This window comes from Equus przewalskii, chromosome 13 (assembly GCF_037783145.1).
Source record: "Equus przewalskii isolate Varuska chromosome 13, EquPr2, whole genome shotgun sequence".
In the NCBI taxonomy this organism is placed as follows: domain Eukaryota; kingdom Metazoa; phylum Chordata; class Mammalia; order Perissodactyla; family Equidae; genus Equus; species Equus przewalskii.
In genome coordinates, this window is record NC_091843.1 from 49,047,180 (window position 1) to 49,119,268 (window position 72,089).

A 72,089-nucleotide genomic window follows, 5' to 3' on the forward strand; every position below is an offset into this window, starting at 1 on the left:
TGTCAGCACCCGGGATCCGAACCGGCAAACTCCAGGCTGCAGAATCAGAATTTGTGACCTTAACTGCTGTGCAACCATGCCGGCCCCCTAAAGGCAGTAGATTTTTAAAAGAAACTGATATTGATTAGCTGATTCTAAAAGTTACGAGGAAACATAAAAGAGTTAGAATAAGAAAATCTTAAAGAGTAGAACAAAGTTGTAGTATTTAAATCAACTGATTTCAAGATTTACTGTAAAATTATAAATAATCAAAACAGTGGGAGCATTGACATAAACATAGAGATGTAGATGAATGGAACAGAACTGAGTCAAGCAATAGACCTACACATGTACAATCAACTGATTTTCAACCAAGGCACCAAGTCAATACAATGAAAATAAGAGATTCTTTTAAACAAATGGTGCTGTAACAGCTGGATATATTTATGGAAGACAAAATGAATCTCTATACCTTCTTCACTTCATATAAAAATGTAACTCAAGGGGCCGGCCCCGTGACGGAGTGGTTAAGTTCGTCCGCTCTGCTGCGGTGGCCCAGGGTTTCACTGGTTCGGATCCTGGGCACAGACATGGCACCGCTTGTCGGGCCACATTGAGGCGGCGTCCCACATGCCACAACTAGAAGGACCTGCAACTAAGATATACAACTATGTACCGGGGGGATTTGAGGAGATAAAGCAGGAAAAAAACAAAAAAAAGATCGGCCACAGTTGTAAGCTCAGATGCCAATCTTAAAAAAAAGAAAATGTAACTCAAGATGGACTATAGCCCTATAAAAGCAAGAATCACGAAGTTTCTACAAGAAAACCTAGATTAATACTTACAAGACAATGAGATAGGCAAAGATTTCAAGGAACTCAGAATATACACACCCACACACACACATATACGGAAAGAGGGAGAGGGGCTTAAAATGTTGGTCTTCTGATCCAGTAATTTCACTTCTAGTAATTTATATTAAGGAAGTTATCAAAGATGCAGATAAAAATGAAGATGTAGTCTCTGCATATATAAGATGTAGATATATAATTAAAGCAGAATCTATCCAAAACTATAATTCTCTTAAATTGGAGGATTATTAAAATACAAGGCATCCATAACGAAATACTATGTGTACTTACAAAGTCATATTTTATGGACTGAATTGTGCATCCCACAAAATCATGTATGGAAGCCCTAACCTCCAAACTGACTATATTTGGAGACAGAGGCTTTGAAGCAGTAATGAAGGTTAAATGAGATTATAAGGGTGGGGCCCTAATCAAATAGAACTGGTGTCCTTGTGAGAAAAACAAACACCAGGAAGATGCATACAGAGAAAAGGCCACGTGAGCGCTCAGCAAGAAGGGGCTGTCTGCAAGCCAAGGAGAGAGGCCTCAGGAGAAACCAGACCTGCCAACACCTTGATCTTGGACTTCTAGTTTCTAGAACTGCGAAAAATAAATTTCCATTGTTTAAGCAAGTCAGCCTGTGGTATTTTGTTACGGCAGCCCTAGCAAACTAACATATATCATGCGCTCAAAAAGTACGTAATGTCATAAGAAAATATATATTGCTGTGATATAGACAATATGGAAAACCAAATCTCTATCTCTGTCTCCCACACACACAAACACGCTGGGAAGATTTATATGCAAATTTTACTTTGATAGCCGTGGCTTTTATTATCCTCTTTTTGGTTATGTTTAAATTTTTCTGCAATGAATATATTTTTTAATAGCTATAAACAAATTAAACGTTTAAAGAGTTGAGCTCAAATTCTCAATTCCTGCAAATTTTAAAATACTGAAAATGAAAGTTGATCCTGTTGACATGACAAATGAAGAGCACTTTTCACTGCAAAGCTACATTGCCGTTAATTGCTTTTTGCTTCCTTACACACAATCATTCCAATAAAACAAGCTTCCTATCTCTGCAAAATTTTTAAAATAATAAAAGGTAAAATAATTATTGGAAAGAATTAGTAAAGACGAAAAACCGTGAAAGCAACGCTAGGATGCCAAAATAGCTATTCTAAACATTTGTGCTTGCTATGGCTTGCAGTTAAAATTTAAAAATAGCACTTAAATATGCGTGTTAATAACATCCAGAAGGCATTTCTTTCAAGGCTGTTTGGGCTGTTGAAGGGTTTAATTTAACCACAGCATTCATTTATGTCTAGCAGTTAAATTTTTTCTTTTAAGCTCAAAGGAACTGTGAGTTGTAACTATGATCTAATTGGTAAGGAATGAAGAATGTTTTTCATGTTTTATAGACAACATGAATCCTGATCATTTTACAGCAGTAAATTATGAAGCACTCCCCTTGCTGTGCTCCCCGTGGAAGCCGGGCCCTAGCTCATTAAACTATAAAAATAACTTGCTGGGTTCGGCAGCTCCTAGAAAGGCTCTCTGACAAGGTGGGTTATTTTTATTTCACTAATGCACATTCACTAGGCAGTCCAGAGCAAGAGAGATTCTTTACGGTCCCCAACTAAATCAATTTATAACTACATCTACATGTCAGAGGGGATGTGCAAAGAACCTAAGCTGCTGTATAGGAAGATAATTTATTATTGATTTTTTTCAACTCTTTTTTAAAAGCAGCTACAATTCATTGGTCCTTGGTTCCTTTCTGCAGCACAAATGATCTACACAACACTTCTAATGCATCAAACCAGGTTTCTGTGGCAAAGGAACACGACAGAGGAGTCAGGAGTGCCTGGCTTCCTGAAGACAAAGAGAAATAATGACCGTACAGTCATTTAAAAACAAGGAACAAAAATCATCTGGCAGCTCTGCCCTGTTGTGCAAGATCTTAAATTAGGTGCCAATGATCTGTTGTTTCAACACGCATATTGCATTACCTCTTACCTAATACATCAGGTACTTCATTTTACTGGAAGGAAAATTAACATATATTTCATATTTTCCTTCTGGCCTTAAAGAGTCAAGTAACCAGTCGCAAGTAATTTGATGACTGTGCCCACAGCTCAGAACTGAAGGGAGTTAGAGAAAGGCTGTGACAAAATCTGTAGCCCACAGGGTTTGCCATCCAGCCCTGTAACTGCTGATTCTGATCACTTTCCTCCGATTCTGCCGTAAACATGCTCTGCTGTGAAGAATTCACAATTTCAGCAGGAATTTCAACAGAACGTGTTTCCTTTTCTATGACTAGAATCAGGGCCGTGTACTAAGGCTGTGGTTCTAAATTCCACCTACCACAAGGTTACTTCGCATCTATTCTTATAAAGTCAAATAAAAACAATCCCTGACATCATAATACTGTTAGGATTTACTGGTACAATATTAAATAGCATTAATACCACTACTGAAGACTACTGTAATAACAATTATCCTATAATAATTGTAATACAATAAAAATAACAAAAGCCTCATATAGACATTGCAACCCATTTGGCCAGAAAATCTCCAAAATTTGCCATAGTTTCCACTCCCTCTGCTGTTCTCACATTCCATGAGCCCCCCCCACTGTCAATGTTGTTTTTATTTCACACATTTTTGGTAAACTTGTTAAAAGCTAAAACTTACTCTTACAAATAAATGGTATTTTTCCTTCCTTAAGTTAGAAAACTTGGTCATATATTACAATGCTTTCACAAGACAATGGAAATTATGGGATTTAGGGCCCAGGCATAGTATATTCTGATATGCTTGAAATCAGAATATTTGGGTTTGAATCCTGGATTCACCACTTGCTAGGTTGTTTTGTTTTTTTATCTTGTACATGCCACTTCATTTTAGTTTCCTAATGTATAAAATAGCAATAATAAAAACTAACTATTTTTTCTACCATCCAGATATTTTTGGAAGTTAAAATAAGGTGAAATACATAAAAATGTTGTGAGGACCACACAGGACTATACAAATATTAGCAGTTATTAATATGTTGGCCATTAGAATATTCTACTTATTAGATGGTCAAATTTTGGCTGACCAAAACATCTAAAAAATTGTAAAAATTTGTAAATAAAGACAAAGGGGGCCTGTGTGTATCAAGGAAAATAACCATCGAAGATGTGCATTTTGCTCATAGAGAAAATGTGGTTACACCCAGAGTCCACTGACAAAGAAGATGGCACATATAATAAGCTAATATTATCTAAGGATAATATTGGTAGTGTTGGTCAAGAGAGAAAACAGAGAATCAGGATTTTCATGATCAGCAAAAGTGCTCATTATCCCAGAGAATGGAGACAAAAGAACTATAAAAGGCAAACAAAAGAACTCTTTGACCTGCCAACACGTGTACTCACACACTCCCACAAATGTGGATAAAGTGTCCCTACTCCTTGCTCAGACCTATCCAAACCTTGTGGACATCCCATCCTCTCTCATCAACTCAACAGGATGGGTACAGCGATCTTTAGATTTTTCTTCTCTACTGAATTATTACCAATAGCCATCAAATACGTTGTTATTTTTTCTATTAAAATATATCTTTATTAACCTCACTCCCCACCCACTACTAGCTATCACTCCCTTTCGCTCCTTACCTTTACAATAAAACTTGAAATATTTCTTTGTACTGGATATCTCCATTTGATTTTCTTTCCTTTTTTTAATGAGGTGTAATTGACATTAGTTGCAGGTGCACAACATAATGATTAGATTTGCGTATACATTGTGAAATGACCACCATAAGAAGTCTGGTGAACATCCATCACCATACACAGTTACAGAAAAATTTCTTTTTCTTGCTAATAAGGAATTTTAAGAACTACTCTCTTAGCAAATTTCAAATATGCAATATAGTATTATTAACTATAATCGCCATGCTATGTGTCACATCCCCAGGACTTATTTTATACGTGGAAGTTCGTATGCTTTGACGCCCTTTATCCATTTCAACCACCACCCAGAACACGGTTCTGGCAACCACCAATCTAATCTTTATAAGTATGGGTTCTTTGTTTTTTAGATTCCATATAAAGTGAGATCATACAGTATTTGTCTTTCTCTGTCTGACTTATTTCACTTAGCATAATGCCCTCAAGGTCTATCCATATGGTCACAAATGGCAAGATTTCCTTTTTTTTTATGGCTGAATAGTGTGTGTTCATATTGCATATGTATATACCGCATTTTCTTTATCCATTCATCCGTTGATGGACCCTTAGGTTGTATCTGTATCTTGCCTATTGTTAATAAGGCTGAAATTAACAAGGGCTGCATATATTTTTTCAAATTAGTGTTTTTCCTTTTTTTTCAGATAAATACCCAGACATGGAATTGCTGAATCATATGGTAGTTTATTTTTAATCTTTTGAGGAACCTCCATATTATTTTCCATAGTGACTGTGCCAATTCACATTCCCACCAACAGTGCACAAGGATTCTCTTTTCTCCACATCCTCGCCAACATTTATTATGTCTTGTCTTTTTCATAATAGCCATTCTAACACTTGTGAGATTGATATCACATTCTGGTTTTAATTTACATTTCCCTGACAATTAGTGATGTTTAGCACGTTTTCATGTACCTGTTGGCTGTCTATATGTCTTCATTGGAAAAATGTCTGTTCAGATCCTCTGTCCTTTTTTTAAATCAGATTTTTTTGCTAGTGAGTTGTATAAGTTCTTTATATACATTTTGGACATTAACTCTTTATCAGATATATGATTTGCAAATATTTTCTCTCAATCAGTATGTTGACTTTTAATTTTGTTGATGGTTTCTTTTGCTGTGTAGAAGTTTTCTTCCGGTTTGATGTAGTCCCACTTGTTTATTTTTGCTTTTAGTGTCAGATCCAAAAAGTCATTACCAAGACTAGTGTCAAGGAGCTTACCACCTTTGTTTTTTTCTAGGAGTTTTATGGTTTCAGGTCTTACATTCAATTCTTTAATCCATTTGGAGTTGATATTTGTGTATGGTGTAAGATAGTGATCCAATTTCATTCTTTTGTATGTGGCCATCTAGTTTTCCCAGCACCATTTATTGGAGATACTGTTCTTTCCCCATTGTATAGTCCTGGGACTTTTATCAAAAGTTAATTGACCATATATACATGGGTTTATTTCTTGGCTCTCTATTCTGTTCCATTGATCTTCTTTCATTTCTTTCATCAATGTCTTATAGATTTCAATGTACAGGTCTTTCACCTTGGTTAAATTTACTCCTAGGTATTTTTTAATGCAATTATAAATAGGATTGTTTCCTTAGTTTCTTTCTCATAGTTTGTTGTTAGCGCATAGAAATGCAACAGAATTTTGCATATTCATTTTGTATCCTGCAACTTTACTGAATTTGTTTATTAGTTTCTAATAGTTTTTTGGTGGAGGTTTTAGGGTTTTCTATATAAAATATCATGTCATCTTCAAGTAATGACAGTCTTACTTTTTCCTTTCCAATTTGGATGCCTGTTACTTAGTTTTCTTGCCTAATTGCTCTGGCTAGGTCTTCCAATATTATGTTGAATACAAGTGGTGAGAATGAGCATCTTTGTCTTGTTCCTGATCTGAGGACAAGCTTTCAGCTTTTCACCACTAAGTATGAGATTAGCTGTGGGGTTGTCATGTATTGCCTTTATCATGTTGAGGTACTTTCCCTCTATACTCATTTTGTTGAGTTTATCATAAATGGATGTTGAATTTTGTCAAATGCTTTTTCTGCAAATGATTTTTACCCTTCATTTTGTTAAGGTGGTGTATCTTGTTGATTTGCCAATGTGGAACTATCCATGCATTTATGCAATAAATCCCACTTGTTCATGGTATATATTCCTTTTAATGTATTGTTCAATTAGGTTTGATAATATTTGTTGAGGATTTTTGCATCTGGGTTCATCAGGGATATTGGCCTGTAATTTTCTTTTCTTGTGGTGTCCTTGTCCGGTTTTGATATCAAAGTAAGGCTGCCCTCATAGAATGAGTTTGGAGGTATTCTCTCCTCTTCTGTTTCTTGGAAGAGTTTGAGAAGGATGGATATTAATTCCTCTTTGACTATTTGGTAGAATTCACCAGTGAAGCCATCTGGTCCTGGACTTTTGTTTGTTGGGAGGTTTTTGATTACTGATTCAATGTCCTTACTATTAATTAGTCTATTTCTTCATGATTCAATCTTGAAAGGTAATAGGTTTCTAGGAAGTTGTCCATTTCTTCTAGGTTGTCAAATTTGTTGGTGTATAATTGTTTATAATAGTCTTTTATGATCCTCTGTATTTCAGTGGTATCAACTATAACATTTCCTCTTTCATTTCTGGTTTTGAGTCTTTTCTCTTTGTTTTTGTTTTGGTGTGTCTAGCTAAAGGTTTGTCAGTTTTATTTATCTTGGTTTCATTGATCTTTTCTGTTGTCTTTTTAGTCTCTATTTCATTTATTTCTGCTCTGATCTTTGTTATTTCCTTTCTTCTGCTAACTTTGGCTTTGTTTCTTCATTTTCTACTTTCTTGAGGTGTAAAGTTAGGTTTTCTGAGATTTTCCTCATTTCATAAAGTAGGCCTTTATTGCTTTGAACTTCCCTCTTAGATCTACTTTTGCTGCATTCTGTAAGTTTTGGTATATTGTATTTTCATTTGTTGAAAGGTATTTGTTGATTTCTCTTTTGATTTCTTTGTTGACCTATTGGTTGTTCAGTAACATGTGTAATCTCTGCATATTTGAGCATTTTCCATTTTTCTTTTGGTAACTGATTTCTAGTTTCATACTATTGTGGTTAAAAAAGATGCCTGGTGTGATTTCAATCTTATTAAATTTATTAAGGCTTGTTTTGTGGCCTAATATATGCTTTATTCTGGAGAATCTTCCATGTGTGCTTGAGAAGAATGTGTGTACTGCTGCTTTGGATGGACTGTTCTGTATACGGGTGTTAAGTCCATCTGGTCTAACATGTCATTTAAAGCCTATGTTTCTTTATTGATTTTCAGTCTGGATGATCTATCTATTGAGGTGAGTGTTGTATAAATCCCCCTACTATTGTTGTATTGCTGTCTATTCCTCCCTTTAGGACTGTTAATATTTGTTTTATATATTTAGGTGCTCCTGTGTTAGGTGCATAAATATTTACAAATGTTATATTCTTTTGTTGGATTGACCCCTTTATCATTATGTAATGCCCTTCTTTGCCTGTTAATACAGTCTTTGTTTTAAAGTCGATTTTGTCTGATCTAAGCATAGTGACTCCAGCTCTTTTTGGTTTCTGTTTCCATGGAACATCTTTTTCTATCCCTTCACTTTCAGTATGTGTGTGCCTTAGATCTGAAGTGAATCACTTGTAGGAAGCATAAAGATAGGTCTTGTTTTCTTGTTCATTCACCACTCTATCACTTTTGATTGGAGAATTTAGTCCATTTAAAGTAATTAGTGATTTGCATTTCCCTGATAGCTAATGATGTTGAGCATCTTTTCATATGCCGGTTGGCCATCTGTATATCTTCTTTGGAGAAATCTCTGTTCAGATCTTTTGCCCATTTTCTAATTGGATTGTTGTTTTTTTTGTTGTTGTTGAGCTGTATTAGTTCTTTGTATATTTTGGATATTAACCCCTTATCTGATATGTGCTTTGCAAATATCTTCTCCCAATTGTTAGGTTGTCTTTTCGTTTTGTTGATGGTTTCCTTTGCTGTGCAGAAGCTTTTTAGTTTAATGTAGTCCCATTTGTTCATTTTTTCTTTTGTTTCCGTTGCCTGGTCAGACATGGGACTTGAAAATATGCTGCTCAGACCAATGTCATAGAGCGTACTGCCTATGTTTTCTTCTAGAAGTCTCATGGTTTCAGGTCTTACATTCAAGTCTTTAATCCATTTTGAGTTGATTTTTGTGTATGGTGTAAGGGAATGGTCTACTTTCATTCTTTTGCATGTGGCTGTCCAGTTTTCCCAACACCATTTATTGAGGAGACTCTCCTTTCTGCATCGTATGCTCCTGGCTCCCTTGTTGAATATTAGCTGTCCATAAACATGTGGGTTTACTTCTGGGCTCTCAATATTGTTCCGTTGATCTGTGTGTCTGTTTTTGTGCCAGTACCTTGCTGTTTTGGTTACTATGGCTTTGTAGTATAATTTGAAATCAGGGGAGTGTGATACCTCCAGCTTTGTTCTTTTTTCTCAGGAATCCTTTGGCTATTCAGGGTCTTTTGTTGTTCCATATAAATTTTAGGATTCTTTGTTCTACTTCTGTAAAAAATGTTGTTGGAACTTTGATAGGAATTGTGTTGAATCTATAGATTGCTTTAGGAAGTATGGACATTTTAACAATGTTAATTCTTCTAATCCAAGAGCACGGAATATCTTTCCATTTCTTTGTGTCTTCTTCGATTTCTTTCAACAGTGTCTTATAGTTTTCAGTGTACAGGTCTTTCACCTCTTTTGTTAAGTATATTCCTAGGTATTTTATTCTTTTTGTTGCAATTGTAAATGGGATTGTATTCTTAATTTCTCTTTCTGCTACTTTGTTGTTAGTGTATAGAAATGCAACCGATTTTTGTACATTGATTTTGTATCCCACAACTTGACTGTAATCCTTTATTATTTCTAAAAGTTTTTTAGTTGACTCTTTAGGGTTTTCTAGATATAAAATCATGTCGTCTGCAAAGAGTGATAGTTTCACTTCTTCTTTTCCAATGTGGATCCCTTTTATTTCTTTTTCTTGCCTGATTGCTCTGGCTAGGACTTCCAATACTATGTTAAATAAGAGTGGTGACAGTGGGCATCCTTGTCTGGTTCCTGTTCTTAGAGGGATAGCTTTCAGTTTTTCTCCATTGAGAATGATGTTTGCTGTGGGTTTGTCATATATGGCATTTATTATGTTGAGGTATTTTCCTTCTATACCCATTTTATTTACAATGAGGTATCACCTCACTCCGGTCAGAATGACTATAATTAACAAGACAGGAAACAACAAATGTTGGAGAGGGTGTGGAGAGAAGGGAATCCTTGTTCACTGCTGGTGGCAGTGAAAACTGGTGCAGCCACTATGGAAAGCAGTTTGGAGTATCCTCAGAAAATTAAGGATAGATCTACCATATGATCCAGCTATTCCACTGCTGGGTATTTATCCAAAGAACTTGAAAACACAAAGGCATAAAGATACTTGCACCCATATGTTCATTGCGACATTATACACAATAGCCAAATCTTGGAAGCAACCTAGGTGCCCATCAAGGGACGAATGTATAAAGAAGATGTGGTATTTATTTTTTTTATTTTTTTTTTTAAAGATTTTATTTTTTCCTGTTTCTCCCTAAAGCCCCCCGGTACATAGTTGTGTATTCTTCGTTGTGGGTTCTTCTAGTTGTGGCATGTGGGACGCTGCCTCAGCGTGGTCTGATGAGCAGTGCCATGTCCGCGCCCAGGATTCGAACTAACGAAACACTGGGCCGCCTGCAGCAGAGCGCGCGAACTTAACCACTCGGCCACGGGGCCAGCCCCAAAGATGTGGTATTTATACACGATGGACTACTACTCAGCCATAAGAAATGATGAAATCCGGCCATTTGTGACAACATGGATGGACCTTGAGGGTATTATGCTGAGTGAAATAAGTCAAAGGGAGAAAGTCAAATACCATATGATCTCACTCATAAGTAGAAGATAAAAACGACAAAAAAAAATCACATAGCATTGGAGATTGGACTGGTCATTACCATTGGGGAAGGGAGGAGGGGGGAGGGTAAAAGGGGTGATCAGGGTCACATGTGAGGGGATGCACTATAATTAGTGTTCGGGTGGTGAACATGATGTATACAGAATTTGAAATAATGTACATTCGAAAAAAATAAAAATTAAAAAAATAATAAAATAATTATTGATAGGTATGTACTTATTGCCATTTTGTTAATTGTTTTCTGGCTGTTTTATAGTTTCTCTCTCTCTCTTCTTCTCTTGCTCTCTTTTTTTGTGGTTTGATTACTTTCTTTAGTGGTATGTTTAGATTCCTTTCTCATTATCTTTTGTGTGCCTATATAGGTTTTTGCTTTGTGGTACCATGAGCCTTACATATAATTACCTATATTTCTGACAGTTTATTTTAAGTGGATAGCAACTTTGAGTGCATTCTGCAACTCTACATTTTTACTCCATTTCTCTCTTAACTTTTTACAATAGACTTAAATTTACAATAAGTTGAATGATTTCTTTATACTGGATGTCTCCAATTTCTTTTCTTCTAGTGTCTTAAGCCCACACCATAAGCATTTTGTCCCCATCAAGTCATCAAACTGCTCTTACTTTGCCTAAGACATCCACATTGTTAAATATAAGAGCAATTCTCCATTCTCATCTTATATGACTCATCACACAACTAATCACATTCTCCTCTTGAAATGCTCTCTTTCCTTGGGTTCAAGGATATACACCTGATTTTACACCTACTTCTTTGGCAGTTCTTTCTTAATCCTTCTTGCCATTTTCTACTCATAGTTATGGAGTAGAAAATGCACTGCAGGCTGGAGTGCTACACAGCTCAGTCCTTTGGCCTCTTCTCTGTGATGATCTCATCCAGTCTCATGGCTTTCAATACCATCCAAATGCTGATGCCCTAATTTATATCTCCAGCCTAGATTCTCTCCCTCCTTAAATACAGGAGTGTATATTCCGGGGTCTACTTGACATCTCCACTTAAACATGTAATAAACATCTCACTCTTAATTTGTCCAAAATTTAGCTGTTAATATTCCTATGTGTAATGGTTCTTCCCATAGTCTCACATCTTAGTTAATCTTTCCAAATACTCAAGCAAAAATCCTATGTCTTCCTTAACCCATATTTTTCTATTACAACCCATATTTAAAATAGCAGCAAGTCCTGTGTGGTTCTACATTCAAACTATATCAAAAATCCAATCTTTTTTAAAAATTGAAAAAAAAAATTTAATTGAATAAATTTGACATATAACTGTGTAAGTTTCAGGTGTATAGTAAGTTACTTTGATACATTTATATATTTTAACATAATTTCTGATGTAGTGATATTTATCACATTACATAATTATAGTACAATATTATTGTCTATATTTATTATATTGTGCATTAGATCTCTAAGCTTATTTACTACTTGTTACAAGTTTCTACCCTTAAACACCATCACTCGTATGCCCCCATCCCATCCCTTGGTAACTACCATTTTACTCTCTTTTTTACAGGTTTAATTTTTTTAGAAGGAATCCAATCATTCTTCATCTCCACTCCTGCCACCTGGTTTAAGTCTTGCCAGGATTGAAGTACTGTCTCCTAATTGGTCTTCATCCTTTAACCCTATTCTCCCTCAAACTGTTTATAACATTGTGTTGAATGTTATACTGTTTAAACATAAATCAGATGAGGTCAACTCCCCTCCCCAAAAAACCCTTCAAATATCTCTTCATATTTCCCATAGTAAAACTGATATTTCTATAACTAAGAATGCCATGCATGATCTGGCCATCTGTTACCTCTCTGATTTCATCTCCTTTTACTCTTCCAGTCATTCACTCTTCTCCAAACATACTAGTGCCTTTATTGTTCCTCAAATAAACTGAGCACAACCATTCTTGGGGAATTTGCACTTACAGTTCCCACTGCCTGGGATTCTGATCAGCTAGCTGTACATATGGCTCACATCCTCCAGGACTTCCCTCAGATATTACTTATTCTGGCTCTGTGGGCAGTTGATTCTCCCAGTCTTTCTTTAAATGAGATTTTCATTATTTTTCCTTCATCTTTGAAAGACAGTTTAGCTGGATAGAATTCTTGATTGACAGCTATTTCCTTTCAGCACTTTGAATATGCTATTTTACTGTCTTCTGGCTTCCACTCTTTCAGTTGAGTGGTCTGCCATTATTTGTATTAGTGTTCCACTGTACGTGATAAATTGTTTTTCTCCTGCTTCATTTAAGATATTTTTCTTTGTCTTTGTCTTTTACTGTCAACAGTATGATGTGCCTATATGTAGATTTATTTCACTTATCCTACTTTGGGTTTGTTGACATTTTGGGATATGTAGATTCATTTTTTTCATCAAATTTGGGAAGTCAGACATTATTTTTCAAATGTTTTTTTCTATCCCGTTCTCTCTCCTCTCTTTCTGGTCTCTAATTATACATGTGTTAGTATTTTTGATGTGGTCACACATGACTTGGAAGCTCTGTTCATTTTCCTTCAATCTTTTTTCTCTGTTCTTCAAATTGGATCATTTCTATTTATCTTCTAGTTCATAGTTTATTTTTTGTTCCACCTCCCATCTGCTGTTGAGCTCCTCTACTTCATTTTTAATTTTATTAATTGCACTTGTCAATGTCAATTTCCATTCGACTCTTTTTTAAAAAATAACTTCTATGTCCTTATTCAGACTCTATTTTCTGTTTGTTGACTCATTGTTATCATGATTTCTTTTAATTCTTTAAAAAAGATTTCTTTGAGTTCTTTGCACATATTTATCATAGTCATTTTGAAGTCTTTGTCTGCTGCTGTGTCCAATATCTTTGGACAGAGTGATCTTCTATTGTTTGTTTTTTTCCTGAGTCATACTTATTCTTTTCATAGGTTACAATTTTTTGTTGAAAACTGTACATTTTATATAATACATGATACCAATTATGGGTTCTGAATTCTCCTCCAAAGTTCTTATTGTTGTTGATCGTGTGCTTTTTTTGCTAACTTGTTTGGTATAAACCTGTGAAATCTACCCCACATGAACTGTGAGGCCAGTGATGTGTCTGTTCAAGTTTTCAAATTATTAATGTTTTTATTTTTAAATTTTGCTTCCTAGGGATTGTCCCTGTGTTTGCATAGCTTGGTTGTCATCCAGTGACTGGCATGAGTTTTTTTTGCAAGCACTTTAAGCAAGTAAGGCTTCGGTTCTCTGTCAATGGATATGGATGTCAGCAGGGGAGTACATTCAAAGTTCAGTCTTCAAGTCTGTCCTGATTTTATGCTCTGTTGAGTCCTTTACATTTCCTCTGTGCATGCATTGAGATATGGAAAGAGGATTGAAGAGAGATTTATAGATATATATCACTTTGCCAGATTACTTAGAAATTCGCATTTGTGTGTCTGGTGACATTTTAGAAGATGGTATGAGAGGGGAAGAATCTGGAGGTAAGAGTAGCATTTGAGAACATAGCTCCTCCTACTAGAGGGGAAATTCCTTCAGAGCATGACCATATAGACTTTGTATCTCCCCATGTATGTAGCATGGGGGACTACAATGTGAAGATATGTAGGTTCCCTATAAACATTTATTTTCTTAGTGATGACAATAATGATGAAAATAATGTGAAAAATCACAGATACATCATGCTAACCTAACAGAAGAACCTTGTTTATGAGAACAGAGCAGAGTAAAAAAGGAAAACAAATCTTTAATGTTGAAACATTAATGTTGAAACATAACAGTTTTGATTGCTTCACACTAAATATACACTAATTTGAGGTGGAAATTCTTTAGTTAGGGATTATGAAGAAATATAAATTGCCAAGAATGTTTTCAGACTTAACAAGAAAGCTGTTCAGGAAAGCCTTAGAAAACTCTTTTTTTTTCTGTTTTTTTATTTAAATTATTTTTAATTGAGTTCATAATAGTTTACATCAATGTGAGATTTCAGTTGTACATTATTTCTTGATTGTCACCACATAAGTGCTCCCCTACACCCCTTTGCTCACCTCCAACCCTGTTCCCCTAGTAACCACTGAACTGTTTTCTTTGTCCATATGTTTGTTCATTTTCCACATATGAGTGAAATCACCTGGTGTTTGCCTATCTCAGTTTGGCTTATTTCGCTTAGCATAATTCCCTCCAGGTCCTTCCAGGTTGTTGCAAATGGGATGATTTTGTTTTTTTTATGGCTGAGTAGTATTCCATTGTATATATATACCACATCTTCTTTATCCAATCATTAGTCGATAGCACTTGCATTGTTTCCATATCTTGGCTATTGTGAATAGCGCTGCAATGAACATAGGGTTGCATATGTTACTTTGGATTGTTGATTTCAAGTTGTTTGGGTAGATATCCAGTAGTAGGATAGCTAGGTCATATGATAGTTCTATTTTTAGTTTTTTGAGGAATCTCCATACTATTTTCCATAGTGGCTGCACCAGTTTGCACTCCCACCAGCAGTGTATGAGTGTTCCCTTTTCTCCACACCCTCTCCAACAGTTGTTATTTTTAGTCTTAGTGATTATAGCCATTTTAACAAGTGTAAGGGGGTATCTTAGTGTAGTTTTGATTTGCATTTCCCTAATGATTAGTAATGTTGAACATCTTTTCATGTGTTTATTGGCCATCTGTATATCTTTTTTGATTGGGCTGTTTGATTTTTATTGTTCAGTTGTGTGAGTTCCTTATATGTTGTGGAGATTAACCCCTTGTCAGATATATGATTTGCAAATATTTTCTCCCAATTGGTGGGTTGTCTCTTTGTTTTGATCCTAGTTTCTTTTGCTTTGCAGAAACTCTTTAGTCTGATAAATAAAAACCTTGTTTATTGTTTCTTTTATTTCCCTTGTCTGAGAAGACATTGTATTTGAAAAGATCCTTTTAAGTTCAATGTCAAAGAGTGTATTACCTATATTATCTTGCAGGAGTTTTATGGTATCAGGATTTATCTTCAAGTCTTTGATCCATTTTGAGTTTATTTTTGTGTATGGTGTGAGATAATGGTCTACATTCATTCTTTTGCATGTGGCTCTCCGGTTTTCCCAACACCATTTATTGAAGAGACTATCTTTTGTCTGTTGTATGTTCTTAGCACCTTTGTCAAAGATTAGCTGTCTGTAGATGTGTGGTTTTATTTCTGGGCTTTCAGTTCTGTTCCATTGATCTGTGTGCCTGTTCTTGTACCAGTTCCATGCTGTTTTGATCACTATGGCTTTGTAGTACATTTTGAAGTCAGAGATGGTGATTCCTCCAGCTTTGTTCTTTTTTCTAAGGATTACTTTAGTAATTTGGGGTCTTTGGTTGCCCCATATGAATTTTAGGATTCTTTGTTCTATTTCCATGAAGAATGTCATTGGGATTCTGATTGGGATTGCATTGAATCTGTAGATTGCTTTGGGTAGTATGGCCATTTTAACTATGTTTATTCTTCCAATCCATGTGCATGGAATCTTTCCCTCTGTTTATGTCATTATCAATTTCTTTCAGTAATATCTTATAGTTTTCACTGTATAAGTCCTTCACCTCCTTGGTTAAATTTATTCCTAGGTGCTTTATTCTTTTATTTGCAATTGTAAATGGAATTGAATTCTTGAATTCTCTTTCTGTAAGTTTGTTATTAGAATATAGAAAAGCAAATGATATTTGTGAGTTGATTTTGTACCCTGCAACTTTACTGTGGTTTTTAATTATTTCTAATAGTTTTCCAATGTATTATTTAAGGTTTTCTATATATAAGATCTTGTCATCTGCAAACAGTGAGAGTTTCAATTCTTCACTCCCTATTTGGATTCCTTTTATTTCTTTCTCTTTCCTAATTACTCTGGCCAAAACCTCCAGTACTATGTTGAATAAGAGTGGGCATCCTTGTCTTGTTCCTGTTCTCAGAAGGATGGCGTTCAGTTTTTGCCCATTGAGTATGATATTAGTTGTGGTTTTGTCATATATGTCCTTTATTATGTTGAGGTAATTTCCTTCTATACCCATTTTGTTAAGAGTTTTTATCATAAATGGCTGTTGGATCTTGTCAAATGCTTTCTGTGCATCTATTGAGATGATTATGTGGTTTCTATTCCTCAACTTGTTGATGTGGTATATCATATTGATTGATTTGCAGATGTTGAACCATCCCTGTGCCCCTGGTATATATCCCACTTGATCATGATGTATGATCCTTTTGATGTGTTGCTGAATTCAGGTTGCCAAAATTTTATTGAGGATTTTTGCATCTATGTTCGTCAGTGATATTGGCCTGTAGTTTTCCCTTATTGTGTTCCCCTTGTCAGGCTTTGGTATCAGAGTGATGTTAGCCCCATAGAATGTGTTAGGAAGTGTTCCACCTTCCCTAATTTTTCAGAATAGCTTGAGCAGGATACATATTAAATCCTCTCTGAAAGTTTGGTAGAATTCCCCAGAGAAGCTGTCTGGTCTTGGGATTTTATTCTTTGGGATGCTTTTGATTACTGTTTCAATATCTTTCCTTGTGATTGGTCTATTCAGATTATCTGTTTCTTATTGATTCAGCTTTAGGAGGTTGTAAGAAACTAAGAATTTATCCATTTCCTCTAGATTATCCATTTTGTTGGCATACAGTTTTTCATAGTATTCTCTTAAAATCTGTTGTATTTCTGTAGTGTCCATCGTTAATTCTCCTCTTTCATTTCCAAATTCGTTTATGTGAGCTTTCTCTCTTTTTTTCTTTGTAAGTCTGGCTAGGGGTTTGTCAATTTTATTTATCTTCTCAAAGAACCAGCTCTTTGTTTCATTGATGCTTTCTACTGCCTTTTTTGCTTCAATAGCATTTATTTCTGCTCTGATTTTTATTATTTCTCTCCTTCTGCTGACTTTGGGCTTTGTTTGTTCTTCTTTTTCTAATTCAATGAGATGTAATTTGAGGTTGCTTATTTGGGATTTTCCTTGTTTGTTAAGGTGTGCCTGTATTGGGATAAGTTTCCCTCTTAATACGGCTTTTGCTGCATCCTATATGAGTTGGTATGGTATGTTATCATTTTCGTTTGTCTCCAGATATTTTTTGATTTCTCCTTTAATTTCTTCAATGATCCATTGCTTGTTCAATAGCATGTTGTTTAGTCTCCACATCTTTGTCCCTGTCTCAGCTTTTTCCTTCTAATTAATTTCTAGCTTTACAGCATTGCGATCAGAAAAGATGCTTGTTATTAGTTCAATTTTCTTAAATTTATTGAGGCTTGCCTTGTTTCCCAACATATGGTCTATCCTTGAGAATGTTCTGTGCACACTTGAGAAGAATGTGTATTCTGCTGTTTTTGGATGGAGGGTTCTACATATGTCTATTAAGTCCAACTGGTTTAGCTTTTCATTTAATTCCACTGTTTCCTTGTTGACTTTCTGTCTGGATGATCTATCCGTTGATGTTAGTGGAGCACTGAGGTCCTCTACTATTATTGTGTTATTATCTTCTTTTAGGTTTGTTAATAGTTACTTTATGAACTTTGGTGCTCCTGTGTTGGGTGCATAGATATTTATAAGTGTTATTTCTCATTGATTCAGTCTCCTTTATCATTATATATTGCCCCTCTTTGTCTTTCTTTGCCTGTCTTATCTTGAAGTCTACTTTCTCTGATAGAAATATTGTGAAACCTGCTTTCTTTTGTTTGCCATTAGGTTGGAGTATCATCTTCCATCCCTTCCCTCTGAGCCTGTGTTTGTTATTGGAGCTAAGATGTGTTTCCTGGAGGCAGCATATTGTTGGGTCCTGTTCTTTAATCCATCTCACCACTCTGTGTCATTTTATTGGAGGATTCAATCCATTTATTTTTAGGGTGGTTATCAATATATAAGGGCTTAATGCTGTCATTTTATTACTCATTTTCCAGTTCTCTTGAATTTCCTTTGTTTCTCGTCCTGTGTGTTTTGGTCTATCCATTGAATTATGTAGTTTTTTATGATGTGTTTCTTTGTTTTCCTTTTATTTATTATTTGTGTCTCTGTTCTTCTTTTTTGTTTGGTGGTTACCCTGAGGTTTATATTCGGAATCTCATGTATAAGATAGTCCATTTTCTGATGGCCTCTTATTTCCTTAGTCTAAACCAATTCAGCCCCTTTCCTCCTCCTCTCCTATGTTGTTCTCACATCTTATTCCATCCTGTATTGTGAGTTTATGGTCAAAATGGCACGATTATCTTAGTTTTTGGTGTTTTCCTTCCCTTTATCTTTAATGCTATAGTTGAGTATTTGTTATCCTATTCTGATTCTGTATAGCTATTTATCTCCTTACTCCATGCTTTGTAACCCCTTTTTCCTTTTTTATTTTTAGAAAAGTTGTTTTTTATATCAGACTGGGCCACCAAAAGAGAATTTCTATAATTGCTATTTGCAAAAGCATATTTTGAAATTCCCATTTCCCACTAGACAGCATAAAGGGGCACATCCTTGCATTTCAATTTTCCCCCTTCTGAAGCCTCATTTGTATATAACTGATATATGTGTGTATATTTTCAATGAACCTTTAATGAATTCCTTCCATGTTTACAAGTCACTCACTCTCCTTTACATTAATGAGAGACTTACACATGGCTTTCTTAGATCTCAAACAATCCAAGCCTAAGTTAGTGAAAACCATTGAATGAAATATTCCTAAAGTAAAACACTTCATAGAGAGCTACTATGGCCTTTCTAATGATTTTAAATATGCATTGGTTTTGCAAAGATATCTTTACAGGAATTTTAAAAAGATGCAAGAATTAACTATAAATTATTTTACTATGTTAGTTCTAAATCTAATTACATTCTTAAGACTATGACCATAAAATATTTCAGTGTACCTATGGATAGCATTTTCCATAATGGTAGCCTAATTCTTTAGGTTATCTCTAAGGACCATTTCTTTACTCACAACTCTTTTCTTAAATGTGAGGAAGACATAGAGACTACATTATTTCAAATTTTTATGTGACAGAGAAACTACTTTGCTTTTGCTTGGTACCACAAACAATTTAAGTCTCACTATTCCAGTCCCCAGTGGTACATAAGCAATACAGCTGTCTTTCAAAGACATATCAATAACCATCTTCCTGGCAAAGTTTTATTGAACACATCTTTCTTCTGCAGCAAAATGCAATCTGGTTTTGATGAGTAGGAAGGATGGTGGACAGAAAGGTGAAAGTATCACTCAGTTAAAAAACAAGTATTGGCCAAAAGGAAGAAAAAGGGAATTTTAAACCATGGTCTGAATACTGTAAGATGAATGAAAGCTACGGGACCAAGGGAGTAGTATCCAACCACAGAATAAAAGCAATAGATGAATATAATTATCCAAAGCACATAAGCAGTAACATGACACACAGGGAATGAGATATAAATTTAGGAAATCTTGATTAATATTGGCTCAGTATTACGAAGCATAACCATCAAGCATGAGCCAATGTAATTATGGTTTGCAAAACTATAATTTACTCAAATATGAAAAGGCAATGACACTGCACATCATAAAAATATACAGATGCACACACCAAAATAATTTTAGTAGCTTAAACACTTAAAGTGTATTCTATTTAATTTTGTGCATGTCCATGTATTTGTAATCTATCTGAAATTTCCGTATGTGTGAGTCTGAAATAAATTCAGTTCCAGCTGAGCGAGATGCCTACTGAATATTAATCAGACAGATTGTCTATTTTAATGTGTTTTTGTACAAAGTGATTATATTGAAGTATGTTGTAATTGAATTATTTTTCTACACTATTATTTAGGAGTACTTTTTATTTCTGAGCTCTGGTTTTTAGCATACCAATAGTGATCTTGAAATATTTAAAATAGCATAGTTTGTAAGAGAAAGAAGATCCTGTTACCAGTAAAGGTTACTTGTAGAACAGGTGAAAATAAATATCTCGGAGGATTTTATATTTCTGTTCGGAGGCTGTTTCTCCTGTGCCTTTCCATTGCAGCAAAATCAATTTAGCCTCAGACCAGGCACTCTACTCCCTTCAGTCCACCAAGAGCCAAACGTTTTAAATTAGTTAAATCTGTGGTCATATAAAAAGCAATTGTGCCATTAAAGTTCTTATTTTATTCACCTACCAAATTCTCCCACATGGGCAGTATTCTGAATTATAAAACCATCTGCATACATATAACTGAAGCCAGTTTCCCACAGTTGGCTCTCCTAATTTGTGAAAGTTAAGGTCTAAGCTAGTAAAATTGATTATATTTGCTTCTGGAGAGGCAACAGAGTAGGGGAGATCTTTCTAATTTCCTTCTGGAAATAATGTTTCTAATTTGCCCACTCCAAACCACATAAACATACCTAAAATAAGGGAAAAAAGACAATAGCAATGATGATAATAGGTATCACTTAATGAATACTTAACCATGTCGTGGGCAAATGCTAAGTGCATTATAAATATGATTTCATTTAATTATCCCAACAACCTGGTCAGATAGCTATTAAAATCCCTGTTTTTACTGTGAGGAAATAGGCCAAGTGAGGCTTAGCGATGCATCCAGTTAAACCAAGTAGGTGTAGCCTCTTGGTGACCAAAAAAATAGAAAACAGCACAAGCCTATTTTGAAAGCAACCTTGATAAACTAATAAGGAAAGTCTCTAGCAGCAAGATATATCATGATAAGAAATTTTCAAACTGTATTCTATAGGTGCTTAAGATGCCCCACAAAGAACTTGATTTAAACCTCTCTATGTGATATATTTATATACTAATCTATATTTTAAACTCTAAAAAATATGATTTATTACATGATACGTATTAACATATGAGTTGACTTGAACTTTGGTTTTTAACTCAGTTTTAGAATAAAAGCTTCATCTACCATACTGGGAATATGTTTGGACTTCTTGTAAATGTGTCTTTATTGGGAGGGTTATAGCTCAGGGCTGGCCCTTTTGAAATTCCAATTCAGTGAATGTTTGCACTTATAAAATTGAATATCGAATATCCTACTCTAGTTCCCAATGACACTCAAATAATGGCCAAGAAGGTTCAGGTAGATCTGCTTGAGGAATAGGTTCATCTTAATATAACAGTTCACTGGCAACCACAAATGTGTCAATATTTAGTCAGGATGACATTATAGATACTTTTATATATTATTTATAGTTTGGAGAGCTTGTATTACATATTACATTATATTTATGTCTAAAAATAATAGGTAATATCTGTAGAGCCCTAAGAACGTGCCCATTTGACTGATAAGGAAACAGATATTCAAAAAGTTTGAGTAATTTGCCCAAGGTCAACTCTTGGATTTCCTATTTGAAGACCAGTAGCCTGATTGCAGAACACTTCTAACCCCTCACATCTCTGAGGGATAAGGAATGTGAGCACTTGTCTTAACGACTGAACTTTAAAACAAAATAGTCCTACTATTCCACTTTGAAGCTACTGAATCAGCTTAAGTAAAGAGTATCCTCAGATTAAAAGATGAACTATTAGAAATGACTACAGGCACATACGTAAATCATAAGAAAATTAATTTGATACTCTGAAATGATATGACTATAAATATATTTATAACCACAAACTCGAAATTTGTGTTCAGCATCAAAGAAGTTTCATTGTTCTTATTGACTTTGGAGTAAGATATAAATTTAACTCAAACTACACGTTGTTAACTGTTAAATGCCACCTTTATCTGTTTTAGACACTGAGTTCCACTTACGACTTCATTCAGGGAAATCACTCAGGTTTTAAAAAGCACAACTAGTGGATAGAAAAGAGGTTTTGGAATCTGAAGAGCTGATGTTGCATCTTGGATTACATGGTTTGGCAATTACTTAATTGCTTTAAACTTCATTTTAGAATGGAAGAAAGAAAGAGGAAGTACACGTATTAGGGGCTTACTGTAGGCCAGGTGTTGTGCTAAACCCTTCATCATCTTCTTACTTAATGGGAGCAGTAACATCTACTTCAAAGGATTTACTGCAAGAAATAAAGGAGAAAACGCTTGTAGAAAGGACTCTGTAAAGTGATACCGCCCAAGTTAGGGAGCTGATAGAAGTCCAGCCTCCCAGGAGTTATCCACTCCACAAAGGTCATGCAATACCTACTGTGGACAAAGGACCGTGGCAGTAAACTGATATCTAAGTATATGCTTGGTCTGCCAGTAATGCTCTAGTTCATGAGAAGAGAGAGCAGAATCGATGAAATTGTTCAAGGGTCTGACATCAACTTGAGGTGACATTTCTGAAAGAGATTCCTGGAGTTATAAGAAAAATACAAGTTCATCTCAGAAGGGGGAAATTTTAAAAGTGTTTGCCTAATTTCTGCTCTTCTGGGGGACAAAATGAGATTTGTTCACTGGAATCAGATAGGCAATAAACAATCGGAGAATATTTTTTTAGAAAAGAAATTAGCATAAAATAAAACTGGCAAAATATTTGAAGGTTTATTAAATTGAGGAAGAATTGGATTTCTTCTATTTATTTCCAAAAGATAGATATGGACAGATGATTAGAAATTAGTTTATAAAGACAGTTCAGAATATAATAGATAAAATCATTGCCTTATATTTAGAATTCTTGAAGAGTAGAATGAGTGAGAAATAAACCCATTTCTAGTGAAGTAAGGCTCTTGAGTTATTATTCAAATGCATAGAACGGGCCAACTTGCTGAAATCCACATAGTTACAAACATTTCAAAGACCCTTGTACAGAAGTCAAAACCGTACTCCTGATGACTGGCAAAGGGTAAATGCAGTCCCTAAAATGCATTTTTCAAAATGGAAACCGATGACCCAGGAATAAAAGTCAGTGGGAGGCAGAATTTTGTTGTGGTTGTGAGCCTAGGACTTAGAATCAGACCCATTTTAAATCATTTCTTGGTTCTGGCAACACTTTGTTCTCATTAATTGACTTTAGAGTAAGTAAATGTTTCACTACTCAGCGCCATTTTTCTCATCTGTTAAATGGCAGGGAAACCCACCTCTCAGGGATGGAATAAAGATAAAATGAGAATTTATCTAAAACACTTACTACAGGGTCTGGCACAGAGAAAGCACTAAAAATGATTGAAATTAACACGGGAGGAAGGAGGGGAAAGGCACTAATACTGTTCATCCAGGGGTTAAATAAAGAAATAGACAGTCTTTCTGTCTCAGAATTATCTATTCTTAGACAGGTGACATCATCCAAGGCAGAAAGACTGTTCCTATGCGGACACAGCTATCCTAGAGTTCCCCTCCTTGACTGGGAATGAAGCTTATGTAAAGCACGGTTTTAACCATCGTATAACTGAGGGCAAATCCATACAATTGTACAATGTATAATTCAGGGCATATTCTAAATAATCTTTCATCTCTCCAGAAGAAGAAACAGAGACCTTTCCACGTTTGACACCTGACAGCTTATTTAGCTTATACAACTTCACAAGAAAAGAAAAAATGAAACTGATTGTCACTGAGATAGCAACGCGAAGGAATTACACCACTGGTAACAAAAAACTATAAATTGTCATCTTTCATCTATTTCTGACAGTGGAAACATAATATTTTTACTACTTTTAAAAAGAACACATATGAACTGCCAGCAGATATTTCAAATACCAAGCACTACTGACCCTCAACTGTCAAAATAGCATAGCTCTATTTTGAAACTCTTTTCTGGAGTGGGACTAGTTAGCACCGATGTTTTGACCTTTCATTCCTTCCCTACCGTCGTCATCTAGAGTGAAATCTTTGGGAGTGTTTGACCATCCTCCCTGTTCTAAGAATCACTTCTCTCCAGTTCTATCCATACGTCTTTCACAGGAGCCTCCTTGTTAATTACACTATCCCTCCATCCGGTTTGTTTGAGACAGTCCTTGTTTTTACCTGTTGTGTCATCAGGTTTAGATGTGTCTAGGAATTCCCACCTGTCAATGAGGAATCATTATCAAGAGTTGCATTAAAATAAGCCATGAGGGGTTTGGTGGCCTCCACTTTATACTATGATTTCTGCCATGGCCACATCCAGCAGGGCGTGAGAGCCCCAGGCAGTGAGTAGACTTTTCAACACTTAGCACATGACTAAATTAGGAAGATGATCAGAACTGAAAATTATCTCTGCAAAAGAGAAGCTGAGAACTGATACGATGAGAGCTCAAGCAGTATACAAGATCTAAATTTAAAATGGTATCATTACGTTTTGAGATATCTTTATTGTAGTAAAATATTTTTTAAACTTTTAATTTGGAAATCTTTCACACTTACAAAAAGTTGCTAAAATAAAATTGTTACAAGGAACACCCACATACCCTTTCCCCAGATTCACTTATTATTAACGTTTTACCCCATGAGTTCTCTCTTGCTCTCTTTCTTTCCCCTTTTTCACTCTGCCTCTCTCTCCTGTCCTCTCTTTCTTTCCCACTCCATCTCGCTTTCCTCCCCTCCTCTTTCTTTTTCTTGAACCATTTGAGGGTAAGCTACATACATCATGGCCCTTTACCCTAAATATACCAGTGTATATTTCTTAAGATTAGGAATATTCTCTTGCATAACTACCGTACAGTTATCAATTTTATAAATTTACATTGGTAAAATATTTAAATCTGCTGTCGTGTTCTTACTTTGTCAGTTGATCTAATAAAGTTCTGAGCATTTTTCTCACCCAGTAAAGGATCCATTCTCTGGGGTCGTTGACACTTTTTTCCCCCAAAGAATCTAGTCCTCCCTCCAACAATTTTTATTTTAATATGATATTAGAAAGAACATCTTGATCTATTTTTAATTGAGTAAATTTATATTCTGTCCTAGAATGAGGTGAAATTAAGAAGGCACATGATTTTATGGCATCTAAATTTTGAAAAACATTCAAGAAATCATAGTGATATCTTTGTTTACTGAATTTTATCTTTCAGAATCATTTCTCAGAGTAAGACACTTTGAATGAAAGCAAAAAGACAGGGCCTATGAAAGTATTTTATCTGAAATATTTTCACATTTGAATGCAAAAAAATAGAAATAAGAACATTAAATTGATACCCCGCATTTAGCAGAGTTTTCTTTGTCTATTGCAAGACCTATAGGGAGAATATTTTCTTGATTAAAAATATTGTGGTCTATAAAGTAGAGTCAACTAAAGATGCCAACAATTTCAAATTTATTAACCATTAAAATATATCTTTTAAAAAAATTACAGGCAACTTAGGAAAAATGAAAAACTAATGAGAATATGTTAAAATACATTCTATAGAAAGAGATTTTACCCCATGTTACAGCCAGATATAGTTAAGAAATTGTTAAAATACGTAAATATGTGCAAAGGACAATTCTGGTAATTTTGGGGGAAGAAAAATACAAAACCTATTTATTAAACACATACTGTGGGAGCTTATAAATGCAAGATCCTCAAGTGTACAAACCACCTAAGGAGACAAATCTAAAACAAAATAATTTGAGATCATCAGTAAAGAAGACAGATAGTTTCCAGTGGGATACTCTTTAAAGCCAAACAAAATTCCTAAGTCAGGAATCTTGTGGTGACTTACCTTTTAGGAAAACTCATTAATCCAGTGGTTTGCAAGGTGGAAGGTTTAGGGGGAAGCATTGACGGCAAGAGAAGCATTTAGGGATGGTATCAAGAAGCTCTGCCTCACTTAGTTGGTTAGAAAGAAGTTTCAAAGAGGCATCATCTCTCCTCCAAGGATTTCTGAAATGTTGGCAAATTTTCAGGGGAGACATTGCAGTTGAGTAGGTGTTGGAATACAGCCTTATTCAAATAAAGGGGTTGATGACGTTTGTTGAATTTCTTCTGTTATCAGCTGAGAGAAATAAAAGCTCACTGAAATTCTCTCTTCCCCATCCCTTTATCCATCAAATATTTATTGAGTACCCACTATTACTAAGTCCTAAACCCATATGGTCATTTTTTAATATTCAGATAATTGACATAAAGAATTGTTTTTTGCTTTATTGTACACAGATATAAGTCATTCTATTCTTTTGGAAAGAATATTTTCTTTGGATAGTGTTGAATAAGGTTATTTTTAAGGGAGTGCCATTACAATAAAATCAATTGGTGGGTCAGTAAACAATATTTCAAAAATTAGATAATTTCAATTATTTTAGCACCCAATTTGCATGATGAATTATTTGATTATCCTAATGTTAATACATTGTGACTCTGTCCCTTGGATAGAGTCTTCCACAGGTAGCCAACTGGTCCAATTTGAGCCAACCAGAGTTCTTCCATAAGAATATTGGAATTAGATTAAAAAAAATGAATCAAATCTATTTGATGGGTGCTAGAACTGGAAGCTATCAGTGGCGTGTTACCTGTCACATGACTAGGAGAAGCAAAGGAATCAAGTCTATAAAGAGTGAGACAAAAACCTAAGCAGAGAAGAGCTCTCGCCTCTATTGAGGCTCATGGAGACCAGGAGAAGATAGAGAAGGAGAGAGGAGAGAGAGAAAAATCACACTTGAAGGAATTCTGCTTCACTCCATCAGCCGTGGGTAGTTCTCAATACTCTTAGACTTGGCCTGCTATTTCTACTCTTACTTTATAATTCAAACACCTTCTGTTCTCTCAGGGATCTGGCACAGTTGTTGTGCCACACCTTGGCGGGCCCATCAACATCCCTCTGATTCCGGTGGCTTTAGAAGTAAACTGTTAAAAACTCTAACTGCCTATATATTCATGCTTTTACTTCTAATAAATGTAGATACAATAGAGACTTGAGTATTTTTCAAAAGACAACTCTTGAAGGGAAAATTAGCAGCAATTTCCTCCTTTCTCATTCAATAAATATTTATTGAGCTCCTAATGTGTGTTCTAGGTTTGGGGATTAAACAGTGAACAAAACAGTCACCTCTGACTTCTATTTGCGAGAGACAATAATTAAATAAAACATGCAGTGTGTCACATGGTGATAAAACAAAGCAGATAAACAGAAGTTGAGAGAGGATAACATAAGGAGTATACTGAATAAGGAAAGAGCAGGAGCAAATGAGCCCTTTCTATCCATACTCAATCTGTAACTGTTCAGGTTTCACAACAGCTGGGGGTTTTTTCTGCAAATAATAAAATCTGGGAATTTATGTTTTTCCTTAACAGACACACATACACTTATAAACTCAGCAGAAAATTGCTTTTAGGAAAGAATTGCTATCATTTAGTGTGATGCTGATTGAAAAGCAAGATTCACCATACATTTTCCAAAACAGCATCTGAAATGCTTGAGCTTTCACAAGTATTATAATCTCTGAGTGTTCATGTATTTAACATGATTAATCCACCGTAGCATGTCTGGTTTTCAGGGGCTTTCTTTTTGTTAACAGTGAATCAAAAACACAGTTGTAAAATCAATCTCCATACAGCAAGTGAGAATAAGCATGCTTAGGACTCAAACCTGAAATTATTTCCATTCTGTAAAAATTCCTGGTTAGGATTGATAGTCTCTGTGTAGAAACAGTACCCTTGAAGTTGTAACTATGTACTGGTTTTTCCAAGCTGAACAAGGCTAATACAAAAGAATTCCTAATTACTGTGATTGGCTGACCTTTCCAGTGGGAAGGAGCTGGAAAACAGCCCCCTAGCTGTCAAGTCAAACCAACTCACCATTGCAGCTCTGTTAAGTTGATGTTTAAATTCACAGCGCCCTGTTCTGAGGTCATTCTAATCATGGGCACCTGGGGGATCTACATTGCTTCCTGGAACTCCAAATATTTGCTTCAGTTTCCTTAATTTCTATAAAATCAGACTGTGAATAAGTAATACTTTGCAGAACTGAGTAAACATTTTTTTTAAAACTGTCCAATTTCCACGACCCTCTGTATAGAAAATGGATTGGGGCCAGATGAAGTCTGAAATCCCAAAGACTTTTTGTCCTAACTTTATAACTGGGGAATCCAACCCAGTCAAGGCTTTCCTTTTACTCAATATGGGGAGAAGCACAGGAGAGATATTATATTGAAATTTTGAAGAACCAAACATCCCTACCTGTCACCATCCCCCCGACTCCGTGCCCCACTGCCACACCTACATAGCCCAGCCTCCACCTCTTAAGGGACTTCACATACCATAGTTTCCACCCTGTGGAGGTTGACTCCTGATTGCTCTAATATTCCTTGACTTTTCCTTTTCTTAAACTTATAGTTACAATTGGCAGCACTCATTTGACATAAGCTAATTATTGTCAACTACTAGCTTCTCAAGTTTAGGAAGCTACTAGCCTCTTAATTTCTTTGATGACAATCTCTGTCTTGTCCAGTTTTCAGATGGATTACCTGATGGCATAATGAAACGATATTTCATAAAAATGAAAGAAATTCATCAGCAATGAGCAAACACGTTCTAGAAGAAGTTATTAGCATCTCTGAAAGAGTCATTGCATGCCCTGTGAGGAAACAGTGCAAAAATTCAGACGACAAAGTTCTTCCCTAAAAGTACCCACGGGAATAGCTATAAAAACTACAGTATGTGTGTGGGGCTTTTTTTATTAATAAAAGGGAGATAAAGAGGATGAAATGGCCAGGCTGGGAAAAACTGTGCTTGAAGCAGAAAATATAATAGCCAATACATAACATGAGGTGGTAATTTTAGTGACAGATTTCTTGTGACAATGTAAACCACAAGAAAAAGGACAAATAAATGATAAATTCTTATATGCATTTCATTGCTAATAGCAAGATAATTGCCTCTGCATTGTGTATGTTTTTGACAAAGTAGCAATGAAGTCTAGTAGGTTAGGTATTTTTCTGAAGCAGAGCTACTAAAATCAGTGGTACAAATGTTTTACTTGAGACTGAGGTGATGTAACAGATTCCATTACCCCAAGTTGGCTTTGGCACATATCCCTGCCATGTAGATCGGAAGAGTTCCAAGGTGATCTCTTCTCACAGGAGTGTTACTACAGCTTTCCATGCCATTCTCACTGTGAACACTCAGAGCTGCCTGTCATTGGTAAAGGTATTTCAAGGACAGTTTATACATTTCCTCAAGACATTTCATTTATTAGCAGTGACACTAGTGCCTAGATAAGGTAAATTTATATATGAGAATCAAGAGTCTTATTCACGTATTTGATTCATTCAACAAATATTTATTGAATACCCACTATGTATTATATTCCCATATAATTAAATGCAAGTTACTTATATCAGTCAAGGTTCTTATTTGCAACCAACAGAGACTAATTCAGACTTACTCAAAAGAAAAGGAAATTATTGCAACTTTAATAGGTAGGTCACAGACGTGATGAGAGTACTGGATGAGCTGGCTCAGAACAGAGGGAAACTATACAGCCAGCACCATGGCCCAAACATGCTATGACCAGTGCAGTAAGAACACCATGGCCACCACTCCTGGCCACACTCACACCAGCAACTAGATGCTGCACATCCCATCTTGCGCCACCCATACTGCCATCCTAGGAATGGGTGTTAGCGCCTCTGCCAACACAACCAAAAAAGAGTTTGTGCCTGTCTGTTACTGTTTATTGTCATTAGCTCCAGTGGTGTATCTGATTAGCTGAGTCCAATCAAAATGAGCATCTGGTATTTTGAAGCTTCTGTATTTGCAAATCAGCAGTGTGCTAAAACTATCAATCATTGGGATGCTCTATCATTTCTATCATATGATAATCTTAATGCTGTTTACAGGAAAACAGCAATTTGAGGCATAATTGTATTAGATCTGCAAAACACATTTGAGCTTACTCTCCATAGTAAGGCAACAGCAGGCATTTGGATGATCATTGTTGAAACATCGTTCTCCCTTCTTTTTCTCTTCATTGAGGTAGTACCACCTAAATACTTATGGGATGACTCTGTAAACTAGTAAGAAGAAGTAAATAGTTAATAATTAAACACTTTAGTCAGGAAACATCTGAGACTTTCTATTTTAGCCTGATTCTCATAAAAGAAAACCTGAGAAACAGAACTGACTGGTCATTAAAATGGTTCTGTTAAACCACGCCTGTTGAAAATATTATCCCATTTCCATTTCCTATTGAAAGTACTTGTTGACAAACTAGTTTTATCAAAAACATGATGATAACCAGCATTTGAAAGATGTTGTTTTTAAAAATTTTCTCTGGCCTATTGAACAGACCCTTGGATTTTATTTCTTTGTGAAGCAGTTCATGCTATTCCTTTAATCATCTCACTAACGAAAATCAAGTCGTCTCTCTTGAAGCCGATGCCATTCCTAGCAGTTTCTTCTCTGCTCATTGATTTTCTCTCATTTCTAGGCTGCCAGACATCTTTTCCCCCTTGCCTACTATTATCAAGTTCATTTAATATCAACTCTATTAATGGAAATTCCCACTAATGGGAAAGTTCTTTTCTCATCCTCCAAACTATTTCTTATTAATTTAATGTAAATTTTAATTTAATATCATTTCACAAACTTTTCCTGTTTAATGTCAATTAAGAAGTCACTGGTTTGCTACTCAAAACAGCACTTACTGTCAATTATTGCAATCAGCCTTTCATTTGAAAACTGAATTTTTTAAGTGAAACTGATTTTAATATGTCTTTAAATTTTCTCAGTAATGAGTTGAGCAGATTATAAAAGACAATTCTTTCAACTTTTTATTATTTTAAGGAACTGGAAATGGCTACTGGAGTTTTCTAATTGATCATAGCTGTACATAAAAAAATTAAATAATGCAAAATTGCTAACATTAACTCAGGTGGCCCTTTAATGGATTAACCGAAGATTTCTGCTAACTCTTCTAGATAGATCATTTTACCATATTTATATCAAATATTACTTTGACTGTTTTCTTAGTTCTCCTTTTGTCAAAAGTCTTTCCAAAACTTTATATTTTACAAGTTTATAGCCATCATACACAACTTGGTTTTATGAGAAAGTTCAAGAAGTATGTTCTACCTTTAATCAAGTAGGCTACTAATGAACATGTTAATTTGCATCAAGTTTAGGAACAAATTACAATTCTGTCTCACAAGGAGATGAAATTGTGGGGAGAAACATGACACCTATATCATGGCAAATATATGAAAATTAGAATAAAAATATAATGTGGAATATTATCATACCAAGAATAGAATATTTCCTCTTACCTAATTAACATAAAAAGAAATCTTAGTAATGATTTTAAAATTTTAATAGCATAGTAAATTTAGATCTTTGATTCTTTAAGGAGGTAAATGTTTCACATAGATTGTAAAGGTCACCGCTTTGTCATACATTAAATTATTAGCTTGTAACCCAATGATTTATACCAAATTATATATCCTCTAATATTATTTTGCCTTTTTTTATTTGGTTATGTACAGCCTCAAAATTAAATCGTGTTAAAATAGCTTTTGATTTTGTGTCACCTTTAGTCATTGCTCATAAATAGCTATGAGGTGTTCAAGTAGCCTCAGAAATTACACGTGCTTGTTTCATTCAAGATTTAGCCTACAATATGCCTAATCTTCATCTATTTTCTTTGTTTAAAAAGACCAGAGTTTTCCAAAACTGCACACAAATAACATGTAACATAATATTATTCAAAAACAATGAGAAAAACCTGTAGTTTTATTGAAAGAGTCTTGAAAAATGTCAATAATGGCAGAACTGTTGATGTCAAGGCATTCATGATGTTAAGGTTACCCATTTAATGTCCTACAACTGATCACAATATATCCTTCCTGGTGAAAAGGGAATTTTCATAAGTCATAACAGCAAAGAACATTTTGAATTTAATATTAAATGGTTCTCTCTCTCTCTCTCTTTTTTTTTTTTGTGAAGAAGATTGGCCATGAGCTAACATTTGTTGCCAATCTTCCTCTTTTGGCTTAAGGAAGATTGTTGCAGAGCTAACATCTGTGCCAATCTTTCTCCATTTTATGTGGGATGCTGCCACAGCATGGCTTGAGAGCAGAGCTAGCTCAGTGCCCAGGATCCAAACCTGCAAACCCCAGGCCACTGATCATGCGAACTTAACCAGTACACCACTGGGCTGGCCCCCAAATGGTTCTTTGAAAAAATGATTTCTTAGACAACCAAGAAACCACAGTAGATGCTGAACCAACCTGAGGTCTCTCTCCCATGATCACTTCCATTCTTCAACAATCTGAGCGGGGAAAATAAAGATACAGAAAAGCTGAGACATATCTTGGCCTGCCATAGTTTTTTGGTTCTTTTTCCCTGTCTTTATGCCTTTTGGCATTGATATAACTGATTATCAAGCTAGAAGGAAAAGTTTTAAGATACAGATCCTAGTTCCAATGGCTTAACGTTTATGAGACTCAATTTCATTCTCTGCAAAATGGAAAAAATACACTCATATGATTAATGTAAAATTTTAAAGCTGAGAAGTTCAAACAAAGTAATATAAGAGACTGTGATTTTAACATGAAGAACTGTGCAGATATGGAATAATAGATGGTGCCAAAGTCTAATACAAGATATGAAATTATAAACCTGTATAAATTTACAACACAATTGTCCAAGGAAGCTTACAATATTTTATATATGAAAAATTGCACATTATACTGATATAGCATCAATTATGGCACCTATTCAGCACAACATACTTATTCCACAAATATCATTCTTCCCCAAGTTTAAAATGCCCACTCAATGTCATCCATCTCTTTATTGGTGATTCATTATACAATTTAGGAACAGAATTAGATTAGGAGGCAGATAGCTAAATCGAGTTTACTTTGCCTCTAATTATCTATTTTAGCCTTGCACGATTTACTTCATCTTCTGGGATGCTGGTTCCTTGTCTGTAAAATAAGGAGGTTGAATTACACAATCTCTAAAATCCTTTTCAGTGCCGTAATTTAAAGATTCTATGTGACTTTCTGTTCAACTTGACCAATCCAAACTAGTTCATAGATATTTATGTATTTAGTTCAGGAATGTGGTTTTCTTTAAAGTTCTGTCATTTATCTAACCTTGGGGACTGGGATAAAAAGGCTAAAACAGGCGACAGGCCATGTGTCAGTGATTTTCCTTCAAAATGTTGCTACTGTTTTTCTCTCATGGAAAACACAACAGGTTTCGTGCTTAGAGAGTCAGAGTGTTTTACCTGAAAGTGTGTTCACTTTTTACTGATCAACAAGCAGCAGACACTAATTTTGATTATGAATTTTTTCTCTCTAAGAAACAGGAAACAGTTGAGCCATACATAGTTAGATCCCCTTCTCTGTGATCAAACAGAGGTCAATCTCTCAGTCCCATATAGCAGCTTTGGATGAGAGAATTGCAAGACATGGCAATGTCTCTAGTGGACAGAAGCTGGAGTCAATGAGAAGCTTTAGAGGGTTGGGTAGAGGGGGAAACATAATAAAAGATTTGAGTTCTAGTCAGACTGAGGCAGGTATGTTTGATATTCATTGCCTAATTCCCAGAGGAAATACTAGATATGGCACACCCATATCTGCTCTAATACTTTGATCCTGGGAGAAGAATTCCAGAACCTAGACAATGTTACCCCTTAAAACAAAGGATGGGAGTTTGAGATTCCATCCCAGATAAATTGTTGCCATTTATTTATTGTCCCTTCTGTCCACACACCAATACCAAGGCCTTTGTTCTTATTTAAGTTTCATAGATTGAAAAATAATTATAATGGTCAGTGTACTCTGGTAACTAAGGAGAACCAGTAAAGTGTTTACATAAATTACTAGGGCTATTCCTCAATCGTTATAAAATAGACTAGGATGCTTCCATTTATATTATCCATGTAGCTTAGCATCATTCATTAGTTCTCTTGGTGTGATTTTATGAGGTTATTTAGAGCAGACAACAAGAAAGTTATTAAACTATTGTCGTCTCTTGCTGAAAATCCCAGCTTCATGTTAACTTGCTGAGTACACAGAGGGAAAAATTATTTTGGTTAGATGAGCCGAGTTAATAAAGCAAATAAAATTAGATAGAAAAACTTCATAAAATTCTCTTGGGATACTATCTGGGCTAGCTAATTCTCCCATTGGTAATTTTTAAATAACTTTTATGATCATCTAGAAGGAGATCTATTATTAAAACATCAAACTCTCTTGGTTCATACATTCTAAGTTTAGTTCACTTTATAAAGAGGTTTAATTTCTGCAGGGTTCAGACAATATAAGGAGAATAAATCTTTGTGAAAAATGAATAACTCCAAGTCCAAGAATATCTAGGTGTGGGAATCTGGTAAAGAAGAATAAGCAAGTATGGAAGATCCAGGAGGAGAAAGAAGATTACAAAAGCTTACAGAAGTACAAAGAGGTAGGGAGAACATGAGGGTACTACAGAAACGAGAAAGTGAGGATAATTTGGAAATCCTAGCCATGCTGCCCACTCCATTTATCACTTATTCCCAAACACATAGTTTACTGCAATTACAAAATAAATTAAGCATGTATAACCACTGTTGGCTAAAGATACAGCTATTGTCCTCTGAAATGCAACAATATTGGAGTTACACAGATGCTGAGTCTTGACCTTGACTCTGCTGTTTGCCAACAGTGTGATATTGGATGAAGTCACTAAAGATTATTGAGTCTCAGTTTCCTCATCTCTAACATGGGGATTGTACCATCCTATCTTGGAGAGTGCCCTGAACATTACTAAGTAGAACGCCTCACACAACAACAAGCATATCTATTCAACGAATGATGGTTTCCTTTTGCCTCTTTCATTCCAATTCTCTCCCCACCTCACCTATCAAAACAATGGTTAAGGGATATCCATTAAACAATAAGATTTTCTTTTAGCTTTTACTTTATTTATTACATAATGACACACAAATACATTACCATTGTAAAAATAACTAACAACACAAAAGTACATAGAGTAAAATGCCTTCCTACCCGTTCCTCAGCCTCCAAAACCATCACCACTCCAAAAGTAACCATATTTAGCATTTTTAAATGTATTCTCCTACCTTTTTCTGGACTTGTACATACCTATATAATATATAAATTTAGTGTTTCACATACATGGAACTTTACTAATTTTTTATATAAATTATTTTATATATATTGTACTATATATATATATATAAAACATTTTATTTATTTATTTTTTTGAGGAAGGTTAGCCCAGAGCTAACTGCTGCCAATCCTCCTCTTTTTGCTGAGGAAGGCTGGCCCTGAGCTAACATCCATGCCCATCTTCCTCTACTTGTTATATGTGGGATGCCTGCCGCAGCACGGCTTGCCAAGCGGTGCCACGTCCGCACCCGGGATCTGAACCAGTAAACCCTGGGCCGCAGAAGTGGAACGTGCACACTTAACCGCTGCACCACAGAGCCGACCCCTATATATATTAAATAATTTTAATAATTTTTTCTGCAACTTGCTTTTTTAATTTAACAATATAACTTGAAGATCTTTCAAAGTTAATGAATATAGACCTACAGCAACATAGTGTATAATAGTCTGCATTCTAGATGTTTCCCACAATTTGTTTAACCATTACACTATTAATAAATATTTAGTATTCCAAGTGTTACACTTTTACAAATGAACAATGATGCACTCAACACCTGCATACACCTCTGTGCTCATGGGTGAGCACTGCCTTAGATTAAATATTTAGAAATAGAAATACTGCAAGAATAGCACATCCACTATAAATTCTGATAGGTAATGCCTGAAAAATATTAGACACTTTTATTCTCCGTGCTACCATGTCATTTCTCCTCACATACCATTGCTCTGTGCAAGTCACATAAACCAACATGATAAGGGGTTGGGAAAATACACTCTTCTTGCAGGGAAATTAGTAGACACTTGGGAATAATAATATAATTTGCCACAAATAGCAAGACTGTGAATGATACTATTGAACTTTAAAAATAAAAAGTCCTTTGGTATCTATGCTTAAAAAAAAAGGTGGAGAGATGGGAAGAAATTAATCCAACTCTCTAGCAACACTCAATGCCAGCTGTCATAGGAGAATATTTCTATAGGAAAGAATATATGCCTCCAGAATGTTATAACCAGTCAAGGTAGTGTCCAAATTGTCTGTTAGCAACCAGGCATCATTTTGTCCCTTTTATGTTACCCCCTGTGTTACAAGGTATAAAGACTGGGAATACTATTTTCTACAATCCCAGCCAGGAGATTGGATTCTGCCAATAAGAAGAACTTGCGCAAGATTAGAAGGCAGAAGAGATGCAGAAGCCATCATGGCTTGGTGCTGGCAGAAGGCAAGCATATAGGCTTTGGCACGTGGCAGCTTCTAGGCATCCGCCTCCCAATTACCCATTTGGGTGCTGGAGGCCGCTGAGGTCATCAGTAATGGCTTCCTGAGATTTTTGTCCTCCTTGATTTCCTGAATGTCAGTTTCCCTGACTTGCATTGCTCCAACCCTTCAACAGTTTAGTAAACCTCTAACTCCCTCCATCAAATTCACCCTTCCTGAAGCACCTGGACTGATTCTCCATTTCCCTGATGCACCTTGACTGAAGACATAGAAAACAGCATTCCAGTGGACGTGAAAACTCAGGAAACAACTGTCCACAAGACATTCTTTGAAAAAGTCTTAAATAGAAAATACAGTGTTTAAAAAAATAAATAAAAACCAAGAACTTAAGAATAGAGAAATGGATATAAACAAGTAAAGAAGTATGAAATCCAGACTTAAAAAACTGGGGAAATACGATTACAGAATATAATATAAATATTATAAACCTTGACACTGTACTACTCAGAATTGCCAAAAACCAGGAGATAAGGAAGAAAGAATGAGAGGGGAAGTTTTAATGTGCTAATGTCCAAATGTCAACATCTTTCATAACAGGTCATGGATAAATGCTGCCTAAAGTTTAAGAATTTGGCTTTTAAAATGAACTCCAATCTCTCTAGGTTTTTCATAATCTTTTTTTTTGAAGTGAAACATGTACTTCTGATTCAGCAGTTAATTCACATTTTTTTTCCTCTTTTCCATTAAATTAAAAAAATTAACTTCATACTTTTTAAAATATCAATTTATAGTTTTCATAAAATTCTATCTATTTATATATCTTTTTATCTATATATACCCATGCTCATCAAATTACTCCATTTGTAATATCTGAATGATGTATTTTGGTTGATTTAACATTTTTATTTTATATAATTTTTACAACTTTAATTTTTAATAATGTCATTGATAAAGCCATTCTTTTTGCATAAAAATGAAAAATAATAATTAGCTATAGCCCTTTCTATCACCCCTGCCAAGTATAGTATATACTGTTTCGGATTTGTCAACAATATTTTTTTGAAAGTAACATTACTCATTTCTATAAACTGATTAGTTGCATTTAGATTTGAACTATTTATTTTTTTATGAAATACAATACATTTAACTAAAGGACTCCAGAGAGTTTGTGGGGAAAAAATGACTTTGAAAATGAAAGTTAAATCAATAACAGAACATACCAATGCAAGAGAGAGGGTTATTTCTAATTATCAGCTATGAGTTAGTTATAGCTTTTAACTTATTATTAAACAGTTTTTATTCTAATCAGTTCACAGATGCTGATAGAGTTCAAAACAAAACTAGTAAAATTTTTAAATGATTATCTTGTAAAAGAAAATACAGTAGAACCAGTGATCTGGGAAAAGATTATTTGCAGCTCTAAGAAAAAGGTCATTAAATCTTAGCCTATTGACATACCTACTCCAGTATAACATCTTTAAACAAAATAAATAAAACACATCTTTGTCAAAGCAAATTCAAATTCTGAAAATCAAAACAGCCCATACAAAATAGTATTCTATCTTAAGTGTTTTTTCCATGACATTTATCCTGGTATATCTTGTAAATAAACATTTATAAGGTATATTGAGTCATTGACATACATTAATCTCCCAGGGTATGTTACTGGGAGTCACAATGATGAATATATATTACACTCTTAGTTGCTGACTCAGTGCTATAAGAAAAACTGTTCAGCTCTGAATAGTGGTGGTGTAATATATCAGAAATTAGCCTGCATATCTACCACTTCCCAAACCCCTTTCCAAAGAAAATGGATGGAGAAGATTCTTTGTTTTGTTCCATGTGACTCTATTTCTCTGATCACTCTGATCAGACAGGGGGCCTGGCTATGAGATTGTTTAGCACAAAAACTCTGTTCACTGAAAAAAAATCTAAAATTAGAGGTTGATTCATTCAATATTGCATGAATTTTTTAGCTCCTACTAAGTGTCAAATTCTCTGCAGGAAGCTGGTGACACAATGCTTAACCCAGACAAACATAGGCTCTACTCTCGTGAATCTTACAGTTTAGTGAGAGAAATAGATAGTAGTCAAAGTATCCTACAAATATGTCAAAATGTGTCCTTGTCACAAAAGATTATGGGGAGGACAGAATCATAGTGAAAGAGAAGAAGAGTCAAATGTAGGTTTTTAGAGAAAGTGACATTTGAGCTGATATCTGAAGGAGGAGAAGCAGTTAAGCAAGTGAAATCGCGTGGGTATAGGTATTAGTCAAAGCCAAGAGCATGGCTGAATGAAATCACCTGGGGGACAATATAGCAGAAAATGAGAAGGGAGACCAGGACTGATATTCATGAAACCACAACATTTAATGACCAGGAAGATTTTGGATCTGGAAATGAGTCCATGAAGCAGCAGCCACTGATGTAGATGAGAACCCAGGGAAATGATTAAATCAATCACAGCCTTTCTCTTGGGTAGAATGGATAGTTGTTAGAAGAAGTAAAAGCCAAACTACATAGATATAGAAGTAAACAATCTCCCAGGCTGGAAAACCATGCATAAGCACAAGGCACAAACTGGAGAGGGGGACAGACAGGCGTTTTTGGAAATGACTGAAACAAAGAGAGTTAAAGTCACCCAAAGATGGAGGCAACAAATGTTTGCTGCTGAGGGGTCAACAGCATTATACGTTCACTGGGGATACGATGTATTTTAAACAATGTCCTATTTGTTCAACAGCATTGCAGTCTCATGACACCTGGATACATAACAGTTGAAATTATTTCCTGTCTTCCCTCCTTTCCTCTGTATCCTTACAATAAATACCTTTCAATTGAGATTATGCAAGAATATCTATTTTCTAGCAATGTAAAAGGGCCCAACTAGCACATCTAGAAAGTACAGGCTTAATAGAATCAAGTGCTGGCTCATCATGTTATGTTGTTCTTGCTCTTCAGTCTGTTGTTTAGTTAAATAAAAAAAAATTTACAAAAACTATGAAAGAAGATTTTAAAAGTGTATATAATCTTAATGTGAAACAAACTCTAGAAGTAATGGATTACATCAGACGGCTTCAATAGATAGTCACAAAAATGGACCATAACTTCCAGTATGGGTTAGATATTCGGGTTGAGGGGGGACATAGATAGGGACTTAGCTTGTGACATTCATGATAGGATGGTACACCATTGGTCCCTAAAATTCTGTTCATTAAAATACTTCATTTGCAACTTTGGACTCTGTCAATCTCACAAAGATATCATGAAACAAAATTTATGCTACAATAATACCCTGGAAAAACTACTTTCTTCATGTCTTCAGTGTTCTGAATTCATTCTGAACCAACATTACACAAAGGTAAATAACCTGCATTATTCACATAAGTTTTTTAATGTAAGACCAACACTACCATCCATCTTCTTTACTTGAAATAATTTTTATCAGTAGAAAGCAGGAGAACTGAACTTTTGATGCTTTTGTATTCATCTTTGTGCTTTACAAAATTATTATTACCCCTATTTTTGAATACCTATTTAGATTTGTGAACATAGACAATCATAGTGTCAGCTAGTTAGGGCTCTTACTAGTCCTATTTCCAACTTGTTTCTTTCTATGTAAATTTATATGAACTTGGAAGAGCACAAGGGATTTGCAATTTATAGAGTGGAATTTACTAATAGATTTTAGTGCTTACCTAACACACATGTGGGCCATTATCTCCTTTCTCCTATGTATCATCAATGTTTCCTTTTCTCCTAGATCATTTTTATCAATATACAAATGTACCGTAATATCTCCCATCTTAAAGATAACCCTACCCAGACCCCTTTCCAGGTACTGCCCTGTTTTTCTACTCATCTTCACAGTAAAACTCCTACAAGAGATTTGCTAGCTCCTTTCCTCCTATTGTATCTTTAATCCATTCCTGTCAGACTTTAGTTCTCATCACTCCACTGATATTACTTTTGTCAAGATCGCTAGTGACCTTCATAGAGCCAAACCCAATGATCATTTCTCTGTTCGACTCTTACTTTCTGTATCAGCTGCATTAACATAATGCATTACCCTTTGCTTGAAGCATTTTCATTTGGCTTCTGGAACAGCTGTCTATCTTGATTATCCTCCCTATCTCACCAGCCATCTGTCTCAGTTTTCTTTGCTTGTTCTTCCACACCTCTCAGCCCTATAAACCAATGAGTATCCCAAGCTCAGCATTCAGAAGTCTCCTCTTTCTGCATCTACTTCTTGGGTGAGCTCAGCCAGTCTCATGGATTTAAGTGCCGTCAATATTTGGATGACTTTAAATTTGTGTCTCTAGCTTGCAGCTCTTGTCTAAATTCCAGGCTCATAAATCCAATTCTCTACTTGATATCTCCAATTGCATGTCTAATAGGCATCTCAAACTTAAGTCCACTATCAAGGTCTTCCACCAGCCTCTTCCACCCCTACAATCTTGCTCCTCTGGAAATCACCCTAATCTCTGTAAATGGAATTTGAATTTTTCCAAATTTGCCAACCAAAAGCCTTGGAGCCATCCTTCTCTCAACACTACATCCAATCTGACAGTAAATTCTTAAGCTCCTTCAAAATGCATCCAAAATGTGACTGTTTCTCACCTCCTCTCTTGTCAACACCATGGTCCAAGCCACAATCAGCTCTTCTCTAGATGATTGCAGTAGTCCCCTAACTATTCTTTCTGCTTTCACCCCTGTCCCCTTAGTCTCTTCTGCACACAGCCATCATAGTCATGCTCTAAAAACCTTTCTTGGATCACGATACTCCTCTATTCATTGTACTCACAAGTGGCTTTCAAGGTGCTACATGGTCTACCCCAAGCATATCCACAGATCATCTCACAGCCCACCACTACCTTTCTGCCCTCATCTCCTACCACTTTTCCCCCAACCCAGCCACAATGACTTCCCTGCTCTTCTGAGCACTCACCCTGACTTTTGTGCTTGCTGTTTTCTCTGTCTGCAATGCTCTTCCCTTATATATCCACATGGCTTATCCTCTCACTCCCTTCAGGTCTCTGCTAAAATGTCACCTTATTTGTGAGGCCTTTCCTGAGCCCTTTAGACAAAACAGTGCCCTCCGTTACCCCATTTTTCTCCATAGCCCTAACCATCCTCGGGTACATATATAGCTATGTGTTTATCTGTCTTCTCTCACTAGAATATAAGCTCCGTGAGGACATGGACTTTATCTGTTGTATTCACTCATATATCCCCAGGGCCTAGCACTGTGCCTGGCATACTAGGTCCCTTATGTATGTCTAATGAATGAATGAGTTGATGAATTTGGTGGCTAAACATGCAATACAAAGTATCCCCGCCTCCCTCCTGCTCTGCTGTCATTTGCTGGTGAGTTAGGAGAGCTACCCTCATCCCACTCAGAAATTTCTCTGTGATGACTTCCTCTACTCCTCAGCTCAGAGATTTTACAGCAAATTACTTTGAAATCCCTCTTATTTTGTAAACTGGGCTTTGTTTAGCTCCTAATCACACTGGTTGTTATTTCTCTCTTACTAAAGATGATAAAGCCAAATGTATTTTACAGTATTTATCTAAAAAGTGCATTTAAATGGGTTTGGTTTAAGTGGAAAAAAAGAACGAGTGTGTGTGTGTATATGTGTGTCTGTGTTTTGTGTTTAATGTTTATCAGAAAGTTTAGTTATCTTTGACCTTGGCTAACACTGATGTCTAAGACAATTCTTCTGTATAGTAAAACTAATTTATATTGGATGTGTCTTTCTATTTTCATTTGTTAAGAAGTTGTAAAACAATGGTCTTTTCACATGCTATACTTATCCCAAATGAGCAGAAAATGTATCACTGAACCATCAAAGAAAGATAGTATGAAGTAGTCTAACTTGAAATATCATTTTGAGTAATACGAAGACAGTGCATCTCGTTAGATCTATTTTTTTAAGTAAGAATATGGGACATCCACATCCTATGTCAATTTCAGCATCCCAGAACTAGACTGAAGTTCAATCTATTTACAATTTATAATGAAATGTAATTGTGGCTTTTCTTTTAATTTTCAACTGGCAAGTAGTAATCTTACCATTGACATCAATGGAGGAAAAAACAGTGTCTCTGCCTGGCAGGAAGCGTTTATGGCTGTATATAATGCAGATAAGTTAGTTTGAGACTGTAGACAGCTTTCTAGACAATCACTAGAGATAGAACCTTAATTTAACCCCAAGCCTGAAGCATTTCCTCTGGGATATGGATGACTGATAACATGGCAGCGGGCAGAGAAAGTATAGATTTATTGAAAAATGGATGTTGCAAGCAGGGGGTGTTAAATTTCTTCCTCTAAATCATTGTTTAAAAGGACAAGCTTAGGTTCTTGCTTCAGGATGAAAATCCTAAGTGTTAAAAGAGAGAGAAATTTTTTAAATCACACGTAGTTGGCATTTTCGACATTTCATTTCAAAACATAAGTGATGTACACACCTCTAGCGCATCTTGCAATAAGATGGCATGACTACACTTGCTTTTAATATCCTCTACCCAGGATACCTCTGTGATTTCTAATTTAAAGAAAATGAGTCCTTTACCAACAGCTTGATAATCTTTCCCGTGGGAACAAGAGGAAAAAAGTCTCCTGTTCATGGCACTAATGAGCATCATATAATAACCACCTTCTTTAGAAGGTAGAGTAAATAGATCTTTATTAACAAAGATTATGTATTATGTATTTCTATATCACAATCTTCAAGAATAACCTTTTAACAAAGTGAATAAATAAGCCATAATAGGTTTCTTGCCCTTTACTAAGCAAAATATCAAGAACTTCCACAAGGGCAGAGGTTAAGTAACTCCTTTATTTACTAATGATAGAATTAATTGTGTGAAACCTAATTCTACCATGTTGGAAAAAGAATTTTTCTTTTAAGCAACATTTGGCCCTCACAGCAACTTTTTAAAAAATATACTATTATCATTCTTCACATGAAGCTTACCCTCACCTTCTCCTATAGTTTTAACTAATTCATGATTGCAAGCAAAAACTGAATATTCCGTTTAAAATGGCTTTCAAAGAGCAGTAAATAACTATTCTTTGCTGGGGCTGCTCAGAGTAGTAGTTTCAATATCCATTAATGTAAATATTCCTTATCGTCTCTTTCATTGGGGTTGAAGTAACCAAGTGGCACCATTCTGCGGCTAATTATAAAATAGCCTACATTATAGAAGAATTAAAAACAGCAAAAGAATCATCTGGAGAGATGCCATGGTTTTTCTAAAATTCTACACACGCTACATGTGAATTTTAATATATAATTTTAATTATGCAATTCTTCCTAGCGAGCTCTTCTCATTACTTAGGCAGTATGTGTGTGTGTGTGTGTGTGTGTGTGTGTGTGTTTCTTTTGCCTTGATTACAAAGTCAAACCATTTTAGCTGAAATTAAAAATATCTGTTTTTCTAGAGAAAACAGAGGGCTGTGTTTTGATAAGGCCTCCAGAGGGGGAGGGCAAAATGTAACCCTGTAAGAAAGGAGGGCTGCCTGGTCTTCGTATCAGACACCGGCTAACACAATCCTAAGAGGGTTTGTTACATGAGCCAGTGGGCTGAGGCAACCTTTCACATGCAGGAAACTGGAGTTAATTAAACTGTTCCCGGATCCTATCTGTCATCCTAGCCGTGTGCCCTGTCCCAAGTCCATTTACATTTTAGAATTGAAAAAATGTTCTCAGGACTGTTGATAAACCATGTTTACTGTCTCTATTGATTTGCTACTTTTGCATAACCTTTATGTTTTAATTATCTTATAGTATTTCTTGAAGGCTCTGCTGTAGCAGTCACCATCTGATTAGACTTTACTGGCAATTACTAAACACTAAGTACACCTTTTAATGGATTAATCTGCTTCTAAGTTATTAGATGATGCAGGAGTGAAACGGCTAAGAAGAAATAATGTTACATTACAGAAAGGCTATTTTCAAACCACAGTTGTGCTTACTGTAGAGGAAACACACTCAGATTATTTGCCTGCTTTATTCAATGGAATGCCTAAGGGGGAATTATTTTACAGATAGTGTGTCAGAAGAAGCATACACCAGGTGGCTATCAATTGGGTAATTAAGATACAAATTTAACACCTGGTGAGCTTGCACTCTGTGAAAGATCTGGAGCCAGACCTTTTTCTAATGTATTTTTATTGCATGAAATTCTTATTTCTTATAACATAAATGAAAATTGCACAGTGTGCTTATTTATTCATTTTGTGTAACATTTATCGAGCACTTACAATGTGTCAGGCACTGTACTAAAAGCTAATTACGTGGATCACCTCATAATCATGGGGTCACATTAGCTCATTTTACACAAGAAGAGACAGAGACACAGAGAGATTCAGTAATTTGTCCCAGGTCACACAGCCTGCAAGAGGATTTCCAACTTAGGGTATTTGATTCCAGAACTCTGTAGCTTAACTACTGGGCAATACTCTATGAGATATATTTCAATAATGGATCCTGAACGTCACTAAAAGAAGAATGATCAGGCCGTATTATGCTTTTAACACTTTAATGTCCAAATATGGCCCAGAGCTTTAATTCAAAGATCCATTTGTGACAACTGTTTTTAAATTCAAAATATCTCCAGTCCAATTACCATGTTAAAGAAAGTTTATGTGCACATGTTCTAGTTCAAGGAGCTTGACCATAATGCATGGATTTCTATCAGAAGATGTAACAAGGAAAACAGATGAAGAATCAAATTACTTATATCCTGTCTGCTCTTCTAAAAGAAGCCAAAAAACACATGGTCCTGAATTTGCTGATTTACTACTAATGCCTTAAAGACAATTGTTAATGTTAAGAGACATATAGTATTTCTCCACACAGTGTGTGTTGTTACAAGGAACCTGGTAACATTTTCCCCAAACACTCCAAAGGCAATCCCGAGTTCAAACTTCCATTTGTTTATTTCAGTTGTGACTATGCGGGGAAAGCCCTCTTAATCTTTCTAGCACAAGGAAAAAGTCACAGCCACTAAGGTTCTGGTCCCATATAGGATCAGACATGTCAAGCTCAGTAAGGCATGTAAGCTGTTATTGCACCCTCTCTCCCAGCCAGCCAGCCAGCCAGCCAGCCAGCCATCCCATATTTAGTAAGCAAAGCAGAATAGCATAACACTTCTGAGCACAGACTCTGAAGCCAGGCTGCCAGGATTCTCAAAGTTCTGCTTCACACCACTATACGACCTTGAGCAAATTAGCCACTCTAGGCTTAGTTTCTCCATCTTTAAAATGGGAATCATATATATTGAAGATAATTTATGGTGAGGATTAAATGAATTACTATAGGTAGGGAACTCAGACGTGTGGCCCATACATAGTAAGCATATAAGTGTCGCTATATTTACATAACTATTAGTGGTAAAACAGTGTCCTAGGGCACTATGCTAGGCCCTTAGACAACACTCCATCCAAATAGTCATATCACTTTGATTCACCTAGTGGTTTGCTGAAAAACTAACAAGCAAAACCAAGGCATTGTCCCTGATCCCATACTGTCACATTCTTTCTTTAATTTTCCCAAGTGATACACCCCAGGGGGAGCATGGCTGAAAATAGGAATGGTCCTAAGCAAAATGAGCAGCCCATTTTCCAGGACTCTCCACGGTCACTCTGGAGGTGATGTTCATGTGCTCCCCTCCTAGTCAGCTCCTTGGCAGCACCAATCTTACTGGCCACACCTGGACCAGCTGCCCAGCCTCCTCAAGATAACATTAGGCTTCAGTTGGAAACTTTTGTAGCATCCGCACATTCTCCCAGGAAAACATCTATCTCTTTTGCCATTCTCGTGGACTGCAGGCGCAGAAATAGGGATCATTCCTTCAGCCTTTAATACTGGTTTTCCCAAAAAGAAAAAAGGACATGCTTTTCTTTAATCAACAGATCTCATTCTATTGCAAGGGTAGCGGCAAGAAGAAAATAATCCACAGTTACTCACAAATGCAGAGGAAAATCACAGATAGCATAAGGGAGGACAAAAATTTTTCCTCTACTTATTTTAAGTTCTCTGGCTAGGGCCCTATAAATTAGATTGAAAAAGATATATTAACAAGAGAAAAACAGAAGTTTATTAGCATCTGCTTTCCACTGCACATGGGAATATTTAGTGACCAGTAACTCAAAGAGGTGGTTAGAACTTGGGTTTATGTAGGATCTGAACAAACAGATAAATAAATAATAAATGTTTAGAGAAGTGACAATACAAAAGAAAAGGACTTTGCGCTTCTAGGGCAGCAAATTGTAGGAAGGCAAATACATGGGGAAAACTAACCGTCGATGAGGGCTGGTTTTAACATGGTTTTTATGTAGATTCATCTGGTGCTGTCTCTGGGCTGACAAGGGTCTAGAGTTGTCTTCGGTAACTAACTTCTGTCCTTCCTGGTAAAGAGGGAAGGGAGGACACTTTTACAAATGTATATCAGGCTCTTAGGCAAATATGGGGAGGGCAGAGAGCTTTTCTTATATCTGTTTCTTCTCAACTGCTTTTAACTCAAAATAATCCTTATTGCAAAGTGGCATATTCTGCTACCCTTCAGTAGACACTTTCTGCTTCATCTTCCAAAAGCAGTTCATTGTCTCTCTCCCTCTCTCCCATCCTGACCCAGGACGCATTGGAGAAAGGTTGGACCACAGGGCTTCAGTGCCAGCTCTGCATGCCTAGGGATTCAGCAATGCACTTTAGCCCCCAGCCTCCCTCAGGAATCCCTAGAGAAGACCCCATTTCCCTCTCTTCCTTGCCTGCTGGTAGCCCAAAATCCTCCTCCTGGGAACTCAATGCCAAACTTCATCCCGGGACCCCCCCAACTGCAGAATATAGGCCTCCCCACGTGCCTCCTCCCTCTGTGTTTAATCTGTTACTGGCCACTGTAGGACGTGATGTAATCTGGTGTTACCTTTTCTCTGTGTGTTACAGGATTTCACAGGATGATTTAGGTGGCAAATGGAAATTTTTTTTCTATCTTGTATTTTAATAAGTGTGTACTTACTTATTTTAATATACTTAGGAACACTAAGCATATTGAAACTATATCAGCATATCGAAACTATAATTTCATAGATATGTGGGGGATGGGAGTTGGCCACCCAAGAAATGTCTCTTTGGCGTGAGGATTATTTTAGGCTGATTACTTTTAATAAACTGCAGACAGGAAAGGAGGCTCTGAGGAGTAGAATTTACTTGCCCTTTGTTAAGAGAAATTTACATTGTAAAAGAAATCTCCATCTGTAAAGGTGTCTCCCTCTCTGTACCAGGAAGAATTGGGGCAGATGACCTTATCTCTAGAAAGTCTTAATCCATGCCAAAGGCAAGCACTTAAACTGCATCTTGTTTACTGTATTTGTGTGGTAATCTCCCATGATTGACTCCCCCTCCACCCCCAACATCCTCCTTTGTCATTAACTGAAGATGATATTTAAGGTGGTGGCTTCAGCTATTTTCCTGAGTTGCTCAGTTTGCCTGAGTCTCTCCCATGTATACACGTTATAAAGCTTTATTTAATTTTCTCCTGTTATTCTGTCTCATGTGAATTTAATTCGTTCTCTGGCCAGAAGAACACAGAGAGGGTAGAGGAAATGTCTTCCTCCCCTACAGATATTTTTGCTCAGAATAAACCCAAGAAAACAAAAACAAGCTAAAGTCACACAATGAAAACTAAAATAAACATGTACAAGTAATATATGAAGATAGCAAACAAATGAATGACATTTGAGGCTGTTGTCCTACCCTGACTATATGGTAGACTCAAGATTATGGCTAAGAATAAGAGTATTATTCCATTTGCTCTATAATTGATGAAAGTAATAAAGGAAAGGAAGATGTGACTTCTAATAATCCCCAAATGTGAACATTAAATATTAGCTGTGTGGGGGCCTGGAATTGACCACCCCAAGATATGTCTCTTTGGTATGAGGATTGTTTGGGGCTGGTTACTTTTAATAAACTGCAGACAGGAAGGTAACTCTGAGTGGTGGAATTTGCTTGCCCTTTGTTAGAAGACATTTACATTGTAAAGGAAATCTCCATCTGTAAAGGTGTCTCCCTCTCTGTAGAGGAAGAAGGGGGGATGACCTTATCTCTAGAAACTCTTATCAATGCCACAGGCAAGGACTTAAATCTGCATCTTTTTTTACTGTACTTGTCTGATAACCTCCTGTAACTGACTCCCCTCACCACCAACATCCTCTGTTGAGGAGGATAGCTGAGGAGGATACTTAAGGTGATGGCTTCAGCTATTTTGGCGAGTTGCTCAGTTTTCCTGAACCTCTCCCATGTATACATGTTATAAAGCTTTGTTTAATTTTCTCCTGTTATTCTGTCTCATGTGAATTTATTTCGTTCTCTGGCCAGAAGAACCCACAGTGGATAGAGGAAATGTCTTCCTCCCCTACAGCTATTTCATTAAAAAGTTTAATGAACTCTAATGCAATGGTACAAATAGATGGCTAATGTTTCTTCTGACTTGTTTTGTTATGTTTTGCTTTCACTTTTAAAGGTGAATGATTTGTTGCAATGTTTGAAAAGCTCCATTAGCCCACCAAGTGGGGATTGTCACACAGGCCCCGGATGACTCTGCAATCCCCATGCTAATGGACCACATGGTAGAAGCTAGCAGGAAAATGGCTTGTTGAACAAACATGCAGTGGAAAGTTTTTCCTCAATATTTTACTTGTAAGGCTTGCCTTGTGCCTATGCTGACACTTAATTAAAATCTATTGTTTCCAGAGGGGTGAGAAGAGAAAGATAACCTCAGGCTGGGTAAATTTGCATTTGCAATCAATTTGTATTTCTTATTAGGGATTCGCTTCTAACTATATTTTACATACAAGGGGGAAAAATCATCCCAAAGGCGTTGCTAAATTTCTAGTAGTTGTGATAGGGACAAAGATTAAAGTCATCAAGTTTTCCTTCCAGTTAATTCTTTAAAGGCATCATTGAAAAGCTGGAAGGAGGGGAACTCTCCTTAGATTACTTTGCCTGTTTTGAGTTATTTTGAGTTAGGACTGAATAAGAAAACAACGGTCAGAGCTGGGCTTTGAGCAACTTGCTTTGTAACGATTATGTCAAGAGCTGGCCCCAGGTCCATGTTCCTCAAATTGGATGCTGCCCATGGGCAGGGAGCCCGGCGTCACCACACACTAAGTGTGGCACCACTTCCTGAAGCTCAAATTAGCTTGTTAGTGGGTCATTTTAAATTATTTTTATATCAAAGCAAACATGAACATATACTGGAATTGAAAGTAAATTACTCAAGAATTGTTAAGATAAACCCCAAAATCTGAAAGAAAGATCAAGCTTTTAACAGGTCTCTTTAGGCTAAATGCCTCCCAATTCCCCAGGGAGACACACACCCTTTTCTTCTGCTCTACTACCCAACAAGGACTTGGGTGGAAAAATTTAAGGAGCCCTTCACTGTCTCTAGTGCTTCCAACCATCCTCATCTATGCACTACCTTCTTCCAGTTTTTTGGCTCCTTGCAGCCTTGTGCACTTGGCCTGCTGCAAGTGGAGGGGGGTGTCCACACAGGTATCTTCAGCATCTGCAAGGACCTATATTTAAGAGACCCCTCCTCGGAGCTTTCTATTCACCCCATAATAAAGCTCAGATATCAGCCCTTTCTACTTCAGCACAAATTTAATTCTCTATAGCTCTCCCAGGCTCACTTAGATTTTACACTTTATCTCTTATCATAGAATTAAAGACCACCCCAATTAAGGGGATTTTGGCTTCTGTAGGCAAGACAGTTGCTGCTGCCGTGCATGCCTCCTTGCCCAAATAGCCACTTTGTTGGTACTTCCTCCCCCTAGACTCCAGAACATTATTCAGAAGGAAAGCTCATTATCTGTCAGCAGGCTTAAATCTGAAATTCTGTCCTGCTTTACCTAGATGAATGCAAACTACTTGACTATCAGACTCTCCTCTCTGCCCATCTCTCACTCCTTGGGTTGAAGTTCTATCCTGAATGAATTTGACTTGTTCTAGTTGGTGCCTCAGCACAATGCATGAGGTACAGTGTCCATTAAATATTCATATTCTGCTCCTGGAGTGATCATTACTATTCCAGATCAGGACTGTCCTAATGCATTTAAACATAAATATTTCTCAGCTTAATTTCATCATGCAACCATTCAGGTAGGTGATCATATAGCCAATCTGTATATGTGCCAAGGTCTCTCATCTCCCGCCAAGAAGGGTAATTCCTTCGCAATGAGGAAACTGGGACACAGTCCTTTTTATTTTAACTGTAAACATGAATTAAATGCTTGGCACACATTAATGGTTTTAAAAACATCTCTTTGTAATGTAATCTGTCATAGTGTCTTCATCACCATGCCAACTGGAAGGACTTTACTGTTCCCTCTGATAGGAAAGTTGAAAACAATGACTAAAAAGAAACCATATTTATTTACATCTTGTTTTCATAGTAGCTGGAAGCAGGGAACTGTTTAGGTATATTACCTAGCAAGTTGTGAATGCAAAGATGTCAGAACTTGTTATGTGTTTGTCTGTTCTGGTAGAAGAGTGACTACCCAGAACACTGTGCCCTTGGCTGTCTTGGGCTCAAGCTCAGAGGCAGTGCCCCATACAACCACGTCTGTACTCAGTGGTGCTAGTAAATGCTGCTGGGGCTTGTTAGAAATCAGCCTTCCTTTGGCAAATCTGCCCGGGACAGGATTTAACCCCTCCTCTCCCAGGGCCTTTATCTCCTTCTTATTTATGCTATTATTACTTTTGCTTTTCCTTTTCTTTGATTTTTTTTTTTTCTGTTTTCTCTAGTTCTCTCCTTCCTGAGGGATGTCTATCATCAAACTCTCTCAAGGTCAGCCTGTGACGTGGACCTGACAGAAACGAACTTCACTCCCCTTCCCCTAATAGCAGTTGTTTGCTGCCCACACTGCAAGTTGTCTCAACCCCAGCTGATGGAGTGGTCTGTGTCTTTGTTCAAGATTGATAGCTAGATGTGCGGCTCTGAGGACAGTGACCGGGAATGCCGGAGAGCCTGCCCCACGACTGCATTGATCTTCATCCTCCTCTCCCATCCAGGCTTGCTCTTTTCTTCCACATCTCTCCCCTGTTCCCTGAAAGAAGCAATACTGTGTCTGTTGGACTTAACACTGCCACTGACTAAGACAGGATTTCAGAATTAAAATGCATTCAACATTGTCAGGGAAAGGACAGGACACGAAGAAGGATGAGACCCTCTAACCTTTATTCATCACCTTCACTTTCCCCAACATTAAGAGGCACAGCATTTTCTAACAAAGATGATTTCTGAATCCTAGGCTAGGATGGCTTTTTACATACTAATCATAGAACACAGCAGATAAAATTTACATGGAGCATTTGTGTCTATAAGTCCTGAGAAATTTGGGAAATTAAGAAGGTTTTTCCCCCCTCCTTTCTTTCAGAAAGCATGTGAAAGCATTCTTTTCCTACTAAATGGATTTAGTCTAACTGCCTAATTCATTATGCTAAAACCATGAAGCAATTTCCTGTTCAAAGCCCAGCTCACAGGCTCTCTGTTGTCAAGTATTTGAATTTCAGATTAGAAATGTGTTCATTTGGATAGCTTGAAAGGAAAGCTTTGTTGTCAGCTTGGCTTTATGTTCTGCCAGAAGCCAAATCCCTCCTCTTCAGCAGTCACCAGCAAAACACCAGCCCTCGCCTCTGTACTCAAGGTCTTGAAACAAACACAAACGCCTCTGGCCTCTGTGCTCAAAGCAATGGTGAGAGGTTTACTTGCCCTAATTCTCCCAGATGACCGTTTCTGACAGATAGGAGCAAATATTTAGGGTCTCCACTCTGCCCCCTCCCACTTTTATATCACCATTACGTATGACAAATTTTTTAAAAAGAGGGAGGAGACTTTCTGCCAGAATATCCTCTAGAGTAGTTTAGCTCTACTAGTAACTAAGCCATTTCTTACATAGCAGTGAACTGAACTGGGGCTGCATTTTTGTCAGCCTCTGACTTGTTACTAGCCATCATTTACACTGTGGACAACCGTCCCATCCACTTGCCTTTCCTGGTGACGTGTTCCCCTTATTGATCTTAGAAAAATATACAGAGCTGCCCAGAAAGTCAGAGGTCAAGCTTTGAGCTGAAGAAATGACATGCAGGAAGAAAAATGTCTGATACACCTAGAAAGAAAAAAGAAAACATATACTTTATTGGCTAATAAAAATCGAAGTTCTGATATTGGGTAGAAATTCAGGCAAGCATTTCTTGCGCAAATTGTTGCATTTTTGAACCTGCAAGACTCTACAACACTGTCAGAGTTTGGTGTTGTGATTCCACTGTAAATCATCTAATTGTTATTAATCAATATTTATTGAGGCTTCTTGTATCCAGTTATCAATATAGTCCTTATCTCTGACATCACCATGCAGTAGTTATTTATTTTATAACTGGAAGTTTGTACCTTTTGACACGATTCAACCATTTTTCCCACCCCACACCCCTCAACTCTGGCAACCACCAATTTGTTCTCTGTATCTATGAGTTCGGTTTTTCTTGATGTTGTTTTTAGGTTCCACACACAAATGAGATCACACAGTACTTGTCTTTCTCTGACTTGTTTCACTTAGCATAATGTCCTCAAGGTCCATCCATATTGTCACAAATGGCAAGATTTCCTTCTTTTCTATGGCTAATATTCCATTGTATATGTATGCCACATTTTCTTTATCCATTCATCCATCAACAGACATTTAAGTTGTTTCCATATCTTGGCTATTGTAAATAATGCTGCAGTGAACATGGGGCTAGGAAGCAGATATTTTTTTGAGTTAGTGTTTTCACTTCCTTTGGATAAATACCCAGAAGTGGAATTGCTGGATCATATTTTTAATCTTTTGAGTAATCTGCATACTGTTTTCCATAGTGGCTGCACCAATTTATATTCCCACCAGTGCACAAAGGTTCCCTTTTCTCCACATCCTCGCTAACACTTGTTATGTCTTGTCTTTTTGGTGCTAGCCATTCTAACAGGTGTGAGATGATATTTAATTGTGGTTTTGATTTGCACTTCCATGATGATTAATCATGTTGAACACCTTTGCATGTACCTGTTGGCTCTCTACATCCTTTTTGGAAAAAGGTCTGTTCAGATCTTCTGCCCATTTTTTAAGTCAGATTGTTTTTTTGCTATTGAGTTGTGTGAGTTCTTTATATATATTGGATATTAACCTTTTATTTTATTTTTTGGTGAGGAAAAGCGGCCCTGAGCTAACATCTGTGCCCATCTTTCTCTATTTTGTATGTGGGATGCCTCCAAAGCATGACTTGATGAGGAGTCTGTAGGCCCATGCCAGGATCCAAACCCACACACCCCAGGCTGCTGAAGCAGAGGGCACAAACTCAACCACCGCACCACCAAGCCGGCCCCTAGATATTAACTTTTTTCCAGAGAAATGATTTGTAAATATTTTCTCCCATTTTGTACACTGTTTTTTCATTTTGTTGACAGTTTCCTTTGCTGTGCAAAACCTGTTGAGTTTGATGTAATCCCACTTGTTTATTTTTGCTTTTGTTGCCTTTGCTTTGGGTGTAAAATCCAAAAAGATCATCTCTAAGACCAGTGTAAGGAGCATTTTCCCTGTTTTCTTCTGGGAGTTTTATGGTTTCAGGTCATACATTTCAATTTTTAATGAATTTCCAGTTAATTTTTGTGAGTGGTGTGAGATAGGGATACGGTTTTCCCAGTACAATTTATTGAAGAAACTATCTTTTCCCCATGAATATTTGGATTCCCTTGTCAAATATTAGTGACCATATATGTGAGGGTTTTTCTGGGCTCTCAATTCTGTTCCATTGGCCTATGGGTCTATTTTTGTGCCAATACCATGCTGTTTTGATTATTACAGGTTTGTAATGCACTTTGAAATCAGGAAGTATGATGCCTACAACTTTGTTTTTCTTTCTCAGAATTGCTTTGGCTATTCAGGGTCTTTATGGTTCTACACAAATTTTAGAATATTTTTTTAGCTCTGTAAAAAATACCATGGAATTTTGATAAGGATTGTATTGAGTCTATAGATGGCTTGAGTAGCATGGACGTCTTAACAATATTAATTCTTCCAATCCATGAACATAGGATATCTTCCCACTTATTTGTGTCTTCTTCAATTTCTTTCATTAATAGCTTATAGTTTTCAGTGTATGCAAGTCTTTCACCTCCTTGCTTTAATTTATTCCTAGGTATTTTATTGTTTTTGATGCAAGTGTAAATGGGATTATTTTCTTAATTTCTTTTTATGATAGTTCATTGTTAGTGTACAGAAACGCAACTGATTTTTGAATGTTAGTTTTGTACCTGCAACTTTAGTGAATTTATTACTTCTAATAGTTTTTTGGTGGAGTTTTCAGGATTTCTATATATAAGATCATGCCATCTGCAAACAGAGACAATTTTACTTCCTGTCTGACTTAGATGCCTTTTTTCTTTTTCTTGTCTGATTGGTCTGGCTAGGACTTCCAATACTATGTTGAATAGGAGTGGTGTGAGTGGGCATCCTTGTTTCTAATCTTAGAGGAAAACCTTTCAACGTTTCACAATTGAGTATGATGTTAGCTGTGGGCTTGTCATATATAACATTTTATGTTGAGGTACATTCCTTCTATACCCAATTTGCTGAGAATTTTTGTCAGGAATGGAGGTGGAATTTTGTCAAATGCTTTATCTACATCTATTGAGATGATTATATGATTTTTACCTTTCATTCTGTTGATGTAGTATATAATTTATTGATTTGCAGATGTTGAACCATCCTTGAATCTCTGGAATAAATACCACTTGATCATGGTGTATGATTCTTTTCATGTATTGTTGAATTTGGTTTGCTAATATTTTGTTGAGGATTTTTGCATCTATGTTCATCCAGGATATTGGTCTGTAATTTTATTTTCTTGTGGCATCCTTTTCTGGTTTTGATCAGGGTAATGCTGGCCTCATAAAATGAGTTTCCCCCTCTCTTTGATTATTTGAAAGAGTTTGAGAAGGAGTGGTATTAATTCTTCTCTGAATGTTTGGTAGAACTCACCAGTGAAGCTGCCTGGTCCTGGACATCTGTTTGTTGAGAGGTTTTTCACTGATGATTCAATTTCCTTACTAGTAATAGGTCTATTCAGATGTTTTATTTCTTCATGATTCAGTTTTGATAGGTTGTATGTTTCTAGGAATTTATCCATTTCTTTTATATTGTCTAATTTGTTGGCATATAATTGTTCACAGTAGTCTCTTATGATCCCTTGTATTTCTTTTATATTAGTTGTAACATCAACTCTTCATTTCTGACTTTACTTCATTGAGGCTCTCTTTATTTCTTAGTGAGTCTAGCTAAATGTTTATAAATTTTGTTTATCTGTTCAAAAACCCAGCTCTTAGTTTCATTGATCTTTTTATTGTCTTTTTAGTCTCTATTTCATTTATTTCCACTCTGATCTTTATTATTACCTTCCTTCTACTATTTTTGGGCTTTGTTCTTTTCTTTCTAGTTCCTTGAAGTGTAAAGTTAGCTTGTTCATTGAGATTTTCCTTATTTCTTAACGTAGACTTTTATCACTATGAACTTCCCTCTTAGATCTGATTTTGCTGCAGTCTGTAAGTTTTGACATGTTGTATTTTCACTTGTTTCAAGGTATTTTTTGCTTTCTTTTCTTTTTTTTTTTGAGGAAGATTAGCCCTGAGCCAACATCCACCCCCAATCCTCCTTTTTTTTTGCTGAAGAAGATTGCCACTGAGTTAACATCCATGCCCATCTTCCTCTACTTTATATGTGGGATTCCTGCCTCAGCATGGCTTGATAAAGTGGTGCATAAGTCTGTGCCTGAGATCCAAACTGGAGAACCCTGGGATGCCAAAGTGGAGCACACAAACTTAACCACTATGCCATTAGGCAAGCCCTTTTGCTTTCTCTTTTGATTTCTCTATTGACCCATTTGTTGTTTGGTGACATGTTGTTTTTCTCATTGCATTTGAGAATTTTCCAGTTTTCTTCTTTTAATTGATTTCTAGTTTCATACCATTGTGGTTAGAAAAGATGCCTTATATGATTTCAATCTTCTTGAATTTATTAAGATTTACTTTGCAACCTAACACATGATCTATCCTGGAGAATGTTCCTTGTACACTTGAGAAGAATGTGTATTCTGCTGCTTTGGGATGGAATGTTCTGTATATGTCTATTAAGTCTATCTGGTCTAAAGTATCATTTAAGGCCTATGTTTCCTTCTTGATTTTCTGACTTGACAATCTATCCATTGATGTAAGTGGGGTATTAAAATTCCCTACTATTGTATTGCTGTATCTCTCTCCCTTTAGATCTGTTAATATTTGCCTTATATATTTAGGTGCTTCTATATTGGGTGCATAAATATTAACAAATGTTATATCCTCTTCTTTGATTGACCCTTTTATCACTAGGTAATGTCTTTCTTTGCCTCTTACTATGGAGTCTTAAAGTCTATTTTGTCTAATGTATGTCTAACTAATGCAGCTTTCTTTTGATTTCCATTTGCATGGAATATCTTTTTCCATCCTTTCACTTTCAGTCTTTTTGTCCTTACATCTGAAATGAGTCTCTTGTGGGCAGTATATAGATGGATCTTGTTTGGGTTTTTTTCCATTCAGCCACTCTACACCTTTTGATTGGAGAATCTAGTCCATTTACATTTAAACTAAGTATTGATAGGTATGTACTTATCATCAATTTGTTAAATCTTCTCTTGCTCTTTTCCTTTGTGGTTTGACAACTTTCTTTAGTGGTATGCTTAGATTCCTTTCACTTTATCTTTTATGTATCTACAATCGGTTTTTGCTTTGTGGTTACCATAAGGCTTACATAAAACAATTTATATTAACAGTCTATTTTAAGTTGATATCAACTTAAGTTTGAACACATTCTAAAGCTCACCATTTTTTTTTTTAAAGATTTTATTTGTTCCTTTTTCTTCCCAAAGCCACCCAGTACATAGCTGTATATTTTTAATTGTGGATCCTTCTAGTTGTGGCATGTGGGACACTGCCTCAGCATGGCTTGATGAGCAGTGCCACATCTGTGCCCAGGATCTGAACTGGTGAAACCCTGGGCCGCCGAAGTGGAGCATGCAAACTTAACTACTTGGCCATGGGGCCAGCCCTTTAAAGCTTAACATTTTTTAATCTCCCTCCCCATTTTATGTTTTTGATGTCACAATTTACCTCTTTCTATCTTATGTATCCCTTAACTAATTATTTTATAATTTTTTTTACTACTTTTGTATTTTAACCTTTATCCTAGCTTTATAAGTGATTAACCCACTGCTTTTACAATATTAGATTGGTCTTAGTTTTAATACATATTTATCTGTACCAGTGTGATTTATACTCTCATATGTTTTCCTCTTACTAATTAGCACCCTTTCATTTCAGCTTGAAGAACTTCCTTGAACATTTCTTATAAGGCCAGTCTAGTGGTAATGATCTCCTTTTGCTTTTGCTTTTGCTTGTCTGGAAAACTATCTCTCTTTTAATTCTTAATGACAACTTTGCCAGGTAGAGTATTCTTGGTAGAAGTTATTTTCTTTCAGTACTTTGAGTTTATCATGCTACTGCCTTCTGGCCTGCAAAGTTTCTAATGAAAAAAATCTGTTGGTAGTCTTATGGGGATTCCCTTGTACACAAGTTGTTTTTCTCATGCTGCTTTTAAGATTCTCTCCTTGTCTTTAAAATTTTACACTTTATTTATAATGTGTCTTGGTGTGGGTCTCTTTGGGTTCATCTTATTTGAAACTCTCTGGGCTTCCTGGATCTGGATGTCTGTTTCCTTCCCCAGATTAGGGGGGTTATCAGCTTTTATTAAGTTTTCTGCACCTTTCTCTCTCTCTTCTTCCTCTGGGATCCCTATGATGTGAATCTTGGTCCACTTGATGTTGTCCAATAAGTCCCTTAGGCTATCTTCACTTTTTTTTCATTCTCTTTTATTTTTGCTGCTCTGATTGGGTGAGTTCCACTTCTCTTTGGGTTTCTGATCCTTTTTTTAGATTATTCACTTCTTTAAGATTTTACTTATTTTTAAAATTTTCCTTCTTCTCCCCAAAGCCTCCCAGTACATAGTTGTATATTTTAGTTGTGGGTCCTTCTAGTTGTGGCATGTAGGATGCCACCTCAGCATGACTTGATGAGTGGTGCTAGGTCCGCGCCCTGGATCTGAACTGGTGAAACCCTGGGCCGCTGAAGCAGAGCGTGCAGACTTAACCACTCAGCCAAAGGGCCAGCCCTGAGTTCATGATCCTTTTCTCTGCTTCAGGTAGTCTGCTACTGAACCCTTCCAATGTATTTTCAGTTAAGTTATTGTATTCTTCAGCTCTGTGACTTCTATTTAATACTTTGTTATATTTTCTGTCTTTTTGTTGAAGTTCTCTCTGTGTTCATTCATTCTTCTCCCAAGTTTGGTGAACTGCTCATCTCCATTTCACTGAGGGATTTTTCTGAGGTTTAATCTTGTTCTTTCATTTGGAACATAGTCCTGTGTTTCCTTATTTTGCTTGTGTGGGTTTTTTTTTTTTTTTTTGGATTAGATAAAACAACCAGCTCTCCTAGTCTTGAAGGAGTGGCTCCATGTAGCTGATGAACCTTATCATTCAACCTTGCTCTACCTCTTGGTTGTCTCTTAAACCTTTGTGATTGTCCAAGCAGCCAATTTTATTTTTAGTGGCTCCCAGTAGATGAAGGTGTGCCAAGACCTGTCCGTGTCCTAATGAGGAGGATCTCAGTCAGCACTTATATTCAGGCTGATTGGAAGCCAGACCCTCAAGATTTTAAAGTATAAAATATATACAATTCTGTGGGACTGCAAGCAAAAGCCCCACTGGCCACCAGAGCCAGGTGATCTATAGGTGTCTCCTAGGCTGCAGCTGCAGAAATCTGGGTGCCAGAACTTTACAAGCTCTTTTCCAGGAGATATCAGTGATCTGGTGTGAGGCAGAGGGTGATACAAAGATGGCATCCACTAGCATTCATCCCTGAGGAACACCTCAGTAGGTCCATAGTTGTTTGCCTAACCAGAAGTCTGCTCCTCAGGCCAAAGCCCAAGACAAGCATAGGTCTCTTTCAGAGAGAGATTTGGGGTATATTTCAGTCTGCCCTCTGTGCAGTGTCCTGGGGGTAGCAGCCAGCCAAGAACTTTCTCTCTTTTTTTACTGTCCCATGGGACCCAAGAATGCAAGCTCCCCTGGTCACCAGAGCCAGCCAAACAAGGGACGTTCCTCTGGGAAACATCCACAAAAAGCAGAGCACCAGACATAAAAATCAGGGCACCAGATGTGTGTAAGCCCCGCCAGCCCCACCCCAGGAGATACCGGTGCTCTAGAGTGTAGTAGAGAGAGAGCACAAAGACAGCACCCAACTCTAAGATCTCTGGAGAGGATTACAGTCTGCCCTTAGATGTGTGTTTATTTAGAAGCCTATCTCTCAGGCTGCAGCTATGAAAATAATCAGACCTCTTTCATGGAAAGACTTGGCATTTCTCTTTGTTGACTCTTGCTGTACCTAGGAGTGGTAGCCAGTTAAGAACTCTTGTTCATATGTTTTCAGTCCTGTGGGTCCTGTGAACATAAGTCCTGCTGGCCAACAAAGCCAGGTAACCTAGAAGCATCCCCTGGGTGGCAGGGACAAAAATTAATGTGCCAGACATGGGTAGAAGCTCCTTTCTGGGAGATAACAGTGAGCTGGAGTGAGACCTAGGAAGAGCACAAATACAATGCCCACTGGCCTCATTCCCAGAGGGTATTTTTGTAGGCCCCTAGATGGGTGTTAAATAGATGCCTGCCCCTCAGGCTGATGCTTTAAGATAAGCAAATGAGCCTCTTTGACAGAAAGTCTGGATGTTTTTCAGTCAGCTGCCTCTGAGTTCTGGGGTGGGTGAGTCCACACTCAAGCCCTTCAAGAATCGTTTCTTAGTTTGCTGTCACCTTGTGGGTCTCATGGATACAAGCCCTGTTGGCTTTCAAAGTTAGATATTTTGGGAGCTTGCCTCTTAGGTGCAGGTCTTAAAAGTTGGCGTGCCCAATTTGAGGTTCAAATGCTTTGCTCTTCAGATAGAAGCTCCGGGTCTTAAGTTCCCGCCTGATTGTGGGTAACCATACCAAGGGTCGGGTTTATGGTGAGATTGTGTCTCAGCCTCTCCTGCCTATTTCAATGTGGGTTTTTTCTCATTCACCCATTGTGTAGGAGTCACTCAGCTAGTTTTGGGATTATTTTCAGAGGAAATTGTTACAAATGTAGCAGTAGATTTGGTGTGTCCATGGAAGGAAGTGAGTTCAAGATCTTCCTATGTCGCCATCTTGAATTGAAACCCTATCAGATGATTCTTATCCATATTTGACAAGTGAAGACACCAGCCTTAAAAGTTATATCACACCAGTAGGATTAAGTTGCAGAGGGAGGAGTTTCAAACATAATACATTGGCTCTAAATTTCCTGAATGTTTTTTAAACCACCCTGGCTTTGATAATGATCTTGGTCCCTGAATAAGGCTATCTTCATATCCTCTCTGTGGTCTTCTTATTTTGAGGCAAAATATGGTGGAAGCTATAGACTTGCATCCATTTAGCTCAGAGGATAGAATAACAGTGCCTCTAAGTAATTTTAGTGTATCCATTGCTTTCTATTTGAAAATAGCAGTTGTATTACTTTACTAGGCCTGCCATAACAGGTGGCTTAAACCACAGAAACCTACTTTCTCACATTCCTGAAAACTGGAAGTCCGAGATCAAGGTATCAGAAAGATTGTTTCTTCTGAGACCTCTCTTCTTGACTTATAGATGGCTGTCATCTCCCTATGTCTTCACGTGGTCTTCCCTCTATGTGTGTCTATGTCCTAATCTCTTCTTATGAGGACATCAGTCATATTGGATTAGAGCTCACCCTAAGGACCTCATTTTAATTTAATTGCCTCTTTAAGGACCCTATCTCCAAATACAGTCAGTCATATTCTGAGATACTGGGGGTTGGGAGCTCAACATGTGAATTTTGCGAGGACACAATTCAACCCATAATAGTAGTCTCCATGTGGATTCAAACTACAAAACAAACTGAATTATGCCATAAAAAAGTAAACCATTTGTCATGTCTACTTTTTGATAGAGAATAGTGGCAATTTGCTGATCTACTATGGAAATGATACAGGTCTTATTACAAAGAGAGAAAAAGTAAAATTAGGGAGAAATTAAAGACAACTTAAGATGGTTCTTAAGGAAGTGCTATTGAAGGAAAGGAACCATTGTCCTCAAAGGATGAGCCACTTCATGGCCTCTGATCTCATTATAAATCTTGGCATACTTTATTCTGCTGGGTCATTTCTTGAGCTTATTTATCTTCCTGAATTGGCAATTAAGCAACAGGATTTTTAAAAATTGTGATCTGATTCAAATTATATTCTGATCCAAAAAAATTGTATGCTGATCCATTATTACAGTTTCATTGTGAGTGGTCCCACAAGCTGACACATTAATCATTTAAAGACAAAATGTCTCAAACACAGGAAAAACATGGTTCCTACCACAATATGCAGCCATTTTCGGGCATACATGTTCTCATTTTTATAAGGATTAAAAATAGACACATGTTTGTTTCTATCCTTCATTTTCTCGCCTTTGTCCTATTTTTCCTTCCTGAATTACTCTGATCTTAGTGCGTACGATTTTTAATCCTTGTGCAGTAGAATTAAATAATTTGACTGGTTTAACCTTTGCCAGCTGTAACATCTGTGGTCATATATACTTACTTGGTTCCCAAGGCTGACAAACAAAGATGGCAGGTGCTGAGTTTATCATGTCCCTCCTAGTCCTTGAGGCTTTCTCCTTTGCCACCTCCTCCAAGAACTCTTCATTCATAGTGCTAAGCCACAATGGATTTCCCTCCTGTAAATGTGGTGTTTGTGGAAATATTATTTTTATTTTCTATCACTATTAATATTTAACCTTCCGTGACTCTGTGTCATTCTTCTGCCACTGGATTGCTGCCCCCTTAAAAGTGAGAAACTTATGTCTATCTCTGTATTCCTCATGACTAACACAGTGGAATCTGTGAGTGTAACTAACTTTCGAGAGGACATGTCAAGGATAACTGGTCACCCATTTGAAGGGGGCTGTGCTACAGCTAGGGCATGAGAAGGAGCAGACAATCATGTGCTGGAGGACCTGCTTTCAAGGCTGATCGCTAATCAGTCATTCTATGGCATGACCAAAAAATGGCCTTGTAAAGCTGTAGCTACAGCCAGCCCTGACTTTCTCTCCCCCTGTCCTCCTACTGTAGGTTCTGAGCTGAGAATAGTGATAAAAAGATGACTGAGACACAAAAAGTCTCTGTCCTCAGGGAGTTCACTGACACATACCTGAAGGGTCTGCCAAGGAGGGGGTGATGAGAGTGTTCAGGGAAGGCTTACAGTCACCTCTACATAAAGTCCTGCACTGTAGCTGTGATGGAGTCCACTTTGTCAACTTGGTCAATCTGGAACAACATTTCCTGGATTCCTCTTCCCTGTATCGTCCCAGGCTAAGAATTGGCCTGAGTTTGGGGAGACAGAAGTGAAATAGCAGCCATCACTCTCTGCAAATGTTTCTGGTTAAATGTGAAGACCAACTCAGAGGGGCCAGCAGGTGCCAGCTTATCCTTACTTTCCCCAGTTTTGTGTCCAGCTCTTCCTCATGAATGGCAGCACTGCTAACCAGCAGGAGCCCCAAGCTCACCACCAGACATTTGGCTGAACACCTACAGAAGCAGTTGTCACCACAGGTGATAGCTTTCCATAGGCTCTTCCCCAGCTCCCCTTTGTGGCCATACCCTGGCAACTGGACACGCCCATCCCATACATTTCCCTGCAAGCTCTGACTTGCCTACCAGCCCCGGTGCTTCAAGAGAGCTGGTTGGTGACTTTCCTCTGATGCTTCATTTCTCCCTTCTGGATCCTTACTTCCTTAGCTTCTCTGACCATTGCATAAGGTCTCATTCCAGTAGCAAATCTTTATTCCATAATATGCTGCTTGGGCTTCCCCAATTGAATGCCAGTGGATTCGGTAACATACCTAAGAAACGTGCCCTTTCTTGATGAGCTGTAGCAAAGAACGTTGTGCTGTCTTCGTGAATGACAGAGGTAGGGGAGATAGATAATTTTGATTCAGCTCTGTTCTCTCACCCCGTTGTTCCTTATTACCAAAGGTACTGATCTGGAATGAAATCAACTAATGGAAGTCATGAGTGTTTTGGTGGCTATTAAAAGACTTACCCTTCATATGATTATAACAAGAATCAAAGCAGTAACTACTTTTCGACTTCCTCAGCCAACTAAAATAATGGCTGTATTGAAGATTAATGACCAAATGTCCCCATTTGGAAGAGTTTGGAATAATAAAAAATAATCCTTCGCATTATTATCAGTATAGGTTCTTAGCCTATGCATTAAAAACACAGTTTAATATATTTCATCTTGAGATCTTGTTCATTTCTAGAACTTTGAAGGACTCCATTATCCTTGAGAGTTTTCTCATTAGTAAAATATGCCATCTGTTAGCCAACTTTTCCTCACAGTTTTTCTGTGGCCCTGATTAAATAGAGGAGAGATCAATGACGGGATGAAGCTAAGACATATTGAAGGCAAAAACAGTAAAGACTCTGAAAACAAAAGCTGAGGCATGGAAAAGAGGGATGAAGATTTAGAGACCACCAGACCAGGGTGATACCTCTGTCATAGCACTCTTGAGAACAGGTGGAAGAAGGAAGCTTGTATTGGAGCCACAAGTAATTGGTTGGGCACTGGGCACAATCCAAAGCTTACTTTTATCTCTGCAAGAGTGCAAAAAGAATAACTAATACTGATGGGTATGTGCCCTGAGTGTGACAAGTGACAATGATCCTCTCTTGGTGTGGTATGCATCAGCTGCCAAGGACTCCATCCCAGACTAAAAGATCAGGGGTTCTGTCTTTCTCACATTTATACCCTAGCCCATATCTAGTGCAGAAGCTAACACATTAAAGATAGTTAATAAATGTTCTTTAAGTGAAGAGATATGTCCTTCGAAGAGATAAAAGTAAAGGATATGAGACACCAAGGTTAGGCTCAGACTCATTGAAGAGATGTTCAAATACATTTAAGCCGTGTTTTATACCACTTACTCCCCAAGACCCTTATTTGTTGACATCCTACAATTGTCTACAATTTCAAAGGATCGTCAAATGAGCAAACCTTTTGCTTTTAAGTATTTTCTGAGCTTAATATATTAAATACCTATAAACCTTGACAACAAGAGGGAATTAATACAGATACAAGTCCAATATTTAGTTTCTTCAGATAGAGTTGCCAGGCAACCATCACACTGGAACACACAGGACTGTCATTGTGGATCAATCTCCTTCTCCTGCAACTCCTTTATTGCCAAAATGAAAGCAATTCAGGCAACAATGTCACTTAAAAGGATTCATCCTCAAGGCCTTCTTACTGGCTAAAATCTTCTCTTGTACAAATTGCAGGATACTCAACCTGGCAAAAATGATTTCATGTTATTGAAATGTCCCATTTCAGTATAGAAAATGCACTTACATTAAGAGAAGGCTGTGACTAAAGAGATAATGCAGATTATTAAACTTTGAAATTAGCAATGTAAATTATTTATCATAAATTAATATAAAGCACCAGGGGTCCCATGTACAGCAGAATAGGTGCTGTCTTATTCATACTCTGGTTACTGCTCAGCTTTCCTCCATGGTAATTTCATCCATACCACTCACAGGATGACAATTTTATATCATAAGAGGTCCCCTGGTAGTGGATATTAATTTATAATAGAGGGGAACAGCAGGGGGAAGTTTTTTTATGCTCCTTCCCAGTAAAACACACAAACGGCTCCCTTGAGGTGCATACAGTTATATATTAAAACATTAGTGATGGCACTAGAGTTAATAAGAGATATAATATACAATACAATCATATACAGTATATATTAACAGTCCACAAAAAGATACTGTGGCTCCTCAAGGAAAGCTCCCAGGATACACTGTGTTCTATACTTTGTCATGGTTTAAAAACACAGTCCCCGAAAATGCAGTGTGCCCTCAATGGGATTCACAATTATCTGAGGTCAAATATCTAAAGGATTATTTTTTTCCCAATGAAGCATAAAATGTAAAATCTTCTATTGTTGTCTCCAAACCATAACAGATTAGTCAGTAACCACAGAATAAAAAAATGTTTCCAAAGTAATGGAAAGCGTTAAGCTAGATTAGTGGTTTCCATAGTTCCTTAAATGATTTCTATTCCACGTGCAAACTATTTTCAACTTGGTTCCTCAAAATGAAAAATACGTAATTCATCTACTTCAGGCTATTAAGAAACTAATGTAGGATCTATTTAATGTGAGAGATCTTTGCATTTGACCAATATCTAGCCATAACCTTGTATAAAACTAACATTTTAAAAATCTATCCCTTATAATTCAGGGACTTTGAAATATTTTGCTAAAATAATTTTCCAATGGGAAAATATTATTCTCTGTTTAGGAGCTCAATAAGCACTAATTCTCAGGTAGAAGTTAAATGTCATATGAAAGGTCACATAAAAAACAGTGGTGGAGTTTGGAACAAACCAGGTATACTTCATTCAAGGCAAGGTGTTCCTTCAGGAATAAGCTAGAGTTATTGTCATGTTCCCAGAGACTAATATCTTGTTTGTCACAACAGCTATCTTTTTTTTATTGAGGTATAATTGACATATAACATTATATTAGTTTTAGGTGTACAACATAATGATTCCATATTTGAATATATTGAGAAATGATCCCTAAGATAAGTCTAGTTAACATCCATCACCATACATAGTTACAAAATATTTTCTTGTGATTAGAAATTTTAACATCTAATATCTTTGCATCTTTCAAATATGCAATACAGTATTAAGAATAGTGGCTATGCTGTATATTACATCCCCTTGACTTATTTATTTTGCAACTGGAAGTTTGAATCTTTTGATCCCCTTCACCCATGTTGCCCAGCACTCCCCCCAAAACCTAGCCTCTGGCAACCACAAATTTGTTCTCTTTACCTGTGAGCTTGTTTGTTGGTTTGTTTTTGTTTTTTTTAGATTCCATATAGAAATGAGATCATGCAGTATTTATTTTTCTCTGTCTGACTTATTTCACTTAGCACAGTGCCCTCCAAGTCTATCCATATTGTCACAAATGGCAACATTTCCTTCTTTTTATGGCTGAATAATATTCCATTGTATATATAAACCACATTTTATCTACTTATCCATCACTGGACACCTAGGTTGTTTCTATATCTTGGTATTATAAATAATGCTGCAATGAACATTGAGGTGTATGTATCTTTTTGAGTTAATGTTTTCATTTTCTTTGGATAAATAGCCAGAAGTGGAATTGCTGGATCATATGGTAGTTCTATTTTTAATTCTTTGAGGGACAACCATACTTTTTTCCATAGTGGCTGCACTAATTTACAATCCCACCGACAGTGCATGAGGGGTCCCTTTTCTCCACGTCTTGACAACCCTTGTTATTTCTTGTCTTTTTGATGATCGCCATTCTAACAGGTGTGAGGCGATATCTCACTTTTGGTTTGCATTTCCCTGATGATTAGTGATGCTGAGCACCCTTTCACATACCTTTTCAAGTGGGCAATCTGTATGTCTTCTTTGGAAAAATGTCTATTCAGATCTCTTGCCCATTTTTTAATCAGATTGGGTTTTTGCTATTAAGTTAAATAAGTTCTTATATATTTTGGATATAAACCACTTATCAGATATTTGATTTGCAAATATTTTCTCCCAATCAGTAAGTTGCCTTTTCATGTTCTCGATGGTTTCAATTGCTGTGCAGAAGTTTTTTAGTTTGATGTAGTCCCACTTGTTTATTTTTGCTTGTGTCGCCTTTGTTTTGGATGTCAAATCCAAAAAATCATCCCCAAGACCAGCATCAAGGAGTTTACTGCCTATGTTTTCTTCCAGAATTTTTATGGTTTCAGGTCTTACATTCAAGTTTTTAATCCGTTTTGAGTTAATTTTTGTGTATGGTCTAAGACAGTCATCCAGTTCTCATTCTTTTGCATGTGGCTGTCCAGTTTTCACGGCAGTATTTATTGAAGAGACTGTTCTTTCTTACTGTATATTCTTGGCTCCTTTGTCCTAAATTAATTGACAGTATAGCCTTGGCTCTCTATTCTGTTCCATTTATCTATGTGTCTGTTTTTATGCCAATACCATACTGTTTTGGTTACCATAGCTTTGTAATATGGTTGGAAATCAGGGATTGTGATGCCTCCAGCTTTGTTCTTTCTCAAGATTGCTTTGGCTATCAGGGTCTTTTGTGCTTCCATACTAATTTTAGAATTGCTTGTTCTATTTCTGTGAAAAACTCCATTGTAATTTTGATAGGAGTTGCATTGAATCTGTAGATTTCTTTGGGTAGTATGGACACTTTAACATTTAATTCTTTCATTCTGTGAGTGTGAAATATCTTTCCATTTATTTCTGTCTTCTTCAATTTCTTCCATCAATGTCTTATAGTTTTCAGTATGCAGGTCTCTTACTTCCTCGGTTAAATTTATTTCTAGGTATTCTATTGTTTTTGATGCAATTATAAATGGGATTGTTTTCTTAATTTGTCTTTCTGATATTCAGTAGTAGAGTACGGAAACAACATATTTTGGTATGTTGATTTTGTATCCTGCAACTTTACTGAATTTATTAGTTCTAACAGTTCTTCGATGGAGTCTTTAGGGTTTTCTATATATATGTCATGTGCAAATAGTGATAGTTTTATTTCTTCCTTTTCAATTTGGATGCCTTTTCTTTCTTTTTCTTGCCTAATTGCTCAGCCTAGGATATGCAAAACTTTGTTGAATAAAAGTGGCAAGAATGGGCAATCCTGGTTTTGTTCCCGATCTTAGAGGAAAAGCTTTCAGCTTTTCACTATTGACTATAATAATAGCTGTGGGCTTGTAATATATGGCCTTTCTTATACTGAGGAACATTCTTAACACATGCACTTTGCTGAGAGTTTTTATCATAAATGGATTTTGAATTTTGGAAATGCTTTTTCTGCGTCTATTGAGATGGTCATTTGATTTTTAACCTTCATTTTGTTAATGTGGTGTATCACATTGATGATTTATGGCTGTTGAACCATCCTTGCATCCTTGGAATAAATCCCACTTGATCACGGTGAAAGATTCTTTTAATGTATTGCTGAATTCTGTTTGCAAATATTTTATTGATGATTTTTGCATCCATGTTCATGAGGCATATTGGCCTATTTTCTTTTCTGTGACATCCTTGTCTGGTTTGGGTATCAGGGTAAGGCTGGCCTCAAAAAATTACTTTGGAAGTGTTCCCCCTCTTCTATTTTTTGGAAGAGTTTGAGAAGTATTGGTGTTAGTAATTCTTTGAATGTTTGATATAATTCACAAGTGAAGCTGTCTGGTCCTGCACTTTTGTTTCTTGGGAGGTTTTTGATTACTAATTCACTCTCCTTATGTAATTGGTCTGTCCAGATTTTCTATGTTTTTCATGATTCAGTCTTGGTAGATTGTATTTCATTTCTAGCATTTCTTCTAGGTTGTCAAATTTATTGGAGTATAATTGTTCACAGTAGTCTCTTATGATTCTTTGTATTTCTGTGGTATCAGTCATAATGTCTTCTCTTTATATCTGATTTTATTTATTTGAGCATTCTTTTTTTCTTGGTGAGTCTAGCTAAATGTCTGTCAATTTTGTTTATCCTTTGAAAGAACCAGCTTTTAGTTTCACTGACTTTTTTCTATTGTCTTTTTAGTCTCTATTTCATTTATTTCTGCTCTGGTTTTGTTATTTCCTTTCTTCTGCTACCTTTGGGCTTTGTTTGTTCTTTTTCTAGTTCCTTGATGTATAAAGTTAGGTTGTTTGAGATTTTTTTTTGTTTTTTGATGTAGGCTTTTATTGCTATGAACTTACCTCTTAGAAGCTATTTTGCTGCATCTCATAATTAGTATGCTGTTATTTCAATTTTCATTTGGGTCAAGGTATTTTTTTTATTTCTCTTTTGATTTCTTCTTTGACCAATTGGGTGTTCAGTAGCATGTTGTTGTTCTTCACATATTTGTGAATTTTCCAGTTCCTTTCTTGTAACTGATTTTTACTTTTATCCCACTGTGGTCAGAAAAGATGCTTGATATGATTTCAATCTTCTTAAATTTATTAAGACTTATTTTTGACCTAACATATGACCTATCCTGGAGAATGCTCCATGTGCACTTGAGAAGAATGTGTATTCTGCTGGTTTGGGGTAGAATGTTCTGTACCTGTCTATTAAGTCTACTTGGTCTAATATGTCATTTAAGGTCAATGTTTCCTTAATGATTTTCTGCCTGGATGGTCTATCCATTGGTGAAAGTGAGGTATTAAAGTACCCTACTATTGTATTGCTATTTCTCCCTTAGGTCTGTTAATATTTGCTTGACATATTTAGGTTCTCCCATGTTGGGTGCATAAATATTTTCAAATGTTATATCCTCTTGTTGGACTGACCCCTTTATCATTAAGTAATGCTCTTCCTAGTCTTTTTTATAGTCTTTGTTTTAAAGTCTATTTTGCCTGATAGGTATAGCTACCCCAGCATTCTTTTGGTTTCCATTCACATGGAATATTTTTTTTTTCATCCCTTCACCTTCAGTCTGTGTGTGTCTTTATGCCTGAAGAGAATCACTTGAGGGAAGCATATAGATGGGTCTTGTTTCTTACCCATTAGCCACTCTGTCTTTTGAGTAGAGAATTTAGTCCACTTACATTTAAAGTAATTTTTGATAGGTATGTACTTACTGCCATTTTGTTAATTAATTTCTGGCTGTTTTGTAGTTCCTCTGTTTCTTTTTCTTCTCTTACTCTCTTTGTGTTTTGATGATTTCCCGTAGTGATATGCTTAGGTTACTTTTTTTTAATCTTTTGTGTATATACTATAGGTTTTTGCTATGTTGTTACCATGAGGCTTACATGAAACAATTTATATTTATAACAATCTATTTTAAGTTGATAACAACTTAAGTTTGAATGCATGTGACTTCTCTTTGATACTTTAAAAAATTTTTCTATCTCTTTGTTGAAGTTCTCACTGTGTTCCCTCATTCTTCTCCCAAGTTCGGTGAGCTACTTTATGACTATTATTTTGAACTCTTTATCAGATGAATCACTTATCTCCATTTTATTATTTTTTCTGAAGTTTTATATTGTTATCTCATTTGAAACATATTCCTTTGTTTCTTTATTTTGCTTGACTCTGTGTTGGTTTCTATGCTTAGATAAAACAGCCATCTCTCCTAGTCTTGAAGGAGTGGCCTCACGTAGGAGATGAAATTTATCATTGAACCCTGCCCTAGCTCTTGGTTGTCACTGAAACCTTTGTGATTGTCCAAGAAGCAGATTTTATATTTAGTGGCTCCCAGTAGTTGAGGGTGTGCAAAACCTTGTCAGTGTCCCAACAGGGAAGATCTCAGTCAGCACCTAGATTCAGGCTCAGACCTGTAAGTCAGATCCTCAGGCAGCAGCTTTTAAAGTATAAAATATATACAGTCCTTTGGGACTGCAAGTGTAAGCCCTGCTGTCTACCACAACCAGGCTATCTAGAAGTGTCTGTTGGACAGCAGTCACAAAAACTTGGGCACCAGACAAGTGTACAGCTCCTATCTGGGAAATACTGGTGAGCTGGAGTGAGGCAGAGGGAGAGTACAAAGTTGGCATCCACCAGCCTATGGTCCCTGAGACCACCCACATAGACCCCTATGAGTGCCAAACCTGAATCCTGCACCTCAGGCTGAAGCTGCAGGACAAGCAAATAGGCTTCTTTCTTTTATAGAAAGACTGGGGTTATGTTTCCGTCTACTGTCTGTGCACATTGGCTTTCAAAGCTTGATATTTTGGCGGCTCATGTCTCAGGTGCAGGTCTTAAAAATCTGGTTTCCCAGTGTAGGATTCAAACCCTTCACTCTTCAGGGAGAATTTCGAACTTTTGAGTTCCCCCTCGATTGTGGGTCGCATGGCAAGATTGTGTCTTAGCCCTTCCTGCCTGCTTCAATGTGGGTTATTTTCACAGAGCAAATTGTTCCATATGTGGCTGTAGGTTCAGTGTGTCCATGGGAGGAGGTAAGTTCAGAATCTCCCTATGTCACCATGTTGAACTAGAACCTCTATTTTCATAGTAGTAAACTGTGTGTCCTTTACAAGCCTGGACCAGCTCAGGCTAACTATATCAACAACAAAAACGAGACATGTGGTATTCTTCTTTGCATCTAAACATCTCTGACACTTTCTAGCTCTTTTTGGAACAGTCCTTAACGTATGGTAGTGTTTCATCCTGGTCAGTCTCATATATTCTACGATTACAATTCTCACATCAACAGT